The 72,089-nt window shown below is 39.6% G+C and overlaps 1 protein-coding gene across 3 annotated transcripts; it reads right to left on the reverse strand.

Annotated features, from left to right (window-relative positions):
- Positions 1-33,984: 33,984 nt before the first annotated feature.
- Positions 33,985-45,693, reverse strand: LOC132911148 (fatty acyl-CoA reductase 1-like). 3 transcript variants are annotated; one of them, XM_060967548.1, is made up of 8 exons: positions 45,540-45,693; positions 44,076-44,354; positions 40,637-40,953; positions 39,776-40,023; positions 37,859-38,042; positions 34,695-34,880; positions 34,387-34,638; positions 33,985-34,318 (listed from the first exon to the last, which is right to left on the reverse strand). In XM_060967548.1, exons 2-8 carry the CDS (start codon positions 44,310-44,312, stop codon positions 34,204-34,206), a joined length of 1,539 nt encoding a protein of 512 aa, XP_060823531.1. In that variant the 5' UTR covers positions 44,313-44,354; positions 45,540-45,693; the 3' UTR covers positions 33,985-34,203. The 3 variants fall into 3 exon arrangements, with proteins under 3 accessions (XP_060823531.1, XP_060823529.1, XP_060823530.1); XM_060967546.1 differs by having other exon boundaries at positions 34,378-34,638; XM_060967547.1 differs by lacking the exon at positions 45,540-45,693 and adding an exon at positions 45,378-45,532 and having other exon boundaries at positions 34,378-34,638.
- Positions 45,694-72,089: the final 26,396 nt, after the last annotated feature.

Genomic DNA, 72,089 nt, shown 5'->3' on the forward strand with positions numbered 1-72,089 from the left:
AACGTTTCTATCCGTTTCGATTACAGCTCATTCGAGAACAGCGTTCACACAATTCCGTCTCGTCACTGATGAAAATCCAACTCTCACGCGAATGCTTACTTCCATTATTTGTTCGTTTATCCTGCTATTTGCAGTCAAACAAAATCAATGTTAATATATTTTGCATTATGTCTTGGTATTAGTGTCGTAAACAGAGGATCAACAGATGGCAGTGGGTATATCCTACTGTAAAAGGTAGATATCAATCGCGTTTCTGTCAGATTCTAATGTTTCCATTAATAAGGATATTTTTAACAATTTGTTGGAAGGAGCGAGAAGAGGTGTAAGAAAATAGAATACAACTATGAGACTAAGTATTAGCTCTGAAGAAGAATTGATGGCATATTTAAGCTTCCCGAGTTCCCTTTTGACTGCCGAAGAGTGCAGACGTGCCAGGTACCCGGAGAGGTCTCTCCGTCGAAGCCGAAAGTGGAAAAAAAAATAGTGCCCCCGAAAGTGCGAAAAACGGGGAAAACGGGGAAATGCAACGAGTGCCACCGCTCAGGATATCAAACAACGGCGAAACATACGCCATACACAGGGGCATGGAGGTCCAGGAGTGCACAGAGGCCGAAATGGATGTCACTCGGATGAGCGAAGACGGAAACACCATCAACAACAAGCTAACAAAACAAGACGAAAGCTGTAAGGTCATAACTCCCAGCAAAAGAAGAAAAATAACAACAAACGCAAATACTAGGAGGGCTGCAGAAATAGAAAGCAAGCAATGGATCCAGGAAATCCCTCTACAAAACCCCTTCAGCGTACTACCACAAGAGAAGGAACCAGACACAACGGAAAAACCAATACACAACACCAAACCACTACCAATATACATCGATGCTCAAGTAATAGACCCCCTCCTCGAACTGCTAAACAATACGGCAGGCAAAGAAAATTACATTTTTATTAAATGTTATAATTGATACAAATTTGTAAAATAACATTAAAATTAATTTTTAAAATTGCATCAAACTACATTAAACATTAAACACGTCATCGATCTTCAGTACGTTTTTATGCACATTTGATTGTTCTGAGTCTCCCCGCCAAGACCTTTCTTACTTCTACCGGATGGATATTTCAACGATCAGGAGTATTCTAAAAAAATCATACAAATTATCTGGAACAATCCCCTGTGGTGAATCATTTCTGTATTCATATTATTGTATATTTACGAATAGGAAAAAATACCAAGTGGATTTCAAGCAAAAGTATACTTTCCTCATTTGCGTTGTACCATAAATGCTAAACAAGAAATGGTAACCCTCTTGCAGGGAACTGACGTTGCAGGTGTCACGTAAAATAAGAAAGAAATTTAAGTAAAAAAGAAACTTTATTTTTTTCTTGTTTGCAATACACTTCCGAGCTCTAGGCGTGACTGTTCAAGACTAACTTGGATGATTTTAGGGATAGTATTTAAATTCTGTTGTTACGTCGGCCGACTCTCTACCTGAACCGGACCTCACATCGCGGACGGATGGCAGCCAGATGTCCGCACATCCTTATCGCGTACTCTTGAAAACACTCGCAGCCTGACTATAAATCTCAGAAAACTCTGGCGAAAGTCTTTCATTGCAAACAAGGGCTTTTCCACGAAAGCGTTTTCTAAGGTTTCTGGTTAGCGTCTGGAAAACACGTGAACGCTAAGTGTTCACACGTGCGATGCCTCCTACTCCCAACTTTCCATCGAGGGTGGCTAATACCCTTCCTAGTCCATCGATAGTCTTACTAACCAATAGAAACAATTTCTATTACCCTCACTTCTCCAACCAAAAACTGTCATCAACAAATCAGATGATTCCGTGCGTTAGACACACCCATCCTTAGCTCACCTCCGACACAGCATCGTCACTATCAAGTTAGTTCGTCTTCGTCGTCAATTCAGTCAACATGTCTACAACGATCGCTCAGTCCAACGAACTCACTGAGAAGCATCGTAAAGTCGCAATCTAACATTCTAACCGATCAGTCGCAGTCGAAAACTATCTGTACGGTCGCGTCCAAATCAGTCACATTGTATAAGATATAACTCGAACATTCTAGTGGTAACTTCCGATACTATTTAAACCGACACCTTATATAAACTGTAAGTATTACTGTGATACAAATATATATTTATTCTACAACCGTAGAATAAGTTGCATTCAGTGAATCACCCCGGTTATCCTAAACGAAACGCGGGGAGCGACCATTTCGCGGCGTCGATTAGCCGAATCGTAGCGAGAATTTACGACTCTCGCTGACGCGTTTCCTCGCGACCGCGTCTCTCCGCGAACGGTCGCAACATTTGGTCCTTCGAGCCGGATCACGTGTCAGTGAAAAAGTGGACTTATCAGTGACCATACAGTGCCACGTGAATCCAACATAATTGGCGGAAGCGTTACCGCTCCAGCGAAGTCAGGTGCATCACCTTCGAAGAGATACAACCCGTTGGTCGAGGAACGCTACCACGCAACCTCCCGCCGCAGCGGGACAATCATCAACATCGCAAGTACAACCATTTCGACTTCACTACCAATGTGTCACCTTCGGGAAGGATCACCTTCCTCGCGAAGCGCACATCAACCACATTCCGCTGCACAGTGACAAGCGATATCTTGCAGCCGGAACAACTTCGGTCTCATACCGCAACTCTAAGATAAGCTCTTTCAAAATATCGAAATCAGTCATGGCTCCCAATCTGGAAGAGCGCACAAAACAGTTGATACTAAAACGAGAGGGATTCAGAAAAGAATTGGAGGCAGTTCGCGCAATGCTCAACAGTTATGAGGAAGGGACCCCTATCTACGCCATCCAACGTAATTTGAAAGAGTTAGAGATAGAATTCGCATCATTCAAAAAGAATCAGTGTGACTTAGACGATAGGGAAGAAGGCCCAACACAGCAGGACCGCGTGAATTTACAACGGACGTTCTATACTATCTTCGGACACGCGTCAGCCATCATTAACACCGCAACCAAACAATCAGAGCCGACGATCCGAGGTCCGACTTCGAACATTTCCTCGCCGGAACCCGTCGAGTTGCCGACAATTCAGTTACCCTCCTTTTCGGGAGCCTACGAGGATTGGCCAGGTTTCGCAGATCAGTTTCGCTCCATGGTTCACGATAACCCTCGTATTGACGACTGTAGAAAATTAATATATCTCCGCTCTCGTTTAACGGATGAAGCAGCTCTCACTATATCCTCGTTAAATAACGTAGCAACAAATTATTCCGTCGCGTGGGAACTATTAGAGAAAAGGTATAACAGACCAGCGAAGATCGTAGAGAGACACCTGCAGGAGATAATCGACACAGGCTTCTTATCGCGTACAGCACATCTAGATTTGCAATCCTACACGACCAAGCTCGAAGCGCATTACAAGGCCTTAGAAGCTCTCGGACAACTGACCGTAGATTCCGTACTATTATATCTGTGCACCTCTAGATTAGATCGGGAGACCTATCTCATTTGGAAAGAAAAAATACAACACACACCATTCCCTACATTCAAGGAATTTCTTAAATTCTTGAACGAGCGGTGTCGAATCATCGAACCTCCAAGAACGACGCGCCAGACACGCGGGCATGCATTTGTCATATCGCAACCGTTATCACTCTGTTCAATTTGCCGTGGACCACACAAGATTTGGACTTGCAGAACTTTCAGAACGAGAACCATCGAGGAACGTTTCAGGGCCGCCGAAGAAATATCCGCATGTACCAATTGTCTGATGACAGGACATACACTTTCACAGTGTACCACCGGATCCTGCCGTATATGCGGACAACGTCATCATACTCTTCTACATAGATCCGACGCTCAGATTACGGATCGAACCATTTCCAGTAACGGGGCACCCGCGACGACACTCCCTGGCAAAAGTAGAAATACCTTGAAACATCCAAATGATACACTACCAACAGGCCCTGACCGACGCCTGCAAAAAACACAATTCGGAAGGGTCAACGGGGGGAGCTCATTCTTCCCATTAACCGCAAGGGTCTTTCACACCTCCACAGCAGATCTCGAAGCGGACATCACTCGCCTTGGGGAACTCGACGATAAACCACGAACAAAATCCACATCAGAGGCGAATCAACAATACGAGGAACACATTCAAAATCACGTCCAACGCATCAACGAAGGGCGATCCATCGTCGCACTCCCCTTCAACGAAAAACTGCCTTCACGCAGATCATCTAAGACAATGGCAATGAAACGACTTGCCTCTCTCTCATCACCAACACGCGACTCGACGACGACCAAGTACGCGACATTATTATCGGAACAATCTGATTCAACGCTAGCAAACTCCTTGAATCAGACAACTTCTAACACTCGCAACTCTTCGCCTACACGCGAATTGACGACAACCTCTCACGATCCTCCGGACCGGAAAAAACTAAATCCCGTCCAGGACAACAGAGTCAACTTCGAATCAAAACCTACAGCAGAGGTTTCGAAATCCACGACGATCGGATCATCAAGGAGCATCTCCTCCTCAATCAGCATCGCAATGTTCAATCAATCCCATACCCTGCTGCCTGCATCACCTGAGAGCAGGAGTATCATATCGATTGCTGCATCGGACAAGTCTCAGACCACAAACATCTCACTGGAGTCACCCTTGGCTCCAACAACGCCAACACACCCGCCAATACCAAGGCAAGTCACAGTCACAACGTCCAACGCCGCGACGCCCAACGCCGCGACACCCAACGCTCATTCTCTACCAAGGATCATCACTGTGAGAACGCGATTCGGGCGGCTCATCGGGGGGAGCCCAGCCTCCCAATCAACTACAAAACCCCGCGTCGTGTCAGACGAATCAGCATCAAGCAACACTGGAGTTCCGTTCAACGCTACCTCTTGGATCAAGCTGGTCCACTACATTTCCAGGACCGTGACGGTCCACGATCATCCAAAGATCGGCACGTTTAATGACACTTCATGGGCAGAGGTGTTCCATGACACTTCCTGGGCCGAGGTGTTCCATGACTCTTCCTGGGCCGAGGTGCTGCACGACACCTCCAGGATCAAGGCATACAGCGACACTTCCTGGGTCGATAATCACAACCGCAAGTTTCTGCACAACCACAAGGATCAGGACGGTCGAGACTCCAAGGACTCCCGAACAGGACATAAACAACAAACTTGTCAAATTATCATAACTCTGTTATTTTTCCAGATATAATCTGTACTCTCCGAATGGAACAGCATCCATTCATCAGCCTCGGAATCAACCACTGCAAACCACTTTATGTCAACGAGCAAAGGGATCGCAACCGCCACAAAATCCAGAGTCATCGCTCTTCGACAGGGATGCTCCATCCAACTGTCTCCAGCTAGCATCAAGCGGATGGTACCACTACCGAGCAGATCGACACCAGATGACTCCGACCTAATCAGCAGCAACGCGGTCTAATGCGAGATCCACCTCATCAAATCAATCACATCATTTTGATCGGTACCCTCTCAACGGAGGGAGGATGTTACGTCGGCCGACTCTCTACCTGAGCCGGACCTCACATCGCGGACGGATGGCAGCCAGATGTCCGCACATCCTTATCGCGTACTCTTGAAAACACTCGCAGCCTGACTATAAATCTCAGAAAACTCTGGCGAAAGTCTTTCATTGCAAACAAGGGCTTTTCCACGAAAGCGTTTTCTAAGGTTTCTGGTTAGCGTCTGGAAAACACGTGAACGCTAAGTGTTCACACGTGCGATGCCTCCTACTCCCAACTTTCCATCGAGGGTGGCTAATACCCTTCCTAGTCCATCGATAGTCTTACTAACCAATAGAAACAATTTCTATTACCCTCACTTCTCCAACCAAAAACTGTCATCAACAAATCAGATGATTCCGTGCGTTAGACACACCCATCCTTAGCTCACCTCCGACACAGCATCGTCACTATCAAGTTAGTTCGTCTTCGTCGTCAATTCAGTCAACATGTCTACAACGATCGCTCAGTCCAACGAACTCACTGAGAAGCATCGTAAAGTCGCAATCTAACATTCTAACCGATCAGTCGCAGTCGAAAACTATCTGTACGGTCGCGTCCAAATCAGTCACATTGTATAAGATATAACTCGAACATTCTAGTGGTAACTTCCGATACTATTTAAACCGACACCTTATATAAACTGTAAGTATTACTGTGATACAAATATATATTTATTCTACAACCGTAGAATAAGTTGCATTCAGTGAATCACCCCGGTTATCCTAAACGAAACGCGGGGAGCGACCATTTCGCGGCGTCGATTAGCCGAATCGTAGCGAGAATTTACGACTCTCGCTGACGCGTTTCCTCGCGACCGCGTCTCTCCGCGAACGGTCGCAACATCTGTTCTTTGTGGGAATGGGAAAAGGCTTCGATCATATGTTTCTGAGAACGGATAGAGTGACCAGATGTTATCCCGATGGTCACCCATGCTAAGGCGCTTGGAATTTCGCTATCTCATCGCTTTGTTTAGTCGGATTTCGTCTGTGACATTCCCCCCTTCTTAGATTGAACTTGTCCCTCAAGTTTTCCTCAGAAGACTTTTGTGGAATCGGACTCGGCGTGGCTTGAAAATCACAGCTGATTCCTCTTCTTCTTCGAGGTGGTGTGACTTGGTCGGGATATAGATGTTGGATGTTGCGACCGGGGCGCTTGGTGGGGATGTAGCATTGTGCCTGTTGATTACGGTTTCATTTCGGCAGCAAAATAAATTAATACATAACCTATTCGGTATACATTTTTTGATGCATTTGAATACTCCTATCTTGTTTAATCCGTATATACCTAGCATGCTTAATGCTATGTACCCTAATATCTGAAGCGTGGTTAGCCCCCAATACTGTATACTTTTGATTCTGTGTTCGAAATTAAGAGTTTTTATCTCGTCGCCTATTTTATCGATCGTGGTCTTATAGCCTAGTAAATAATCTATTACCTTTAGTGCTCGCTCGAGTTTGTCTAACAGATGAGTGAAGCTATCGTTTGTTTTGAGCGCTAGGATTTTAGTTCTGATTTCGTATTTGACATCGTTTTTTGTCTATACGCATGTTCATCTTTGTACAATATATCGCAGGAAATTTTAGCTCTTATGATGGAGGGCTTGTCAAGTTTTTGCAAAGTGTGTTTCGTTTGGCTAATTATGTCTATTTCTATCGGGTTTGTCGGTATCGCAATGTAGCTGTTGCTAGTTCTGAGCGGTATAAAGCTAATGTTTTCAATCTTAAACACAGTTATTTGGCAATGTTCGTTATGAGGTTTGAAGTTTATTATTTCGCTGTGACAATTGGTACTCGAGTTTCTATCATGGATTGGTATTGTTTGTTTGCATATAGTGGTTCCGGTTCGTTTTTTACAGAATTTGTCGACATATTCGATATCAGTGTTCATAAATGAAAGTCCCGAAGTTAAATATATCTGATGTTCGTCTACTGGAGCCAAAAATACTCCATTTCTCTTACTCGGGATAGGATATACCTGTAATATAATCCATTCCGTGTTAGAGACTAAAGGTACTATGAGTTTAAAGAATATTTTGTCACCTATTGTGAAGATTTTAAGATCACTGATGTCGAGCATAAACTGAAAATGTTCGGTTTTGGCAGAGATCTCGGTGTTGTACGTCTGGCTGCCTAACGCTTTGGCATAGTTTTCTATATGTCGGGTTGGCGTTAAGGTCGTTTAATGAATCTTCACCAGTGTTGTTCATGGTTGTCGCACAGATGTTTATTACACAAATATGGCTGATACGAGATTGACAAGCGGACGCGGTAACTGGACGCTAATGACAATGGCCCTAGGTTCGCTATAGCGAATCCACGGTCCACGGGATAACGAATATACTTTGCTTCAAAGTCTAAGTCGGACTCGACTTACTACTCGTGATACAAGGATCGTTTGATTGACTCTTTGTTAAGATGGAGATTATTCCGATAGTACTAGCACACTAGGCGTTTAGCTAATGAGATTGCCAGAAAAGGAATGACTTTCCGTCACGACGACGCTGCAGAGGAAAACTATGATGGGGTGTGCCTAAGGGCACGAGATCATCGGATTCGTCAAAGAAAGCCTCCACTCGGAGGGTGAGGGAAATAGACGTTGCTGTTAATTGGTCAATTTCTATGTTGGCGGTTAGAAAAGGATGCTAGCCGCCCTTGAGAGAGAGTTCCTAGCAGGCAGCGCCGTACGTGACCAAATCAGGTTTCCCATATCTTCCCACAATAGGTGACAGATTTACAGGCTGATAGAATAAAGACTGTTTGTCAATCTGAAGGACTTTAGTTAACTAAGTCCTAAGATTTGTAACGGTTCCTCAGGCTATCTGAACATAAACTGTAAACGATGCATCGGCATCTGGCGATCATCTCGCCCAAAGAATGGGGTCTGTGTGTGGCGAGCTGCGGGGCCGTTGGAATGTCTTATTGTCAAGTGTCTGTACTGCCAATTCTTTAAAGGAAAGCTATGTAACTTTATATCTCTGTTAGGTGGAACGTTCATCCCGTGACCGTGGCTACGCTCGGCGACCGGTTGTCGCCTCGAGCCTAAACTCATTGTCTCAAGTTTCGAATGACTGTGTCTGGGTTATTTCGTAAATGCTACAGTATTGAGGCTTTTCCAAATAATTCCAACGGGGGGGCCCGGTGTCCTTTCATCTCCGACATATAAATTCATCGGGATCGAGTATTTGTGGGCTAATTATTTCCTGTTTGCCTAATATTATGGCGTTAAGTATCTCGTCTAACTGAAAGTGTAAAGTTTGCATCGCGGTGTCGAGTCTCATAATTATTTTAAGCATAAATCTATCGATATTTGCCTGCTGTTGTTGTTTTAATACATCGTTATGTGATTTCTCTAGGTGGTTTAGGTTTTCCGAGTTTGCAATTTTCCTAATAAGTGCTGTCTGATTAGCTATTACAGTCTTGATTTTATTGTTGCCATCGAATAATTTGTCCATGTTTTAGTTTATGTGTGTAAGATCGTCATCGTCGAGAGTTCCGAATAGACTTTTCGATACGGAACCTATGATGTTGAGTAAACCTCGTTTGCTTCGGGTGTGTATTAACGTTTTCAAGTGTTTTGCTAGTTGTTTCAGGATATTGATACGATTTTGTAATCCGTCTAACTCTTCTATTCTCTGCTGATTGCGCGTGAGTTTATTGTCGATTTATGTAATTCTATCGTGCTTATTTGCTCGTGTATGTCGCTAGTGTCTAATCCTACAATAATATTGGCAGTATCGCTATACAAATATCCTTTTTTTTTATGTTTTCTATGAATACAGAGTTTCCTTCTAGTGGTGTAATATTTATTTGCGCGGATATTATTCCGGCAAAAAGGAGTGTCGACCTGGGAAGTAAGGTTTTAAACGATTACCGTGTATTTTCTTTATAATATTATCAATTAGGATTTCATAATAAGGGGTTTTGACAGAGTGGATTCGGTATGGTCCTAACCATTCAGTGTCTAATTTGTCTCTTTTGTGATCATTATGGATTAATACAAAATCTCCTTCTTTAAATACCGTTTGAGATCGAACTATCTTTCTTTTCTGGTCTCGAAGGTATCGTTTCTTGCTGTTTATTAATGTTTTTCTCGCGATATCTAAATATTTATTTAATTGTTTTTGCCAGAGTGAAAACATATCATTGTAAGTTAAATTCGATGTTTTCGCGACTGCTGATGGTAGATTTGCGTCTCTACCGAATGTTAGTTTAAAAGGTGAAAATCCGGTACCTTCGTGTACGGCTGTGTTGTAACCCAAACATATGAAGTTTAATATCTCATCCCATTCTTTGTCATTATTATCATGCAGACTTGTATGGATCTTTTACTACGGCATGTGTTCTTTCTAGATATCCATTTGACCGAGGGTGGAAGCTAGTAGTTTTAATATGTTTAATCTTAAATGCCTCTTCGAATTTTAACATGAGTTCGTTAATGAAGTTTTGTCCCTGGTCTGTTAGAATTGTTTTGGGTGTAGAAAATATGTAAATGTAGTGTTCTAAGAGTGCATTTATTATGGATTCTGTCCGTTGTGTTTTTAGTGGTACTAGGACCAAGTATTTTGTCGGTTCGTCATGTATTGAGAGTATAAATTAATTTCCTTTCTTAGTTTTGGTCATAGGTTCTATGATGTCCATAGCAATTTTGTCGTTAGGTTGTAATGGTGTGTCAAATATTATTGGTACTTCTTGTGGTCTAATCCGCGTTAATTTCTCCTTTTGACAAGCTTCGCATCTCTTTATAAACTCTTCGACTTTATTTAATAAATATGGAATTTTATATCGTTCTTTTATTCTTTGGTATGTTTTTTGGATCCCTAAATGTCCTATCGTACCGTTATGATTTTCCTGAATTATTTTCTCTATCTCTTCCTCGGTTAATTCTTGGATCGGGTCCCACGCGAAAGTGACGGGGTATCGGGTATCATTGAAATATATAAGCATAAGTTTGATCTGGTTCTTTTCTAATTCTGCAAACGTCTTGTCTCCTATACCTACTTTCTTGTTATTTCGTAATATGTTGTCGATTTTCCGTAACCACATTGCCTCGTCGAACTCTCCTAATTTTGTTTCAGTTAATTGATAGAAAGATTGATCGTTAGATTTTATTTCTAATCGTTTTGGGATTTCTGATTTCTTTTTCCATTTCGTAAAATATTGTAAGAAATCTAAGACTACTGTTCCTTCAGCGGTTTCTACTTTTTGAATCGCGTGAATTCTAGACAAGCTATCTGCGACTGGGTTTTCTTTGCATTTAACGTATTCGATTGTGTATTCGTACTCTTCTAGTTTTAGTCTCCATCGCATTGATCTAGATGATGAATCTTTGCAATTATTCAACCATTTCAAAGCTTGATGGTCTGTTCTAATAATAAATTTTCGTCCTAACAATTATTGTCGTAGTCGTTTCAATGCCCAAACTATTGCTAATAGTTCTTTCTCCGTCGTCGTATAGTTCTTTTCGGGTGGATTCAGTGTTTTAGAAATAAAACAACTTGGGTGTTCATCTTGTGAAAGAACTGCTCCTAGTCCTTCGTTACTTGAGTCGGTCGTTAGCGTAAAAGTCTTAGTAGAGTCAGGGTATGTTAAAACTGGCGCTTCGCATAGTCTCTGTTTTAATGTCTCAAAGCTGTTTTGTTATTTATCTGTCCAATGGAAGTTAACGTCCTTCTTTATTAAATCTGTTATAGGTTTAGCTATTTTGGAGAAGTTCTTTATGAACTTACGGTAATATCCTACCAGTCCCAAAAATGATTTGACTTCTGTCGGGTTCTTCGGTATTCTAAAGTCTGCCACTGCTTGTATTTTCTTCGGGTTTGGTTTTACTCCTTCGGATGTGACAATGTGTCCTAAATACTCTAATTCTGGCAGTCGACTGCGAACCTCCGAGCCAAACGGACCTCTCAGCCCTAAAAAAAAAAAAAAGGGACAGCTGGCCCAGACCCGAACAGTGCGCGCGCCAACTAGACAATCTTTCGCGTAGAGAAAGTCTAAGTGAAAAAAAAAGAAAAAAGTGACAAAAAGTGGAAAATTGATTAGTGACACCATCGCTATAAATAGGAAAAAAAAATAACAACAAAATAAATAAAAAAATAGGCGACATCGATAATGAAGCAGAAAGCAAAAAAACGGAATCCTCCGTAATCCCAACAAAAAAAAACGAGTAAAAGAAAAGCAATCTCGCCAAAAACGGACAAAGAAAACAACATTAGCATAAGACTTTCCGCGCAAAAAACGCGGAAACTCAACCCACAACCAAAGCTAGTGGGAAGGTCCAAAAGACTACCAGACAACCCGGAAAACACAGAAGAAGATCTCGTTCTAATCCAAGAAGAAAACAATACACAAGATCCCACCGTCAAAGAAAGCAAAACCATGAAAACTACAAGAAGCCCTCCCTCACCAGTGATACCAACAAAAAACAGATTTGAAGTGTTACAAACACAAGAAACCACCATACCACAACAACAGAATCACACTCAAGCAACGTCAACAAAAGAATCAACAATACAAAATGCGATCGTGGAAGCCATAAGAAAGAAGAACAATGAAATGCGAATCAAAGCAAACAGGAGGACTACGTCCACATTGGGAACACCACACACCCAAGAAAAATCAAACGACACACGAACAAACAGCCCCCTCGCCCCACCTAGGAGGCCGCCGACACCACAAAATCAACACACTCATCTGATCAAACCAAAAGAGCAACCCCCACCGACAAAAACACCGATGGAACAAGCACAACAGGAACAGCCCACCAACCACCCCACAGAGGAACAACAGGACGCCCCCTCACCCACAAAAGGTAACAGGCCCCCGCCAATCAACATAACGCATCAAGACCCAAAAGACACCATTGCTCTCTTACAAGACGCTCTCAAAATCAGAAACTTTCACATCAACAGAATACACGCAAACAAACACGCTCTATACCTACATAATCTAAGCGACTACATTAAAGCAAAAGAATTACTGATAACAACAAACACAACGTTCTACACATACACACCAAAAGCACAAAAACAACACACGTTCCTATTAAAAGGACTAGACATTAACCTCACAGAGACAGAAATACTAGAAGACTTACAAGCATTAAAAATAGACGACATACAGTTTACGAAAGTATCGCGCTTCTCGACAAGAAAGTCAAGGGAAAGTAACAGACTGCTCCCAATATACATAGTACAGGTATCCCCCAATAGCAACGTCGTGAAATTACAAAAAATAAATAGACTAAGCTACTACAAAATAACGTGGGAAAAAATAAGAAAAAATGACATTACCCAATGCCACAAATGCCAACGATTAGGCCACACAGCACAAAACTGCAACCTAATCTACCGCTGTGTAAAATGCACCGAGCCCCATGGCCCAGGCGAGTGCAAAATAAAAAAAGACGATACAATCACAAAGGATAAAATATTCTGCGTCAACTGCAAAAGCTACGGACACCCCGCGTCATACAAAGGGTGCCCCAAAATCATAGAGCTGCGCCAAAAACTTTCAGAAAAAATCAAAAAAGACAAAGAAACAAAAATCAAACGACTAGAACAGATAAGCCGAAAATACACCCCAGAACTAAAGTTCTCGGACGCAGTGAAACAACAAGCAAGACCAAAGCAGGAAATCGAAAACCCCCCTCACACAATAAACCCAAAACTAGATTCGCGAGCAAACCAAATCCCAATTACAACCGAGATCATCCCTCAACAAATAATATTAAACGCTTTCGAAGATTTTAAAAAATGTATCATCCAAGCACTAAATCAACAACAAATACAACTCAACGAATTAAAAAATGCAATATCATCGCACGAAGACAGGTTCAACACCATCTTCAACTCCTTAGATATCGCAGTCGACAATTAGCCAAAACACACCAAACCAACAAACACAGCATAAAACATCCAAATTAGATTTAAAACACCTGAAAATAATTGCAATAAATGCAAACTCTCTAATCTCAAACCAAAAAAGATACAGTATGCTAACCCTAATAAACAAAGAAACCCCCGACATCGTACTCATCTCAGAAACAAAACTGAACAAAAGACACAAAGTATCCTTCAAAAACTACTCCATAATAAGACACGACAGACCAAACGCTATCCAAGGAGGAGGAACGGCAATCCTCATAAAAAACCCCCTGAAATTCAAAGAAATCCAAAACGACAAAATAACAAGTTTTAATACCCTGGAGACGACAACCATAAAAATAAAAATAAACAAAAAGGAAAACTTACTCATCACCGCAGCCTACGCAACCTACGGAAACGAAAAAGAATTTAACGACGAATTCAATAACCTCTTCGAACTTTTACAGCTCGACAAACAAGAAAACTTCCACATAATAGCCGGCGACCTTAACGCAAAACACACAAGCTGGAAAAACCCACTAAACAATACGAGAGGAAACTTCATCAGAAACTGGCTAGACAATAAAAGCATACACTACAAAACAAACCTTTACAGCTCCGAGCTACCCTCCTACCCAAAAGGAGGCTCATACCTCGACATATGCCTAACAGATGCACGACTAAAAATCCAAAACTTACGACCAAATAACACGCTCAAAACCCTAGACTACGACAGCGACCATAAAGCCATACTCTTACAGATAAACAAAAACACATCCGACTACCTAACACTTGAAACACAAACCGAAACCCCCAAGTACAACTACAAAAAGACAAACTGGAAAAAATTCCAAAAACTACTCGATCAGAAATGCGACCTAAATATCTACAACAACGTCAACCTAACAAACAGACAAATCGACACATACATAGACGAAATCGAAAAACACATACAAAGCGCACTCCAAAAATCCGTCCCAACCTTCAAACAAAAAAACTCTTGCGATCTATATATCAACAACAAAATAAAAGAACTACAACGAGACAAAAGCTACATACTCTCCAAAATAAACAATATAAAACACAACTACTCTTACGACAAAAGAGAGGAATTAGAATACCTAAAATACCTGCTACACAAAATAAAATTACAACAGAAACAAGAATTCGCATACTCTATAAACCTCTACTGGACAAACAAAATAAAAAATATCTCCAAAAACGACTCAGCCAACATGTTCCCACAAATAAATCAAATCTTCAGACCGAAAGAACAAAACCCCAGCACTCCGCTCAAATTGCCCCCAGAGAAAGCTCCCCTCATCCAAGAAGCAGGTATAGAGATACACAACACCAGCAAAGACACCGAGAATAACTTCATAATAACTAAAACAACAGAAAAACTAGACATCATAGGCACCCACTTCTCCAAAACACACACCCAAAACGAACACATGGGCCGAGAAGAATTAAACAGAATCATCATCGCAGAAACGAACAAACTCAAAAACGAAATAGAACAAGACATAACGTTAAACAAAACAGTCTGCACGTTCTCAAACGAAAACACCTCAGACAATCCCAAACAACCAGAAACAGAAATAAATTACTTTACAAATTATAACCAACTAAACAAAATCTTCGCCAAGCTAAATAATAAAAAATCCTCCGGCTTCGACGGCATCCCGAACATCTCACTTAAGCACCTACCGAACAAAATAAAATGGTACTACACAGTAATATTCAACAATGCGCTAAACAACGCATACTTCCCGAAAAAGTGGAAAAAAGCCAAAATAATAGCAATCACAAAAAAAAAATAAAGACGGCTCATCACTCACAAACCTACGACCAATAAGTCTCCTCCCCAACATAAGCAAAGTATTTGAAGTAGTCATCAATAACCCCCTAACTACATTCTGCAAAAAAAAAAACATTATACCAGAAAACCAATTTGGCTTCCGACACAAACACTCCACACTACACGCGACAAACAAACTCACGTCAGACATCTGCTGGGCACTAAACGCAAAACAACGAGTAGCCGCCTGCTTAATAGATCTCGAAAAAGCCTTCGACACAGTCTGGATCACAGGCCTCATTTATAAATTAATAAAAAAAAACTTCCCGAGATACTTAATCAAAATAATATGGGACATGATTACAAACAGAACATTCCTAATGACCGAGGGTTCCCATACATCGAACAAAGAATTCACCATAAAAAACGGACTCCAACAAGGAACTGTAAACTCCCCGCTACTCTTCAACATATACAACAGTGACATATTAAACCTGTTCGACATGAACAAATCTACCCACAAACGCTCCATAGCCTTCGCAGACGACCTAATCATCTACGTAACAGGCCGCAAAACTAAAACAATAAACAGAGACCTCCAAGAACTATTCGACAAAATCAATGATTACTACCACACATGGAAACTAAGAATCAACGCAAACAAATGCGAAAGCATACTGTTCAAACCCAAAACCAGCGAAATCGGCCCAGCAGAAAGAAAACACTGCAAAAATTTCCAATTAAAAGAAAAGTCATCCGAAGAGACAATCATACCACACAAAAACTGCGTAAAGTACCTAGGCATAAACATAGATGACAAACTAAATTACAAACAACACATAGAAACCCAACTCGCCAAGGCCAATAAAGCATTCTGGAGAGCAAAAAGACTATTTTACTCGAAACATCTCAAGAGCAATGTAAAAACATTATGCTACCAAGCTCTAATTAGACCAATTATAACATACGGTTGCCCAATCTGGTACAACATACCAGCATCGCTAATGGAGAGAATCCGCGTTTTCGAAAGAAAATGCATTAGAGCTTGCCAAAATGCGTACAGATCCGAACAGAGCGGATACAAAAAATATATAAAAAACAAAAAAATCTACGACCTAGCCAACATTCACCGCATTGACTGTCACATACTAAAACTAGCAAGAAATCATTTCGCACAAGCGTCAAAAATAAAAGAAAACAGCCTAATCTTCAGCGGCTTATACCCAAACGTACTATATTACAAAAACACAATGACAACAGGCTACATCCCCCCAGAAGCGTTCCTATACCTAGACGAAAAAAATTACCTCCAAGACCAAAACAATATCCCAATAATTTTCCACATAAAAAGAAAAATAGGGATAAAGACAATACTCTACGAGGAAAACTTAAACGGACTGACTGCAGACACCAGGTGGAGGTACAACATGGCCCTCCCCCAAAAAGACACTAAAGACAAACACAGAAGAAACACAAAAAAATATTGGTGGATTCCAAACCCATAAGAAAATATAAGTGAAAACTACCAATTCGACAAAAAAACCATTCCTACCACCGTGTAACCTAGATGTAAGTACTGTAAATATGTAAATACTATAATCATTGTAAATAATATAATTTAACATCCCCCTCCCCTTCCCACTCATCCCCCCCCCCCCACCAAAATCCCACAACGCATAAAAGTAATACACCGAGGAGTCCTGTTTTGCGGCCAAGTTTCAGGACAAAATACAACACACACAAGAATACACAAAAATCACGCACCAATGCGACTTAAACCTAAAAAAAACAAAAAAATAAACGCAAAAACCGAAAACCCACGACACATATTAGACCATGGCTACGTCGTACCGACGCGTATCGGTACTTTTGCCTAATCCACCCTACAACCGAAATTCATTGTTTATTGTGAATAACATACACATGTAATACTCATCTTCTTGGACAATAAACGTTATAAAAAAAAAAAAAACTCTAATTCTGGTTTTAGGAATTCACATTTGTCCGGCTGAATCTTGAGTCCCAATTCCCGAAGTCTTTGCAAAACTATTGCTAAATTTTCATTATGTTTTTGAATTGTATTTCCGAATATTATTATGTCGTCTAAGTAAGCAAAACAGTGTTTGTTGATTAAACCCCTCAAGGCTGTGTTCATCATGCGTTGGAAAGTCGCGGGTGTGTTCTTTAATCCAAATGGCATTCTATTATAATGAAAGTGTCCCTGAGGTGTTGAAAACGCGGTGTATTTCTTTGAATTTAAGTCCATGGGTTTAAGTCCATGAATGTAAATCCCGAGGATAAGTCTAGCGCGGAAAAGAATTTCGCATTCCCTAATTGGCTCAGTATGTCTTCTATGTCAGGTAAAGGGTAAGCGTCTTGGTCTGTCAGTCCGTTAAGTTTTCTAAAATCTATAACTATCTTCCATTTTTGTTTTCCTGAAGCGTCTATTTTCTTTGAGACTACCCAAACTGATGAATTGTAAGGTGATTCTGATTCTTCAGCAATGTTTTTGCCTAACATTTCTTTTATTTGTTTCTTTATTTCTGCTTTGTGGCATTCCGGGGGTCTATAAGATTTGGTATTAATAATTTTATTTTGTTTCAGTGCAATTACGTGTTTCGTCAAGTTTGTACAAGGTAAAAGGTCTGTCTCTAAGTTGAACACATCTATATAGTGGATTAGTATCTTTTCTATGGGTTCTCTAAATTCGCGTTCGATATGATTTGTCCTCACAATGACTTTGAATTTTGCAACTTGATCTAAATCTATACTATTTTCGATATAATTAGAAATTTCATGATTTTTCTCACCAGTGTTGAAGAAACATACTCTCGTTGGTTGTCCTTCCAAATAGATCGTTCAAACTCTCTTTTCTCCTGGTTGGATTACTGTAGGTTTCTGGAAGTGCAAGGTGTTGTTGTCTAATTTCAATGTTTCATTAGATATCTCGTATCGGTATTTTTCTAGACATGGAAGATCTAATATACTATCTTCAATCAATGGAAAATCCTTAGACACTAGGAATAATTCATGGCTTTTACCAAATATTTTAAGTATAACATATTTGTCGGTTCTATATTTGTGTTGTACCATATAAAATGTTCGCGGTTCTTTGTACCAAAAACAGTCGATATCACCCGATTTTCCTTGATTAGATTAATGCCGGCTCCTGTGTCGTCTAAGTGCGTCACTGGTCCGTCATTCCTTCCGAACTGTACGGTGAGCAATCTTCCTGTGGTAATGATGACCGTTGGTATTTCTCGTTCCAATAACTTTGTTCTTCCATTATGTCGTCCGATTCCATTTCTGTTTAATTGGCCCGTAAAGGTGGTCGGATTCTTTGGCTGGGTGGCTGAAAATTTGAACACTGAGGTGCGATGTGTCCTATTTTTCCACACTTGAAGCACTTAGTCTGCATTCTTTCATCGGTCGGCCCTGGGTTTCTGCGTGATATAGCAACTTGGTTAGCGGTTGATCACTGGCTTTGGGGTCGTCTCTCTGGGTGTCTGTTTATAGGTCGTACTTGTCTTCGTTCTTCTTCCCGTAAATACCTTCCAATATCTCCAGCTTCTTTCTCGATCTCCACTAGGGTTGCTGGTTTGCTCGGTATTACCATTCTTCCTATGTCGGTACGTAGTCCTCACAGATATATCCGGCTTACTCTCTGCATTAGCTTCTCGAGCATTATTTTTCGCGTTAGCGGTTGTGGGTTGTCATTGGTTATTGCGCAGGTCAATTTGTTGAGCACTCGTCGGAATCTAATGTTGAAGGATCGAACTGACTCGTCTCTTCCTTGCCTTAGTTCCCTGATCTGCACAGCGTATTCGTCAGACGTTACTTGGGCTGCTACATTCTGTCGTAATGCATCTAACGGATCGGTATAGTTCTCGATCCATATATTTCGAATGCTTTGCGCTACCTTACCTATTATTTTCTCGACTTTAATGGCCTTTAGTAATAATTCTATTTCCAAACAAAGGTTTCTCATGGATCGGACTTCTATTATGAAATCCTCTACACCTATGTTGTCGTCACCGTTTAATATCGGGATATACTTAACTGCTTTTTCTGCTGTCAGAAGTTATTGGTGTGCGTTTCTTGGTTCCATTTGCGAGTCGTCGTCGCTGCCTTCTATCTCGGCGCCGACGGGCGGGTGCGTCAAGATGTATTATCGCGGACTGATTCGAAGTCTTCTGTCATTATTGTGGCTTGGTTGTCTCCCAGTCCTACCTTTAATTCGGCTACTGCGCGTCCCAATATTTCGATTTCTTTTGCCCTTTGTTTATTTTCTTCGTACGTTTGTCGGACTATATTGTCCACGCGTTTTTGCGCTTCAAGTTGGTTCTGCGAGTATTCTTCTTGTTGTTTGTTTAATTTATTTAGCATTTCGATAATTTGTCCCAGTTTGTCATCGTCTCTACCGATGGATGCCATATCTTTCAACATCATTCTAAATATTTCTAACTCTTAGTCCGAGTCTTGTTCGAAGCTAGGTCGCCTAACTCTATATGTAGAAAATGAATCCAGCGTTTACCTTGATTTTTTAGCTTCCGTAGATGCTTCCGGTTTCAAAGGTCTTCTGGGTTCGCAGATTGTGAATTTGTCGTCGAGGATAACCCGTAGTCCACGTTGAATCCTTTTCCACGTAGGTAGGACGTCTTGTTTACCTGACGAGCACTTTTCACAATCCTTTTATTGTCATTCCACTTGGTTCGCGATAGTTACTTCGTTGTTGCGGATGACCGTAGTCCCAAATAATTCTATCTTCCGTAAATGATGAATGTCTTTAGGTTTCCGAACAAACAAAAATGTCACGTAAAATAAAAAAAGGGGATCGAAGATGTAAATAAAAGATAAAAGTAAAAATTAAAAAAAAAGGAGAATTTATTTCTTAACACTTGTTTTTCATCGGCTACAATTTGCTTCTGAACTCTAGGCGCGACCTTTCAAGACTGAAAATCCTACAGCCTGACTTTTGGCGGAAACTGATTCTTTTCCTTTGTCATCTCTCAATATCCCTACTATCCACGCGTTTGTTAGGCGTTCTCGAACACTCGGCGAAAGGACCGTTGGGATATTGAGGGTTCATTAGGCACCTCGCTTCGGCGACATACATTGTCGCCGAGTGCCGCCAGATCTTTAATTCCGTCATCACCTCATCGGTTCCGAAGCGCGGCCTGGTCTCTCATGTGGTTGGCGTCACATCAACGTCACGTTACACTTTTTCCCTAACTCAACAGTGAAAATCCTATCATATATCTGGGAATTCCCAAACTGTCATGCAACGACCAGTTCCCGATAAATAGCTCGTACCTTCTCTAATATTCCACAGGGGTGTACATTAAGGTGGCTCTTATTTATTCTTGACGAAAATTTTTTTCAAAATTTATTTATTAATAATACTTAAATAATAATAAAGCCGAATCGGTCGATAAGTTCTCCTTTATCGTACTTACAAAAGAGTCATAGAGAGGACTACACACAAAAGGCGGAAAATGGCAGAAATAAATATAGAATTTCTAACCATGTTAATAAGGTAAATTTTATTTTTTGAATTGATTTATGTTCAGAAATAAAATAATCAGTAAATATTGTTCAAATTGAATTACCATTCATTCGTTATTGGTGCATGTGGTATGTCCTCGAACTAATTTTCTGGACTGTTATTTTCAAAATAAAGGCCATCTTTTAAGACCGACGTAACACGATGCTTAAAAATAAGAACAAAATTTTCTAGGTGGTGGTTTCTTATTTCTTGTTTACCATTTATGGTACAACGCAAATGAGGAAAGTATACTTTTGCTTGAAATCCACTTGGTATTTTTTCCTATTCGTAAATATACAATAATATGAATACAGAAATGATTCACCACAGGGGATTGTTCCAGATAATTTGTATGATTTTTTTAGAATACTCCTGATCGTTGAAATATCCATCCGGTAGAAGTAAGAAAGGTCTTGGCGGGGAGACTCAGAACAATCAAATATGCATAAAAACGTACTGAAGATCGATGACGTGTTTAATGTTTAATGTAGTTTGATGCAATTTTAAAAATTAATTTTAATGTTATTTTACAAATTTGTATCAATTATAACATTTAATAAAAATGTAATTTTCTTTGCCTGCCGTATTGTTTAGCAGTTCGAGGAGGGGGTCTATTACTTGAGCATCGATGTATATTGGTAGTGGTTTGGTGTTGTGTGTTGGTTTTTCCGTTGTGTCTGGTTCCTTCTCTTGTGGTAGTACGCTGAAGGGGTTTTGTAGAGGGATTTCCTGGATCCATTGCTTGCTTTCTATTTCTGCAACCCTCCTAGTATTTGCGTTTGTTGTTATTTTTCTTCTCAGTCTCAGATCGTACTCATGTGTAGTTTGTCATTCCCTACATAACATTGTATCACACTGAAGTTGTTGGATCTTTTAAATATATTATATAACCTGTTAAGACCAGAGTCATATTCACTCAACCACCCTTATTATCCCAAAAGAAATAAGGGATCGATCGATTCGTGGCGTCGATTAATCAAATCAAAACGGGAATCTACGACTCCCGTAAAATAAAAACTGGTACTTCGTTTATGACCGTACCTTAGGATTAATGTGGTCCGACCTATGATGTTTGTCCCGCTAGTGACTGTCCCGACCGAGGGACGCAATACAGCCCGTACCAGATAACGGGACGTAACATACATCAATTAAAAATACATTTATCTGCCTATATTTTCTACTACAACATAACGAAAATTTTATCAAGTTCTGAGACCCTTTTGACACTTTATTTAAACATGATCCCACTAAAACGATCTTTATTTATTCCATATTATCACAATAATTACGTAACACAAGCCGTAAAGCATTAACGATTTGTATAAATGAGGCATGTATACGGTAGGCATGAGACGACGAGGCATGTATAAATGAAACCAGTCCGATTATTGCATAAATAATGATTTTAATGAAAAACGTTTCAGATAGAGAACTGAATGGTGTTAAAGGGAACATAATTTGACGTGATTACTTTTTGGTACTTGTTGTCCCTATCATACACCGATTTCGATGATTTTTTAATATGTCGTCGGGGCATTGTTCTGAACAACCTTTTTCTATACATGCATGTAACCGTTACTCGACCTTATATATTTCTGCTATTCGTATACGACTGAGAAAAGTACCTTTAATAGGCATTCAATCCCATATGTGTGTTCCTATGATGCAGTCGTAAGTACAGCCAACACATTCGTCGCTTCGTTCACTGCTTGCTTATCTGTTTACTGTACGGTCATCAGCCATCGATCTTTTTATTTTTGTAGTAGACTACACCAATTAAAAAAAAAAACAGCTATGTAAATATCATTTATAACTGCAGATATGACGCTGCAAGAAATGCCTTTGAGAAGTTTACTGCAGTATAAATGTGACTGAAGCATAAAGGATCTGACTCTCCATATGTTTGCATCTTCGAAGCTGTCAGTTATTCTCTATCAGTATTAAAATAGTTAAAGAAATTGAAGGACGTTAAAAGGATAGGAGTTAGAAGGATTAGCGTACTAGATAATGTATCCAGAAAATTTGGAAAGAATTGCAATTGTTCCGAATCGCAAATAATAGTAACGCTCCTTACTATTAATAATAGGATTTCTTACAACCTTTTTATGTGGGCCGGTAATGAAAATTGAAGTTGCACATTTTCAGAAGTTATGTCTGCTATATACATACTGAAAATTCAGATTTAAAGAAACCAACTAACGCTGCTATGAACTACAAACGGTTGGAAATTGTTGAAGTGATCGCCACTTCTAAGAAAACTCTACATCTGGTCTTCGGTTTTCTCAAGCGCTGAGCCCATCGATAGCGCATAGACAAAAGAATGCGTCGATGACAGACCATAAGCGATGTAAGTGCATGTACATAAGTACATGTGCGACGTTGGCTTCAGGGTTCTTTTAGTTTCAGGGTAACATTGCTGCGGAGCGGAGCGGAAAACTTGACGATAATATTCTCTTATTGCAACAGGAAAACGACGGATCTCTGGAAGAAGCAGTGTCAAAAACAGTCTACCTAGAAGGAAAACCGACAACGATATGCTTTTTCAATGGTGATGAGTGCTCAGCCAAAATAATCAATTCTATCGAAAATTCAAATACATACAAGTCTCCACATTTAAATATTTAGTCAGACTCTCGCATATAGAGAAAACTCTCCGTGAACCAATCGAAAAGATATTGCTGTTTTACCTCGACGTATTCAATCTAGAGACTAACCTTTTACCATGCACTAACCTTGTTAAACATACAATAACGTTAAAACGGAATAAAGTAATTAACTCAAAATCTTACTCACCACCCGATTGCCACAAAGAGGAAATTAAACGACAAATGGACGAAATGCTACAAAAGAACATCATAGAACCATCCGATTCCCCTTACAATTCAGCAGTCTGGGTAGTACCAAACAAGGCAGACGCTTCAGGGAAACAAAAATGGCGAATCGTAATAAACTTCAGAAAAATAAACGAGCTAACTGACCAAGACGCATACCCATTACCTGACATAGACGACATACTATCCCAACTAGGCAACGCAATATTCTTCTCAGCCCTCGATTTATCCTCCGGATTCCACCAAATCCCAATGGACACAGACTCTAAGAAATACACGAAGTTCTCCACACCACAAGGACACTACCATTACAATAGAACGCCATTCGGTTTAAAGAATGCACCTGCAACGTTCCAACGCATGATGGATACCGCGCTAAGAGGACTCATAAATAAACATTGCTTTGTATATGTTGAGAATTGTGGATCTTTGGTACCGAAATAATGTTATAGGAATACTGAATATACACTGGGGATTAATATTAAAATAATAATATATTTATTTCATGGACGATTTCTCATATATTCATCGATTCACACTTGCACGCGTCTCAGCACTTTCTCTACACTCGACTGCTAACCGACTCTTCCAGATGCTTCGTCTTTTGTCCTAACAAAGGCCTAGACGCCCTCTGACGCTTACACACATGTATCCACACACTGATACTCACATACGAGTAACTCTAATACGCATTTGTCCCAGTCCAGTACAGAAAATTATACATATCTCAACAGTATATTTAAACATTATAATATTCGAACAGTCGATTGAAGAGCACAATAGCAACCTCGTGATAGTATTGCAACGCTTACGCGAACTCGGACTCAAAATACATCCGGACAAATGCGAATTCAACAAACCAGAACTAGAATATCTCGGGCATATAGTAACCGCCGAAGCTGTAAAGCCAAATCCCAAAAAATTAGAAACTGTCAGTAACTTCAAACAGCCACGTAATCCCACAGACATCAAATCTTTCTTAGGACTAGCAGATTATTACCGTAAATTCATCAGAAACTTTTCTAAAATCGGGAAGCCATTCACTGAACTTACAAAGAAAGAGACACCATTTCATTGGACAGATAAAACCCAGGAAGCATTTCAGACATTAAAAGACAAACTCTGTTCATCACCCGTACTAAAATTCCCAGACCTTGCAAAACAATTCACATTAACGACCGACGCCAGTAACGAGGGGTTAGGTGCAATCTTATCACAGGACGGACATCCATGTTGTTATATCTCACGAACTCTGAACCCACCGGAACGAAATTATTCCACAACCGAAAAAAAAAAACATTTAGCAATCGTATGGGCCGTGAAACGCCTCCGACAATATCTGTTAGGCCGGAATTTCCTTATTCGAACCGACCACCAAGCGCTAAAATGGCTACAGAACTGCAAAGACCCCTCATCACGCTATGATGAGATGGCGACTAAAATTAGAGGAATACGAATACGACATAGAATATACGAAAGGAAAAGATAATACCGCAGCCGACGCGCTATCTAGAATACGTTTTGACCAGACGAAGCGAAAATTTAAACATAGAACTCGATATAAAGTATCACGATTGGAAGAAATCTACCGACGCGTTACCCAAAATTCTCAAAATGACTCCGAACCGTAAATCTTTCTATCAATTATCCAAAACAGAACTAGGAAATTACGACAGAATCAAATGGTTAAACAAATTAAAAGAAATTATTTGTGCAAACTAGAAGATAGGCATAGGCGACGACAGTTTCACAGAGACCGAGAAGAACGCGATCAAACGAATTTTATTATTCCTGAACGACACCGTGAAAGAATTAAATTTTGCATCCAAACATATAGCTTCACTCATCTCTTAGACAAACACGAGCGACCGCCAAAGGTAATAGATAATTTACAAGGCTATAAAACCACGATCGATAAAATAGGCGACGAGATAGAAACTCATAATTTCGATTTAGAATAAAAAATATACAGTATTGGGGACTAACCACGCTCCAGATATTAGGGTACATAGCATTACACATGCTAGGTATATACGGATTAAGCAAGATAGGAGTATTCAAATGCATCAAAAAATGTATACCGAACAATTTATGTATCAATCTATTTTGCTGCCGAAATGTAACCGTAATCAACAGCCACAATGCGACAGCCCCACCAGCACCAAGTGCCCTGGCCGCAACACCCAACATATATATGTCGGGTTGACGTTAGGGGCGTATAATGAATCTTCACCAGTGTTGTTCATGGTTGTCGCACAGATATTTATTACACAAGTATGGCTGATACAAGATTGACAAACGGACGCGGTAGCTGGACGCTAATGACAATGGCCCTAAGTTCGATATAGCGAATCCACGGTCAACGGGATAACGAATATACTTTGCTTCAAAGTCTAAGTCGGACTCAACTTACTACTCGCGATACTAGGAACGCTTGATTGACTCTTAGCTAATCAGATTGCCAGAAAAGAATGACTTTCCGTCGCGACGACGCTGCAGAGGAAAACTATGACGGGGTATGCCTAAGGGCACGAGATCATCGGATTCGTCAAAGAAAGCCTCCACTCGGAGGGTGAGGGAAATAGGCGCTGCTGTTAATTGGTCAATTTCTATGTTGGCGGTTAGAAAAGGATGCTAGCCGCCCTAGAGAGAGAGTTCCTAGCAGGCAACGTCGTACGTGACCAAATCAGGCTTTCCCATAACTTCCCGCAATAGGTGACAGATTTACAGGCTGATAGAATAAAGACTGTTTGTCAATCTGAAGGACTTTAGTTAACTAAGTCCTAAGATTTGTAACGGTTCCTCAGGTTATCTGAACATAAACTGTAAACGATGCATCGGCATCTGGCAATCATCTGGCCCAAAGAATGGGGTCTGTGTGTGGCGAGCTGCGGGGCTGTTGGAATGTATTATTGTCAAGTGTCTGTACTGCCAATTCTTTAAAGGAAAGCTATGTTACTTTATATCTCTGTTAGGTGAAACGTTCATCCCGTGACCGTGGCTACGCTCGGCGACCGGTTGTCGCCTCGAGCCTAAACTCATTGTCTCAAGTTTCGAATGACTGTGTCTGGGTTATTTCGTAAATGCTACAGTATTGAGGCTTTTCCAAATAATTCCAACGGGGGGGGGACCCGGTGTCCTTTCATCTCCGACACGGCCATCCTGACTATCACACGTCCTCGGGTGTATCTAGAATATTGGGTTTCCCCAATGTTAGATTCGATATAACTGTCGTTATTTACAATTTAGTTAAGTGTCAAAATAGGTCAAGGGTCCAGTTTGACAGCAAAAATTCTGGTCGGACGTTTGATAAAGAAAGAGTTAAAAGAGAGTGGAAATCCGTAACGTTACGATTGATATTCGAAGTGCTAGTCGCATTTTGTGAATCATCAGTCTGGGCGTAATGACATGATGGACCATTCTCGATCTCGCACCTGGACGACCCTCAGTTCTCTGGATCATGATACCACACTGAGCTTTTGTTCAAACACTATGTTAGATGTTATCTCCATGATACTTGAATCGAATTCGGTAACGGTGTGTTGATCCCGCACTTACTTTGTTTGGGCCGTATGCCCCCCGTAAGGCGTATGTGAGCCACTATGTTCGATCCGACACCTGATTACCGCACTGGACATGTATGAAGACATTGTCCTTTGCCATATCGCCACACTGGCATATGCAAACTCTTTCTGCTAAGTGCTGTGGTCAGCATGATCCTCTGGGACCGAGGTACTCGCATCGTCATGGTCACTGTTCTCGTCATCACCGCAGACGTCCAACTCAATAGGAACGCGACTATCTGGCATTTTCTTTAACCTATCATGGCTGTATTTATATGACCGTTTGCCGTCTAGTGTTTTTAAAATGTACCTATCTCCTTCCAAAATTTCCGCTATCACAAATGGACCGCTAAATTTCGGATCTAGTTTCGTTTGGTTCCTTTCCTCGTTTTTCTTTAATACAAAGTCACCGAGATTGAATTTAACTACTTTGGCTTTCGTTTTATCGAATCTTTCCTTATCATACTTAGCGCTATCTTCCATATTTCGTATGGCCTGTTGTCTTACGTTGCAGATATCTATTTCCTTTTCTTCGGTATTTTCAGATAGTAGTAACCCGTAGGGTCTCGCTGTTTTACCAATTAATAATTCTAGCGGGCTCGATTTAGTCACACGATGAGTGGTGCAATTTAAAGCTAACTGTATTTCGCCGATCGCGTCTTGCCATGATCGCCCGGTCGTTTCTACTGTTGTAAACATATTCTTTAATGTACCCATAGTACGCTCTACTTGTCCATTCGCTCTACTAGCACCGGTTGCTATTAGGTGGAGTTTAATTTGTCTATCCTTACAAAAATCTTGAAATTCTTTGCCGGTAAAACATCGCCCTTGATCTGCTATTATCCGAGAGGGACTGCCGAATAGAAATATGGCGGACTTAAGTGCCTTAACGGTGCTAAGTGAGTCTATTTTACGAGTGTGGTGTAAGTATACAAATTTGGTAAAGGCATCGATCAGGACAATGACGTATTCTTTCGAGTCGTTCTTGCCGCTCAGCTTTCCCGTTATGTCTACGTGAATGGTATGCCAAGGTATGCTGGTCTTAGGTATGGGATGTAATTCAACTTGCACTTTGCCTGAATTCGCCTTAGAAATCTGACAAGCATGACAGTTCTCTACGAATTTGCGAACATATTTCGCCATCCCTTCGAACCAGTAATACTCGTACAGTTTCTCGAGCGTTTTATCCCAACCTAAGTGCATAATTGACTGGTGTATGTGGTTAATGACGGACCACCTAAACCCTCTTGGTACGATGGGCAGGCAGAGGGTCTTGCCTCTCCTTTGTATTTTACGGTAAAGGGTACCGGATCGTAACTCATACGTACTCGCAATGTCTTCCGCAAGCTCGTCGTTTCGCAGTTTGTTGACGATTTCAGAAATTTGAGGGTCGCGACGTTGTTCCGCTAGTAGCCAATCTTCCGAGATTTCGGCCAGATTAATTTTCTTTTCTTCGATCTTGTTGGTGGGGGCGCGGTCGGTGTCTACCGGTTTACGCGAGAAGAAATCTACGTGGGTCATTCGTTTGCCTTCTCGGTACATAATGTCGAAAGTGAAAGTTTGCAAGTAAGCTCACCACCTATGAACCCTGTCACTTAGACTTACTTTATTACGAGCTGCTTTTAACGAATTACAATCAGTGACAACGAGAAATTCCCGTCCGTGTAGATAGTGGCGAAAATGTTTAACGGCGTTTACAACTGCCAGGGTCTCTAGTTCATATGAATGATATTTGGATTCCGCGGGGCTCGTTCTCTTACTGTAATATTCTATTACTCAGTTTCTGCCGTCGATTTTGTGCATTAAAATAGCGCCGTATCCGTCCCAACTAGCGTCAGTATGTAATTCTATCGGGTAATTCGGGTCAAATATCATCAACACCGGCTCGTTGGTCAGGATGGAAATTATTTTTTGCCTTATGGTTTCGTGTCTATCTGTCCAAGTTAGGTTTTTAATACCGGAGGTAAGTGCGTACAACGGTTTCATTACCTGTGAAAATTACATTCTGCCTTAATTAATTCGCTTATTCGTTCGCGCACTATGCTTCGCTCTGCCTCGCTAAGCCTGTGGGGGCTTCTTTGTACGGTGATATTAGGATCAATCAAACGTATCCCTAACTGTCCCGTATTTACACGTGCACGCGGGAAACCCGTAATAAACGAACTTTTAAATTCTCCGAGGATGGAGATCAATCGGTCTTTATCTTTACCGAGCACCTCGGTGTCGACCCCATTAATATCGATTTTACTTTCGGCGGTTATATTGTAAACATTGGCAGCTTTTGCCCTGCAAATACTGAGGCTATCTTGGGTAATATTTACGTTAAAACCTTGGCTAAAATTTCGCGGCCTATCATGATGTCATAATTTAGATAGCCGTCGGCAAGGATGTGAAAAATTATCTCCAACGCAAAACCATTAATACGTACTATGGATGCAATTTGAGACGTGCAATTAATACGGTGATTTCCTATCCCTCGCATTACTACTACGTAGGTCGTTCTTTTGCCGGAAAACTTCGAGGCTACGGACTCTTTGATTAGCGAACATTCGGCTCCAGAATCGAAATAAAACGAGAACGACTCACCCAGATGGCTTAATTTACCAGTTGAAGACTCCACCACGCAGGAGTTGACTCGACGTTCGTTATCAGGGTTGCGATTTGTTTTCTGCAGCAGCGGGCAGTTGGGTGCGATGTGGCCCTCTCCGCGACACTTGAAGCATGACACCTTGGGCGATCCAGCCGGTCGGCTTTTCTCCTGGCGTCGTGCAGTCTCCTGTCTCTCGGTTCTCATTCTCGTACGACACTCCGCTATCTTATGCCCGGGAATACCACAGTGACGACACTTGATCCGGGGGTCAGGTAGCTTCTGCCGTTTAACTTCGGGGCCCGTTGATGGATTTCCTGACGAAGGCGCCAGCCTCTTCTTCGCGTAGTGGAAAGCATTCATTTCCGTCAAAAATTGGTCCAGAGTCTTGATGTCGCTTGTAAGCGCTAGTTTCTCGACACGTTCGTCGCGTAGACTCAGGTGATGAAGAACGGTGGTGATACTTCCTTAGGTTCCGCACCCGCCTCTTGCTCTTTCAATTGACTCACGATGGCCAGAAGCTGCTCCTTAATTGTAGACGGTGGTGATCCCACTTCTGATGTCGGGTTGACGTTAGGGGCGTATAATGAATCTTCACCAGTGTTGTTCATGGTTGTCGCACAGATATTTATTACACAAGTATGGCTGATACAAGATTGACAAACGGACGCGGTAGCTGGACGCTAATGACAATGGCCCTAAGTTCGATATAGCGAATCCACGGTCAACGGGATAACGAATATACTTTGCTTCAAAGTCTAAGTCGGACTCAACTTACTACTCGCGATACTAGGAACGCTTGATTGACTCTTAGCTAATCAGATTGCCAGAAAAGAATGACTTTCCGTCGCGACGACGCTGCAGAGGAAAACTATGACGGGGTGTGCCTAAGGGCACGAGATCATCGGATTCGTCAAAGAAAGCCTCCACTCGGAGGGTGAGGGAAATAGGCGCTGCTGTTAATTGGTCAATTTCTATGTTGGCGGTTAGAAAAGGATGCTAGCCGCCCTAGAGAGAGAGTTCCTAGCAGGCAACGTCGTACGTGACCAAATCAGGCTTTCCCATAACTTCCCGCAATAGGTGACAGATTTACAGGCTGATAGAATAAAGACTGTTTGTCAATCTGAAGGACTTTAGTTAACTAAGTCCTAAGATTTGTAACGGTTCCTCAGGTTATCTGAACATAAACTGTAAACGATGCATCGGCATCTGGCAATCATCTGGCCCAAAGAATGGGGTCTGTGTGTGGCGAGCTGCGGGGCTGTTGGAATGTATTATTGTCAAGTGTCTGTACTGCCAATTCTTTAAAGGAAAGCTATGTTACTTTATATCTCTGTTAGGTGAAACGTTCATCCCGTGACCGTGGCTACGCTCGGCGACCGGTTGTCGCCTCGAGCCTAAACTCATTGTCTCAAGTTTCGAATGACTGTGTCTGGGTTATTTCGTAAATGCTACAGTATTGAGGCTTTTCCAAATAATTCCAACGGGGGGGGGACCCGGTGTCCTTTCATCTCCGACATATATATCCCGAAGAAGATATATACCACCTCGAAGAAGAAGAGGAATCAGCTGTGATTTTCAAGCCACGTCGAGTCTGATTCTACAAAAGTCTTCTGAAGAAAACTTGAGGGACCAAGTTCAATTGAAGAAGAGGGGAATGTCACAGGTGAAATTCGACTAACTATGCGATAAGATAGTAAACTTCCAAGCGCCTTATCACGTGTCCCTACCGTCTGGGTAGCGTTCGGTCACTCTACCCGTTCTCAGAAATATATGATAAGTACGACCAAAGCCTTTTCCCACTCCAGCGAATAAAGAATATAAATCCTCCTCCCAAAATCATCCAAGCCAGTCTGAATAAGTCCGAACCAGCCTGAATATTAAAAGTCTATCGTCGCGAACCGCAAATACTATAAAGGGTTTAATTTAATTATTGTATAAATTGAGTGGAAATAAAGAACTCGATCTCCTGTTTGGAAATCGACAATTTTTCTATTTTATTTTAGTCAATTGTTGAATTTTTTCGTGACATACGCGTTGTCATTACCAAGTAATTCCAATCCTGGTGCCACTCACTTTTTCTCACTCTGCCTCGGTCAAGGCCGGTGCAGGGTAACTGATGAGAAGGTGAGGTGCGTAGTCTTTTTAAGCATGGGCCCACCAACTTCTTCGAATTTCTCCGCACCGGATCAGCACCGACAAGATCGGTCGCTATCAGACTGTGGAAAAACATCAGATCTATCGGTGGGGGGGGGGGGGTTCTCACAGCGTGGTGGTCATACGCCGCGATAACCCATACCTATTTCGTGCTCCCTTACAGGGAGTATAAGGCAGGGCCGAATTTTTACCGGCTAAAGCCTCCACGGACGGGACAGTTAATAGCACACGGGGTCCAGCTGTCGACCTGGTTTTATATCTGAATACGCAAGTGCTCCACATAAACTACCCACAACCGCGCAAGGTAGGCCACCGTCCTCCCGCCACACTTGGCTCTTTCTGGAAACTTTTATTCAGGCATCCAGGCATCCAGGGACAGCGAGATTTCAACTCGCGACACGTTGCCACCCAATCGGAGTTCAACGAGCGTAGCTGTCTGTCCCACCAAGTAGTACCTACTACCATTAGTTATCTAGCAGCATCAGTTAGAGCATTAGCTAGATTCTCACGCCGCGCTGAGCGTCGAACAGAACGTTTATATTCACATTACTCTAATGCAATGGGTGGTACTGCTGCAGTGACATAGGTAGGGGTAATGTTAATCGCAAAAAGCGTAGCTAACGTTTGCCCTATGTAAACGCCTGGATCAGTGATCAATTCGCTCATGTGACCTACTTTGATTTTAGATTCCTTAACAGACTGGGCTATGTGATTTTAGTACAAGGAGGTAAATTAAAGGAAGACGACGAAAGAAGGAAAATTCCTTTATCACCAATCTGAAGACTACTCGCCTCATCATTTCTATATTTCAATATCGTGTAAATTTTTCTACAAACAACGTTCTTAAAATGGTGTCGGCGATGGAAAGATCATTATTAACAATAACTGAAACTTTGCATTGATATGATGGACTTCAATAAAATTTTATCGTACGTAAGTATGATTCCTGAATCAATGCATGTGAGATTTTAGACAATGTTGGTATTTCCAGTGTCAATAAGGAAATTAGCAACCCTTTCTCGAAAATATTGATGGCAATCATGCATTGATTGGATTGGATTAAATGACACGTATACAAATAAGTCAATCATTGACACACAACCTAATCGTTGTATGTTGTTATGGAAGGATCTTTGTTACATTTGGCGCTGGCAATCAAAGATTCATTCCACACTGCGTACATTTGTGCAGATCGTTTCGAACTTAAATTATCTTGACGATAAGATCCACTACGTCTACGAAGTGAGGACAATCACGGTGCAAACGGACTATTTAGTTACAATGTAAACATTTGCTATTTTTGAAGTATATTTTAAAGATTTTTGTACCAGAGACAAGGGAATATGAAGATGAAAATGGTTTCGAATGATCGATCGATTCTAACTTCACGATGCTCGCAATATTTATGGTAGTTGCGAGATCCAGTACATTGTTAATATCTTAACATTTAACAAATGCGAATTCGTTCGTGTGAACTACATAATACCTCAGATCTTTTTCTTGCATACAAGAAGCCGTGGCACCGAATTCGAACACATAGCGAACTGATGTGGAACTTGAAGAGAAATCCAACAAGCAGTGTGTCTCTGCAAAGTACAGTTTCATTATATGTGTGCGGAAAAAAAATCCTTATCTTCTGTAAACAGTTTGTCAATTGCCTGAATTCAATGTTGCTGCTCGTTCTATATTGAAGAATATAACGAGTGATCGTGAGAGTGTAAATTTAGAATAGTGTATATTATGCACATGCATCGGCAAAATATAAATGTGTGTATGTGATTATGTACTTCAGCTTATGTGGAAAGGGAAGACGGGGCGGGAGCATTGTAACTACACGGGTTATATTCTACGCGGTCAACCGGTGTCCTACCCGTACGTTGTTTGAGAGAGCACTGTATATGCGTATTTGGCAGTCTCTACTCCGCCATTTAGTAGTATCGAAGTATTCGAATAAAAATAGAAATGTATAAGCGTGACCACCGCGATCGATGTTCTCGGCGGAAATGCGCTCGCCTTACTTTCTTCTTTTGTTCTAGTTAGTCGTTAACCATTGTTATTTGCCAGCATGCGGTCGTAGCTAGCAAGCACGCAATAAAGTATTCTGAAGTATCTAGTATATTTAATATATTTTAACAATTTGTAATGTGTGTTATTCACAATATCGGCAAATAACTTCATTTTTCCGCAGTTTTTATTCGAAGAATATATCATATATTTACTGTATAGTATATAATATATAACTCTGCCGGACACCCTTTATATGTAGCGACATGTTCCTATTCTAAAGCTCTTTTCCATAATGTTCGATATACTTTGTTTTTGATTCAAGCGGAAAACATAACATTGAAATAGTCAGTGCATAGCAGTATTATTACCAACATTATCGGAAATAAAATGATTATACCGAATCCTTTAGTCATCTGACGAATCCTGTAAAATCTAAAAAAAAAAAAGAAAATATCATATCAAGTCATCTTATCAAATATTTCTATATGTACATCGATAACCGTTGCTGCGCTGTGTTTATAGATTGAGTGTCTTCCTTCAAAGTAAATTTCTTAAGTCCCGCCAGGTAATCTGCTAAATATTTCTTCCAATCCATATCCTGCAAATCCAGTTTAACAATATTTCGGTCTTCCAATGTATTCACCTTGTTAATCATGTTGGTAGTGTTATCTCTTTTGAAGGACCATTCATTCGAATTGAAGTAGCTTGTCGCTATGACCAACTTATTGTAATATTTGCTCATATTCATTGCCCTGAAATGTCGTCTTTTGAGTATTATGACGTGGTTGACAAACGATTCAATACTCACATTGGTTTACCACCTTGAAGTCTTAAAAAGATATCTATGACAAACGCAGGTAAAACATTTAGAAGTATATTCAGTGCATTGTAAACATATCTGTTTGCTACTACTGTGCAACTCGGATACCACAACGTATCGTTCATCGGTTTTTCTCTGGTACATTCCAGGAACGTATCTATGATCTCACCAAGTCTTGAAAATTGAAATATTTACACTTGTAAAGTTAATTGAATTATATTCAAAATAACGCATATTACTATTAGAGTATGTCAGAAAATATTCTGCAATATCTGAAGAAAAATTATATAATTTCAGTCGTACCATATTTACAGCTTTCTGAATCGACTTATCGAGGACACAAATGAATCCGAGTACAACATTCTTAGTGCAATATTTCTTTTGTTATCAATGTTTATTAGTAACTTCAAATGCGACGTGGGTTATATAACAAATATAATATTTCCATCTATCATTATCTATTTATCACTGCAACTTCTAATTAGGTAGTCAGCATGAAGAGGTTTGCAATTTTCATTACTTATTTAAATTTAATACGATTCGTACGGAACACGGTTCAAGAAAATCATAACTAACTTTTAGACCTTCAATATCAAGATCACATACGAAAGATCTAATACAAAGTGAAAAATAGCGCTTCGCTGAAGGAGAGTCTGAGGAACATTGTTAGTAATACTCGGCGTCTGTTTTCATTCTCGTAGTGTAGGTGTACCCAGATTCAATAATTCAGATATGGAGAGTCTACTGCGCATAGACAAGCAGTTTTTATTAATTTGCAACCTAATAATTGGGCTAATCGTAACGCAATAAGGCTCGGCTCGAAAACAATTTTATTAGCAACTTGCTGCAAACAATTGTAAAACTTTATTTGCAAGTTCCTGCAATGACTCAAAATTTTTTATGTACGATCGATATTTTATTTATATCTCGGCGGAGGAAATTTTTCTCAAAATCGCTCATATTGTTCTAAATGTTGTTCCGAATCAGATTATCCAAAAACGTTCCTACTTTCAATCTGTTCTTGAACAAAAAATGTTAATGCGAGTTGACTATAAATGAAACTCTGATATCTGATGCAAGTATAAATTTCGTTTGTCGCTTCTTTTTCGAGTAAATCTAGCTTCTCGTTGCCAGTAATCCCAATGTAAATCCAAATGAAGTTACTATCATTCTGGTTATTATTGCTAATTTCAAAGGTAGCGTAAATATTTTGAATTTCAATAAGCTTAGTATTGGAATTATAACGGAAAGTCGATTTTTGTAATAATTTAATTACGCTTGGAAAGTCATTGGAAGTTTGTTACAGAGGAAGTTTGTCTGAATAAGGAAACTAGTAATATCTAAAGCTTGATGCTACAACACTCTGTCGTAAAGGGTGAAGTTTCAAACACGTGTAATCATTAAACATGTGCAAATAGGATATATATTGAGCAACAGAATGCAGCACAAATCGATCGAAAGTTTTCTGTTTTGCTATCACCTACAGAAATTATTTATGAATTAATGATTTAATGAAAAATGGCAATAAACTTTACGGTCAAAGGAATCACGCAGCTTTTCGCGCACATCAATATCGTAATATCGATAAGGTGATTAAATAATATGTGTTTTTCTTCGTTAGGCATAGAATCGAGTTGTATCTCCATTACGTTAAGGAAGTTTTCGGTTTAAAGAGAATGTCTCGTTCTTTATCTAGAAAATAAAGTGGTGATAGAAATGAAATTTTGGTTATTTAAATGGAAATTTTAATTAAGTCTGTGAAAGTTGTCTGTGTTTTCAGAGATGTTTTTGCAAAGAAATTAGTTCTATTAATTTGGGAACCCAACCGTTTAACAATTTGCTGATGCAGAGCAAATTATTGAAGCAACGCTCGTCCAGGCTGTTATTTTGAATGCACTGTATGAAAGAGTAATTATGAAGGAGTGTATTCAATAACGTTAGATGAGGGATCATGAGTTATATTGCATCACGTAGGAGACACAAGAAATTACGAAATTGACGGATCACCGGTGATCTCCTAGTGTCGTAGTTCGAACTTTTCATAAGTAAGGTAAAAATTTGGAATTTAGATGTAATAGTAACATTTATTGTACGAATCTAACAGAGTAACGATTCAAAGTGTTATAACACAAAAGGTGAGTGCTGATTTGTTCTAATAATAAGGTTTGTTACTTCGTGGGGGGGGGGGGGGGTTTATCGTTGGGTGTATATCAGACGCGGCTATCCTGTTACTATCTGGTTATTGCTTCGATGGCTGTCTATCAAATTACTGTTTCTGGGTCTGTGACAACTGCGACGAAACGTAGCAATTTTTGACAGTTTAACAGGTGCAATGGGAATTGTAAAGATATTTCCACAGCCAGCACTTTCAACAGATCAGCTGGAAGAGAGAAAATTGTCGGATTCGGTACTCATAAAATTCCGCAAAGAATCAATTAGAAGCAGATTCAAAGATATCGATGGCTACATCCGATATCTCCAGCAGTAGCAACATTTCAAGCCACGAAGTACAATGGAGACATTGAGCAATAAACCACATGACGAAAGAGCACTTGCAGAAACGCAAAGGTAACGAGAACTTCATTTGCAAAATCAAATCAATCGGGGATCAAACCAATCGAGGAAATACCTGTAAAAAAGATATCTTTCTGATAGCTGAACCCAATCGACAAATATACATCAAGACTCGGTTATCGCAAGAAGAAAAAAGAAAGAATAATACAGAAGAATTTTATAACGGGATATTTTAGAACATGTCCTACGAGATGCAAATCTCGGTTGGTCAAGCCGTTGCGAAGAAATCGGTAAACACAAAAATGTTACTGCTCATCGAATTGACATACTTTTCATATTTCCGAAGACAGTAGTAAAAGTGTAAAGACGTTTCTATGATTCATCCACTTTCATTAGAATAAATCAATCCTATATACCGATATTCACAGAAGAAATCTGACTGGTTCTAATCCATTTGTGTTCTCAATACCTTTTTCTAGGTTTACTATAATCTTTTGTAGATTAATCACACTGGAATGCACTTTATTCATTGGCGTTTCTATTGATCGCGTTGCTTAAATGAATCACAGCTTTTAGGATACCCTAACAATTGAATTACGTTAGTTGAGAAAATTATGTAATAAATATCGTTTCCGTACTTGATGGAACGTGCGTTGCTCGTACAGTTGTAAACTTTGACCTCATTATTAATGTGTAGCGTGACGTGCCACGCGGCACACATTATCACATCGACTACATAATCAATAGGTACTACATCTGATATTACATCTCTCTTACCCAATAGTACTTTTGCAATTCCTTTGCCGATAGTAACGAAGATACCTGCAACATCAAATTGGTTCAAAAGCTATTAATGATTCTCAACTGTCTCGAAATGTAGCGATACAGATATGGAAAGAGTAGTTGTAACTGCCAGCACAAGCACAGCTTAAATAATGGCGATTTGGTAAAGATTAGAGTTAATTAGCTTCTCAGAAATTAATTACAACTATATTTTTCTGAATTTTTTAACTTCATTGTCTAAAAATGTTTGTCGTTCAACTTCGCAAATAACTCATAGCGATGAGTTTATCTGTTGAAAGAAGAAATCGTATAATCGATCGTATATCTTAACTTGAATTTTAGGGAATAACGTTTGCAATGTCACAACTGTTTCCCCTTTTTATCGTAATTCGTGGAGTTTATCAGCGTAATCGCTTCTGTGCAGATCGTTTCTCATAATCAAAACGATTATGATAACTGACTACATTTGTTTTTAATTTCAAGCTTATATAAAGGATTTAATTGAATTTTCATATCGCACAAGAAGACTGAGTAATTTTAGGCGTTGTTTGTGTCATTTCCCCCCTCTGTGTGTCGTAAGTGACAAACGGGATTTTTCTTCGTGGCGCTTAGCGTTCTGTACTGTCAACGACTATTCGATGTTTGTAAGTAATGAGATATAATTCAAAATCCGTTCATTCAACATTTCCTACATGTAGATTTTCCAACTCAAACCTAAGAGAAGTTAAATACTCCATATTCCGTAAAAGTTTCTACAGTATGAAAATCTGGATTTCCAATCGTCGGAAGTTTCAGCCGTGGAAAAATATTCGAGAATTTCTTTCTCGTCCAATTAGAGTAATCTCCTTTCTTATTTGACTTTTGGTCACTTCTCGTTCCAATATATTCCTTCAGTCGTCATCAGTCTTGTCCTTTCATAGGAGAGTAATCTTTCTTTTACTGCAAGATGAAGGACCCTAATATCTCAGCTAACACACGAGCCACAGTCCACAGTCTACAGTTTTATAACGATAACCAATCTTCTAGCATATCAGCAATTTCTTTATGATATGTTGGAAAGCATACAGCGTCAATTTCTGCGTTTGGCCACTCTTTGAAGAAGTTGCCCAATGTTAATATATATCCATCGTATATATTATATAATTACTTAAAATTATTGCCTCTTACACGAAAGTATAATTCGCTTCTTGTTGCCACATAAAATGATATTACCGTGTGCTCTAAAATTTTATGTTATTTCACGTTGAATACATTATGTACATCGTAACAAAGCATATTCTACTGTCTCGAGAGGCACATCGCACTTCTTATGCTTAATTTAATTCCATTAACAGCATAATTACAAACATGAATGAATTTTATGAATAGTTGGACATTCTCAGCTCCTAGTCTTCTTTCAGGCATAATCCTATACTATACTAGCCTGAAACTAATTGCTTGTAATTGGATTGTACGTTAAAGTTTCATATCCCCGGAATTATGTTAATAAAAGAAAGAAACAACCGTATCATTTACTAATTTTTATAGCGCAATGCGCAAAAAATATATTTCCATGTACGTAACTTTCAGAATGTGCGAGTTAAGAAATGTCGCAGTTTTATTCTATTGCCGATTTCTTTCATTCTTATGAAACTTATGGAGAGCTAAGGTCTTGTGATACGTGTGAATTGTATTATTCGGAATCACTTGGATATAATGAAACGCTGCTATTTGCGATATGAGTGAGATATGAAGTGACGAGGAATTATAATTGTAAATATCTATAAAAATACCTGCTTGTCCAGAAAAAGGTACCAACCAACCAGGGTACGGTTCTTTTAGCGAGCAAGAAATTATACTTGGTCGCACTATCGCAACAGTCAATCCTTTGCTATTGTTGGATATTGTCTGCTCTGCAAGATTCTTGCTGAACGTGTATGTGTTCGGATAAGTTTTTAAAACTCTTTCTTCGAGCAGATTAATCAATTCTTTGTCTTGTCGGTCGCATATATCTATCACGAGAGAGGGATCTAGGTTTGTGCTGCAAAATTATCAAGCATAAGATAACGTATTCGTCACGCTGAATTCATTAACAAATTGCAAATTCGACACATTTAAGGATTTAAAATGGAAAAACGCATAGAATGCATAATAATATAATAGAATATAATAAAATAATACACAATAATATAGAAAATATCGAAGATGAAGTACTTGCTGTAATTTTTAGTAAACGAACAAAGTTCTGCTTAGATTCTACTGCTCAAATCATGTTTATTCATCTTAGAATATGAATTTATAATGGTATCCGTGTCTAGTTCTTATCATGTACGTGTATCAAGAATACAGGTTCATCATTAAATTTAATAAGAAAAAGAAATTAGTAAAAGGCAAAATAACTTTCAATCCGTAATTTTTATCATTGACAGATCACGTGTCATTGATTATTTCTTATGTAAGCTTTTTTAAATCTATACCTGTTTTAACAAGTATTTTTCATTTCAATGGAGACTTGCAAGTGTTAATTAGGTAAATAAGTAACCAAATTATACTAAGCTGTCAATTACTTTCATCGTTTATTTAAATTTAGAAGTAGGTTATGCACGATATATAAAAAGTTGTTTCAGAAATGACAAATTATAACTGATTCTTACGTGTAGACCTTTTCCTCGATGTCTGATAGATTCGGATTACTGTAGGCAGTGCTCACATAGACAACGCTGATTACATGCTTGAGTTCCTTGCACAGTTTGATAATATTAGCGGTACCTTTCACATTTGCATCGACGATCGTATTCAATGGCTGATGGAAACTTATAGTTGCCGCAATGTGGAACACTATGTTTACATTCTCTATCAACATATCTCTGTCTTTTTGCGAAAGACCTAAATTTGGTAGAGTCACGTCGCCCTCCACGAGATGAATTTTATAGAAAATTGTTGGGTTTTGTGCTCCGACACAATCGAAAATCTGAAGAAGATAATATATAAGCTCAGTTCTCAATATAGAATATTATAATTAATATCTCCCCACATAGAATTATATAAATGAAGTATACTAATTTTCTCTTAACACATTCCTGATCGATCCGGGATAAATTCTCTTTTTACGCAGAAAGTTAAGTTGTTAGTTTTTATTTACTTATTCGCTTAGGCGGTCAATGGTGTGTTGAAAGTGTACGTCCGCAAAACTGACTTGCAATTTTTTTATACATTCCTAGACTGGTTTAAAATTTGTTCGGTATAATTACGATAGTCGCATTTCATTATAGCGCTGACAAAGTTTCAAAAAATGTATCTAGCCCGCATAGTATATGCATACAATGTTGCAGGGCTTACATATTTTCATAAGTCAGTTTAAGCGTGCATTATTATAATCAACTATCATATCTCCATGAGACAATAATTTATATCAAAGAGGAAATGAGAGAACTCGCGTTTATGTTCCTGATTCTTCCCGGACTAATGTTGCACCACGTGAACAATACTGGAAGGTGATCCACGCTAGCATATACAAGAACCTATAAAGTTACGGACCTGCCCTATTTGGTTCCTCATTAGCATAGACAAGTATCTATTTAGCTTAATACTGCAAGAACCTATTTAATTGTCCGAAATGTGTAAGTATGAGAATAACAAAATCATACAATAACTAGACTAATTCTAAGATGCCCAAGAAAGAGAAAGTAATTGTTTATAATGTTTGTTTTAGAAAAGAAGTGAAAATATTCCCTTTCAAACGATAACAGATCGATGGAGTTGATACTATAATTTTAATGTATTCTTCATGCGCAATAGTTTTTTTTATATTCATAAGAAATTCACAGATATATTAAATTTTTGTAAAAATATTCGACTGTCCGCTAAATTTAAATTTTCGCTACCAATATTGCTACATAATGCCCTATATTTTTATATTTATATTTTTATATTTATATTTATATATATATATTTTTTTGTAATTGGTTATTTCTTAAATTTTCGCTGAAAGGTTTTATATACTTGTTTCACTTTGCACAATCTTTTTTCCGATCTTTCGCTGTTTTCTCGCTGGATATCAAATGAGACGTTTCGTCTGTTTTCAATATAATATGAAATGTTCATTTTAATATAATCCTCCTAATTTTAACAGAGATCCAACTCCATAGGACCAAAAATTTTCGTCACTAACGAAAGTAAGTGCTGCAAGTTAAACTGATTAACCGAATATAAGTCATATACAACCCGAAAGGAGGGTGTGAGACTGTGAGAGAGTGTGTGAAAAACATGCAGCTAGCTTGACTATTATACATAACTATAATTGTTATTTTGATTTGTTGAATACATATATTCTGCTTATCTTACATTTAATTAATTAATCCCATCGATAAGATAGATAGAAGTGTGGTTAGTTACTTTATTCAATTACATAGTTGCACAAATTATTCATTATATTTTCATCTCTTTACATTTTGCCTATAATCAATTAGTTTTCCTGTTTTCATCGTTTTTGTAAAGGAGCACGCATGTAAGACAGATGTCAGAGATATCATACATTTCATCAGAAATTTTATTCAGTGTGCTACGATTTATTATTAAACAATTGATACTTAGATTTTACTACAACGAAAACACTATCGCGACGAAAGTCAATCTAATTTTAAATCTAAAACGCTATCGTATATTGAAAATATATTAAAATTACTGTTTCATTTTACTGATTCATTATCGTTTGGAAGGGAATATTCTCCTATTTCCTCGAGAAAAAATATAGTAAACAATCAATTTCTCTTTCTTGGGCACCTTGCAAATAGCCTAATTATTGCACTATTTTGTTATTCTCATACTTACCTATTTTGGACAGAAAAATTTATATGAACGTTTCTGTATAACCGTACAATTAAAGAGGCTTTTTGTAGCGTGGAATTAAACAGATTCTTGTCTATGTTAATGAGAAGGAAAGTTCCCTAATTGCATAAATTTTTGAATATACTTGCGTGAATCACTTTTCAGTATTGACCGCGTAATGCAGCATCTGTACTACTGTACTATGTGAAATTAGAGCTACGAACGTGACCACTCTCATTTCCTCTCTGGTTACATATTGTAATCGGCAGCAATTCTTCCTTCTTCATTAATTCAATCAATTGTTGCAAATCAAAATTAATTCTTCCAAGCAGAATGAACTAGCTGTCTGATTATCTAATATTTAACAAAAGTTATTATTCTCTGTATTTGAGAACCACGTGGAAAAATGCAAGTAGAATCTTGTTGAATTTTTAATTTTAAGATTATTTAATGACTAAAAAGGAATATTCTAATGTAACATAGCTAAATATCGAGAGAACTTGTGAGATTCAATCAAAGGCATAATATTTAGCAGAAACAATATTTCAATAACTTTAATATATGTACGCCTTCCAGTATTTTAGTATTGTGACAGTATTACGTGCTTTATGATTGTATAGGAGAAGGGTGGAAAAGCACAAATAAAAAGGCAGTTTTAATGATACAAAATTAGATAATTGATTGAAATTTTAAACTGCTACCCTGTAAAAAGTCTTCATCGATAAGGAACAAGAAATGAACCAATTTGTTTCGAATGGCATCTATTAAGTAAATGAATAAATGTATGAGATGAAAAGCTGCACTGATGGACTTCATAAAAGGGAAAGTACGCAAAAGTGATGATGTTAACCGCGTTTGTTGATGTGTTCGATATTCACTTAAACGTTCACTGTTATTTATGTCATCTTTTTCCAGAAAATGAGCCGTTTAGTACAAAAATGTTGGAAGTTAAGAAGTTGATTATCAGTTAGTGAATGACAAAATAAAACTTCTGTAGGGAATTGAGTGGGCCATTCTTAGCTACTATGATACCCACCCAAAATTAACGAGTATATACTGATACCATTTATGCTCAAAACAGAATGAGAGTTAGTTTTTTAAATCGCCGTGTTGAACCAAATAGGCAAGAATTGACTTGCACCATATATGCATTAAACGGCTGAAATGAACTTACGAAGATAATTCATTTGTTTCTTGGCAATTGTTTATTAATCCGAGACTTATATAATGAAATTCCAAAAAGCGAGTAGCATATTATTTACGAACCGGATCATCTATTATCTTCTTAAATCGTTGTTCTATCATTTGGTTACGTTTTGGACGGATCAATACAAAAATAGCAGAGATGCGTGAACACGTGCGTATCAATTTTTCGAGGAGGCCTTTGCCCACGAATCCAGTCGCACCAGTAATAAGAATTCCACTTCCGGCATAGAATCCCTCGATGGAATTCACATTACGGAATTTTTTCTTTATCTCGTTTTCATTAAGTTTTGTATTCATTGTACCAAAATCACAGGGCTTTCACTCTTTCAACCCAGATATCTGCAAATGAATAAGAAAAAATACATCGGAAAATTAATAAATAAAGAGTATCGTATAATGTTATATATAAGATTTCTATATATCCATTATTTCCTAAAAAAAAAAAAAAAAAAAAAAAAATTCAGGATAATCCATACTAAAGGAAAAATGATTCCTCGATGATGGTTTGTTCCGCGAACTGTGTATGTGGACGATTTTGTTGCAGTACAACTCAATTGCAAAGTAAATTTCCAAACGCAATTATATGCGTAACCATTAATAATTTACGTATGTTTTCATTAAATATCGATGCTATAGAAATGCCCCTTTTAAGGTAAACATATCTGAATTCAAAGATTTTTGGAATGCTAATGTATGCAAAACGCTATTTAAAAAGAAGAAAACAGTATAAAAATTAAACAATACTTTTCTTTCTTCTATAAGAAATATTTCACCTTTATTATCATTCAAATAGCTTGGAAAGGTTTAAACGAATATTATAATATAACATACAAATTGTTACCTGTAAATCAATATACAGGCTCAATTAATAAAATTTACGACCTCGAAATACTTCATTAACTGTTGATTCATTCAGAAAATATTTGAAATACAATTTATTGCATTCGAAAGAACTGATCAGAAGTATATATTCTGATTTCTTTATGAACAAAATTTTCTGAAATATTGATGTGATCTTGAGTTAGTGTAAGTGTGTGAGAAGTGGTGTGCGTGACTCTACGCGCTTTTACTGGTATAAGTTCGGAATCTTCAGCAGCATATATGAGATAGCCAGTAAGTGAAGGTAGAGCATGTGAAATTTAGAAGTAGTAGAATTTCGAGTATAAATTAGCATGTAAAAGAAATTACGCGTTTTTCCATTAATATACCGTGGCAACGCTATAATTTTAACAGGACTGCGGCCCGGCCTGCAAACTGAAGATATAAGATGTTCGATAGTACGTATTATAAAGTCACTTCATTACTATTTCCAACATTTCGCAATTCTAACCATTAAAAACCCAACAATATATATTCACTCACATTAATGACCATAATGACATCAGGACCATGATGTGTGAGATATTTTATTACATTAATATATCTATTTCTTTATAATAATGCAAGACCACCTCTCCTGACACAGTCCGTTTCGTGTCTGTTCGTATCTGTTCCAAGTGGCAATGTTCAACAAGCGACACTTACCGCACGAAAAGGACCCTTCCGTGCTACTTATTCCAGCAGCGTAAGAAAATAATTGAACTAGTTCAAGATACTCGCGTTGAAATCATGTTCCGCATATATGGAAATGCCGAACTCGCGTGGTTTCACTTTGACGTCCGTCCACGATGACGATTGAACGAAAAATATCCGAATGCAATAAATCGCAAGAGTATTTGTATCTCTCGAACTACAGTCATAAAACGATTGATAATTATTTACATTGCAAATTCCCCCGTTCTTTCCACCCGGAATGTATGTTGCAATATCACGACTTTGAAACTTATATAATAATGAAATTCTCCACATAGACCTATTTTTACCGTGGCCTGTCAAATGACCGGTCTTTAAAGCAACTATAATTCTTGATATAGAACGAATATAATAGCCAATTTGACAGTGAAAAAATTTAGTTTCTTTCATTTAGAAAGATATAATGTATATTTCATTATTTTTCACTGCATTTTTTACAAATTATAGGCTTCTCGATCGCACATCTTCCATGCATTTTTTACATTTTAGACCAATTTTCTTAGTCTTAGCGTTTTTGCAATGTCCTATCTTGCATATTTTCTTTTCACGTGGAGCGGTATTCGTATTTGTTACTGGTTCTGCTGGATCTTCTTTGCATAGTTATTGCCTTTTTTCCTATTCGGTGGTAAGTTTTTCTCTCAACAGAGATAAACATTCTTGCCTCGAAAGTTTTTCTCCCGCGGTTTCTTTATGTAAAATCCTTGTGATTATCCCGACTCAGTCTTAGATATTGAAAAATACTTGTAGAAGCCATCTCCGAGATATAAATTTTACAGTGTATTATCTGGCCATTTGACCGATCATCCCTACACCTAATTTGATGATATATATTCTAATTGTCTCCGGGATATGAGCATTACTTTTTTTGTATTTCTACAGATGTATGCATTGAAAGAGAATCAGTACTATTTTATTTGGTTTAGATTTATAAATTGTTAGAGTACAAGAGTTTAAACAATATAATTTTGTCGAGAAGCGTGTCATACAGTGCTTTGTCTGTTCTGCCAATTTTAACAATTCTCTTTTGCTTGTACGAACTGTTCGAAAAACCGTAACTCTTTTTGGTAACTGCATACCCGCAATCGACACGCTTCCAAAGAAATTTTCCATGGTTAAATTTCATCCACGCCCTGTATGCTAATGTACTATTAATTTTAAAGCGACAAATTCTCCAAGCGGAACTGAAGGTCCTCTCCCTTCATATTTTCCAAAATAGGGAAAGTCGTTTATAATATATTTGCTATTCACATCGGATGATAACTGGAGTTTGATACCACATTTGTCAGGTGTACTGGGCGTTTGCTGAATAAATTTACACCTTGCTTTTGTCAAAAACAATCGTTCATCGATAGTAATATATAATTCTTGTTTATAATATTTTTGACTGTGCTTAATAGTTAAGTCGGTTCATAACCCACAATCACTGAATTCTTCATGATTCTATTAGTATAGAAAATGATATTAGATATCATCGATATTTCCCATTTCACTGGTTTGGTATAGTTGTAAAAATTTTCACGACCCCATAATTCTATTATGCGATCCCATTTGGGTCTCGGTTTAAGAAGCCCTGGTTTAGGGCATGTGAGAGGTAGCTTACTCTTTTCCGTCCAATTCAACGAGTCAGTAAACGTAAACGAAACCGGATTATGGCGGCTCCAATTCTAGCCCGCTTTATTCATACACTTTAATTTAAGAACTGTTTTCAACCAAGCAAGAATTCTGGTAATTTATTTTACTATAAACTCGATAATAATTATACCTGTAGATACTAGCATATAGCACGTGCACCAATATACCTGCTTATACCAATCTACAATTGTAAATATGTTACAAATTATTCTCTTTTTTCTCGAATTATCTAAAAACGTCATTAGTCAAAGAAGTTTTTAACGTGCGTCATAAATATGCGTATGTTTTCAATCCATACATGTACATAAATGTACAGCTAGATGAAGTTGAGCAAAGTGCAACATTTATTATGTAACAGCTAATAAGCTGTTCCGTATACTTTCTTAAACTATCACTTATATAGATTTGAAAACCAATGCCGGCACATACGCTGGTGTCAAGTTAAATAAAAAATATAAAATAAAGATAGAAAGAAGAGAATTTATTTCTTAACACTTGTTTTGCACTGGCTACAATTTGCTTCCGATCTCTAGGCGTGACTTTTCAAGGCTGAAGCTCTTACAACTAGACTTTCGGCGGAATCTAATTCTTTTTTCTTTGTCATCCCTCAATATCCCCACTATCCACGCGTTTGTTAGGCGTTCTCGAACATTCGGCAAAAGGACCGTTGGAATATTGAGGGTTCATTAGGCACTTCGCTTCGGCGACATATATTGTCGCCGAATGCCGCCAAATCTTTATTTCCGTCATCACCCTATTGGTTCTGAAGCGCTTCCTGGTCTCTTATGTGGTTGGCGTCACATTGGCACACATTACCGGCAGAGTTCACTACAGTATGAGCGGTTGTTCTTCACGAATATCGCGGACATTAAGCGAGTTTACCCCTTATGTGTATAGAAAAAAGTTACTCAAAATATTGAGTTTTACAACATATCCAAAAATCATCAAAAGCGGTGTCTATTCAGCTTTTTGCAATTTAATCAAAATGCTAAAAAATGCTTTTATCCGGTAAATAAGTTTCGTGCTCTGCTTTATCATTTACAGACTGCGTAGTAATTATGTAATTAATTACAAAATTATAAATGCTTGTGCCAACTTGTACTTGCAGACATCTCATAAATTATTCTCCTTTGTAGATCAACCTACATTCTTCTTCCTGCATTAACGTCAGATAATGTATATCACTTATGACCTAGAAGTTTAATACGATGTATATTTTGTTGAATTATGAGAGCTATTGTAAGTAAATTTTTCTACACTAGTGTTGTATTCTAATTTCATTAGATGATATATATCTATTTTTAAAAAGAATGAGTGTATACTACAAACCTACAAATGTCTAGCAAGACGCAAATATTTGAAAATTTGCTTGCGCAAATAATATCATGGTAATTCTTCATTTTGTATATCCTATCTTTTTTCTACAGTTTACGGTGATTAAAAAATTGTGTTCAACCAATCAGCAATTTCCTTTAGAATTTTTGCCATTCGAAAATTATTTAAAAGTTTTGTATAATTCTTTGATTTGTATTCAAGAGAATGCGAAAAATTGATCAGTAGAATGTTACGAAAAAAATATTGACAGAGAGAGGGCGTCTTATTGAACGTTTCTATCCGTTTCGATTACAGCTCATTCGAGAACAGCGTTCACACAATTCCGTCTCGTCACTGATGAAAATCCAACTCTCACGCGAATGCTTACTTCCATTATTTGTTCGTTTATCCTGCTATTTGCAGTCAAACAAAATCAATGTTAATATATTTTGCATTATGTCTTGGTATTAGTGTCGTAAACAGAGGATCAACAGATGGCAGTGGGTATATCCTACTGTAAAAGGTAGATATCAATCGCGTTTCTGTCAGATTCTAATGTTTCCATTAATAAGGATATTTTTAACAATTTGTTGGAAGGAGCGAGAAGAGGTGTAAGAAAATAGAATACAACTATGAGACTAAGTATTAACTCTGAAGAAGAATTGATGGCATATTTAAGCTTCCCGAGTTCCCTTTTGACTGCCGAAGAGTGCAGACGTGCCAGGTACCCGGAGAGGTCTCTCCGTCGAAGCCGAAAGTGGAAAAAAAAATAGTGCCCCCGAAAGTGCGAAAAACGGGGAAAACGGGGAAATGCAACGAGTGCCACCGCTCAGGATATCAAACAACGGCGAAACATACGCCATACACAGGGGCATGGAGGTCCAGGAGTGCACAGAGGCCGAAATGGATGTCACTCGGATGAGCGAAGACGGAAACACCATCAACAACAAGCTAACAAAACAAGACGAAAGCTGTAAGGTCATAACTCCCAGCAAAAGAAGAAAAATAACAACAAACGCAAATACTAGGAGGGCTGCAGAAATAGAAAGCAAGCAATGGATCCAGGAAATCCCTCTACAAAACCCCTTCAGCGTACTACCACAAGAGAAGGAACCAGACACAACGGAAAAACCAATACACAACACCAAACCACTACCAATATACATCGATGCTCAAGTAATAGACCCCCTCCTCGAACTGCTAAACAATACGGCAGGCAAAGAAAATTACATTTTTATTAAATGTTATAATTGATACAAATTTGTAAAATAACATTAAAATTAATTTTTAAAATTGCATCAAACTACATTAAACATTAAACACGTCATCGATCTTCAGTACGTTTTTATGCACATTTGATTGTTCTGAGTCTCCCCGCCAAGACCTTTCTTACTTCTACCGGATGGATATTTCAACGATCAGGAGTATTCTAAAAAAATCATACAAATTATCTGGAACAATCCCCTGTGGTGAATCATTTCTGTATTCATATTATTGTATATTTACGAATAGGAAAAAATACCAAGTGGATTTCAAGCAAAAGTATACTTTCCTCATTTGCGTTGTACCATAAATGCTAAACAAGAAATGGTAACCCTCTTGCAGGGAACTGACGTTGCAGGTGTCACGTAAAATAAGAAAGAAATTTAAGTAAAAAAGAAACTTTATTTTTTTCTTGTTTGCAATACACTTCCGAGCTCTAGGCGTGACTGTTCAAGACTAACTTGGATGATTTTAGGGAGAGTATTTAAATTCTGTTGTTACGTCGGCCGACTCTCTACCTGAACCGGACCTCACATCGCGGACGGATGGCAGCCAGATGTCCGCACATCCTTATCGCGTACTCTTGAAAACACTCGCAGCCTGACTATAAATCTCAGAAAACTCTGGCGAAAGTCTTTCATTGCAAACAAGGGCTTTTCCACGAAAGCGTTTTCTAAGGTTTCTGGTTAGCGTCTGGAAAACACGTGAACGCTAAGTGTTCACACGTGCGATGCCTCCTACTCCCAACTTTCCATCGAGGGTGGCTAATACCCTTCCTAGTCCATCGATAGTCTTACTAACCAATAGAAACAATTTCTATTACCCTCACTTCTCCAACCAAAAACTGTCATCAACAAATCAGATGATTCCGTGCGTTAGACACACCCATCCTTAGCTCACCTCCGACACAGCATCGTCACTATCAAGTTAGTTCGTCTTCGTCGTCAATTCAGTCAACATGTCTACAACGATCGCTCAGTCCAACGAACTCACTGAGAAGCATCGTAAAGTCGCAATCTAACATTCTAACCGATCAGTCGCAGTCGAAAACTATCTGTACGGTCGCGTCCAAATCAGTCACATTGTATAAGATATAACTCGAACATTCTAGTGGTAACTTCCGATACTATTTAAACCGACACCTTATATAAACTGTAAGTATTACTGTGATACAAATATATATTTATTCTACAACCGTAGAATAAGTTGCATTCAGTGAATCACCCCGGTTATCCTAAACGAAACGCGGGGAGCGACCATTTCGCGGCGTCGATTAGCCGAATCGTAGCGAGAATTTACGACTCTCGCTGACGCGTTTCCTCGCGACCGCGTCTCTCCGCGAACGGTCGCAACATTTGGTCCTTCGAGCCGGATCACGTGTCAGTGAAAAAGTGGACTTATCAGTGACCATACAGTGCCACGTGAATCCAACATAATTGGCGGAAGCGTTACCACTCCAGCGAAGTCAGGTGCATCACCTTCGAAGAGATACAACCCGTTGGTCGAGGAACGCTACCACGCAACCTCCCGCCGCAGCGGGACAATCATCAACATCGCAAGTACAACCATTTCGACTTCACTACCAATGTGTCACCTTCGGGAAGGATCACCTTCCTCGCGAAGCGCACATCAACCACATTCCGCTGCACAGTGACAAGCGATATCTTGCAGCCGGAACAACTTCGGTCTCATACCGCAACTCTAAGATAAGCTCTTTCAAAATATCGAAATCAGTCATGGCTCCCAATCTGGAAGAGCGCACAAAACAGTTGATACTAAAACGAGAGGGATTCAGAAAAGAATTGGAGGCAGTTCGCGCAATGCTCAACAGTTATGAGGAAGGGACCCCTATCTACGCCATCCAACGTAATTTGAAAGAGTTAGAGATAGAATTCGCATCATTCAAAAAGAATCAGTGTGACTTAGACGATAGGGAAGAAGGCCCAACACAGCAGGACCGCGTGAATTTACAACGGACGTTCTATACTATCTTCGGACACGCGTCAGCCATCATTAACACCGCAACCAAACAATCAGAGCCGACGATCCGAGGTCCGACTTCGAACATTTCCTCGCCGGAACCCGTCGAGTTGCCGACAATTCAGTTACCCTCCTTTTCGGGAGCCTACGAGGATTGGCCAGGTTTCACAGATCAGTTTCGCTCCATGGTTCACGATAACCCTCGTATTGACGACTGTAGAAAATTAATATATCTCCGCTCTCGTTTAACGGATGAAGCAGCTCTCACTATATCCTCGTTAAATAACGTAGCAACAAATTATTCCGTCGCGTGGGAACTATTAGAGAAAAGGTATAACAGACCAGCGAAGATCGTAGAGAGACACCTGCAGGAGATAATCGACACAGGCTTCTTATCGCGTACAGCACATCTAGATTTGCAATCCTACACGACCAAGCTCGAAGCGCATTACAAGGCCTTAGAAGCTCTCGGACAACTGACCGTAGATTCCGTACTATTATATCTGTGCACCTCTAGATTAGATCGGGAGACCTATCTCATTTGGAAAGAAAAAATACAACACACACCATTCCCTACATTCAAGGAATTTCTTAAATTCTTGAACGAGCGGTGTCGAATCATCGAACCTCCAAGAACGACGCGCCAGACACGCGGGCATGCATTTGTCATATCGCAACCGTTATCACTCTGTTCAATTTGCCGTGGACCACACAAGATTTGGACTTGCAGAACTTTCAGAACGAGAACCATCGAGGAACGTTTCAGGGCCGCCGAAGAAATATCCGCATGTACCAATTGTCTGATGACAGGACATACACTTTCACAGTGTACCACCGGATCCTGCCGTATATGCGGACAACGTCATCATACTCTTCTACATAGATCCGACGCTCAGATTACGGATCGAACCATTTCCAGTAACGGGGCACCCGCGACGACACTCCCTGGCAAAAGTAGAAATACCTTGAAACATCCAAATGATACACTACCAACAGGCCCTGACCGACGCCTGCAAAAAACACAATTCGGAAGGGTCAACGGGGGGAGCTCATTCTTCCCATTAACCGCAAGGGTCTTTCACACCTCCACAGCAGATCTCGAAGCGGACATCACTCGCCTTGGGGAACTCGACGATAAACCACGAACAAAATCCACATCAGAGGCGAATCAACAATACGAGGAACACATTCAAAATCACGTCCAACGCATCAACGAAGGGCGATCCATCGTCGCACTCCCCTTCAACGAAAAACTGCCTTCACGCAGATCATCTAAGACAATGGCAATGAAACGACTTGCCTCTCTCTCATCACCAACACGCGACTCGACGACGACCAAGTACGCGACATTATTATCGGAACAATCTGATTCAACGCTAGCAAACTCCTTGAATCAGACAACTTCTAACACTCGCAACTCTTCGCCTACACGCGAATTGACGACAACCTCTCACGATCCTCCGGACCGGAAAAAACTAAATCCCGTCCAGGACAACAGAGTCAACTTCGAATCAAAACCTACAGCAGAGGTTTCGAAATCCACGACGATCGGATCATCAAGGAGCATCTCCTCCTCAATCAGCATCGCAATGTTCAATCAATCCCATACCCTGCTGCCTGCATCACCTGAGAGCAGGAGTATCATATCGATTGCTGCATCGGACAAGTCTCAGACCACAAACATCTCACTGGAGTCACCCTTGGCTCCAACAACGCCAACACACCCGCCAATACCAAGGCAAGTCACAGTCACAACGTCCAACGCCGCGACGCCCAACGCCGCGACACCCAACGCTCATTCTCTACCAAGGATCATCACTGTGAGAACGCGATTCGGGCGGCTCATCGGGGGGAGCCCAGCCTCCCAATCAACTACAAAACCCCGCGTCGTGTCAGACGAATCAGCATCAAGCAACACTGGAGTTCCGTTCAACGCTACCTCTTGGATCAAGCTGGTCCACTACATTTCCAGGACCGTGACGGTCCACGATCATCCAAAGATCGGCACGTTTAATGACACTTCATGGGCAGAGGTGTTCCATGACACTTCCTGGGCCGAGGTGTTCCATGACTCTTCCTGGGCCGAGGTGCTGCACGACACCTCCAGGATCAAGGCATACAGCGACACTTCCTGGGTCGATAATCACAACCGCAAGTTTCTGCACAACCACAAGGATCAGGACGGTCGAGACTCCAAGGACTCCCGAACAGGACATAAACAACAAACTTGTCAAATTATCATAACTCTGTTATTTTTCCAGATATAATCTGTACTCTCCGAATGGAACAGCATCCATTCATCAGCCTCGGAATCAACCACTGCAAACCACTTTATGTCAACGAGCAAAGGGATCGCAACCGCCACAAAATCCAGAGTCATCGCTCTTCGACAGGGATGCTCCATCCAACTGTCTCCAGCTAGCATCAAGCGGATGGTACCACTACCGAGCAGATCGACACCAGATGACTCCGACCTATTCAGCAGCAACGCGGTCTAATGCGAGATCCACCTCATCAAATCAATCACATCATTTTGATCGGTACCCTCTCAACGGAGGGAGGATGTTACGTCGGCCGACTCTCTACCTGAGCCGGACCTCACATCGCGGACGGATGGCAGCCAGATGTCCGCACATCCTTATCGCGTACTCTTGAAAACACTCGCAGCCTGACTATAAATCTCAGAAAACTCTGGCGAAAGTCTTTCATTGCAAACAAGGGCTTTTCCACGAAAGCGTTTTCTAAGGTTTCTGGTTAGCGTCTGGAAAACACGTGAACGCTAAGTGTTCACACGTGCGATGCCTCCTACTCCCAACTTTCCATCGAGGGTGGCTAATACCCTTCCTAGTCCATCGATAGTCTTACTAACCAATAGAAACAATTTCTATTACCCTCACTTCTCCAACCAAAAACTGTCATCAACAAATCAGATGATTCCGTGCGTTAGACACACCCATCCTTAGCTCACCTCCGACACAGCATCGTCACTATCAAGTTAGTTCGTCTTCGTCGTCAATTCAGTCAACATGTCTACAACGATCGCTCAGTCCAACGAACTCACTGAGAAGCATCGTAAAGTCGCAATCTAACATTCTAACCGATCAGTCGCAGTCGAAAACTATCTGTACGGTCGCGTCCAAATCAGTCACATTGTATAAGATATAACTCGAACATTCTAGTGGTAACTTCCGATACTATTTAAACCGACACCTTATATAAACTGTAAGTATTACTGTGATACAAATATATATTTATTCTACAACCGTAGAATAAGTTGCATTCAGTGAATCACCCCGGTTATCCTAAACGAAACGCGGGGAGCGACCATTTCGCGGCGTCGATTAGCCGAATCGTAGCGAGAATTTACGACTCTCGCTGACGCGTTTCCTCGCGACCGCGTCTCTCCGCGAACGGTCGCAACATCTGTTCTTTGTGGGAATGGGAAAAGGCTTCGATCATATGTTTCTGAGAACGGATAGAGTGACCAGATGTTATCCCGATGGTCACCCATGCTAAGGCGCTTGGAATTTCGCTATCTCATCGCTTTGTTTAGTCGGATTTCGTCTGTGACATTCCCCCCTTCTTAGATTGAACTTGTCCCTCAAGTTTTCCTCAGAAGACTTTTGTGGAATCGGACTCGGCGTGGCTTGAAAATCACAGCTGATTCCTCTTCTTCTTCGAGGTGGTGTGACTTGGTCGGGATATAGATGTTGGATGTTGCGACCGGGGCGCTTGGTGGGGATGTAGCATTGTGCCTGTTGATTACGGTTTCATTTCGGCAGCAAAATAAATTAATACATAACCTATTCGGTATACATTTTTTGATGCATTTGAATACTCCTATCTTGTTTAATCCGTATATACCTAGCATGCTTAATGCTATGTACCCTAATATCTGAAGCGTGGTTAACCCCCAATACTGTATACTTTTGATTCTGTGTTCGAAATTAAGAGTTTTTATCTCGTCGCCTATTTTATCGATCGTGGTCTTATAGCCTAGTAAATAATCTATTACCTTTAGTGCTCGCTCGAGTTTGTCTAACAGATGAGTGAAGCTATCGTTTGTTTTGAGCGCTAGGATTTTAGTTCTGATTTCGTATTTGACATCGTTTTTTGTCTATACGCATGTTCATCTTTGTACAATATATCGCAGGAAATTTTAGCTCTTATGATGGAGGGCTTGTCAAGTTTTTGCAAAGTGTGTTTCGTTTGGCTAATTATGTCTATTTCTATCGGGTTTGTCGGTATCGCAATGTAGCTGTTGCTAGTTCTGAGCGGTATAAAGCTAATGTTTTCAATCTTAAACACAGTTATTTGGCAATGTTCGTTATGAGGTTTGAAGTTTATTATTTCGCTGTGACAATTGGTACTCGAGTTTCTATCATGGATTGGTATTGTTTGTTTGCATATAGTGGTTCCGGTTCGTTTTTTACAGAATTTGTCGACATATTCGATATCAGTGTTCATAAATGAAAGTCCCGAAGTTAAATATATCTGATGTTCGTCTACTGGAGCCAAAAATACTCCATTTCTCTTACTCGGGATAGGATATACCTGTAATATAATCCATTCCGTGTTAGAGACTAAAGGTACTATGAGTTTAAAGAATATTTTGTCACCTATTGTGAAGATTTTAAGATCACTGATGTCGAGCATAAACTGAAAATGTTCGGTTTTGGCAGAGATCTCGGTGTTGTACGTCTGGCTGCCTAACGCTTTGGCATAGTTTTCTATATGTCGGGTTGGCGTTAAGGGCGTTTAATGAATCTTCACCAGTGTTGTTCATGGTTGTCGCACAGATGTTTATTACACAAATATGGCTGATACGAGATTGACAAGCGGACGCGGTAACTGGACGCTAATGACAATGGCCCTAGGTTCGCTATAGCGAATCCACGGTCCACGGGATAACGAATATACTTTGCTTCAAAGTCTAAGTCGGACTCGACTTACTACTCGTGATACAAGGATCGTTTGATTGACTCTTTGTTAAGATGGAGATTATTCCGATAGTACTAGCACACTAGGCGTTTAGCTAATGAGATTGCCAGAAAAGGAATGACTTTCCGTCACGACGACGCTGCAGAGGAAAACTATGATGGGGTGTGCCTAAGGGCACGAGATCATCGGATTCGTCAAAGAAAGCCTCCACTCGGAGGGTGAGGGAAATAGACGTTGCTGTTAATTGGTCAATTTCTATGTTGGCGGTTAGAAAAGGATGCTAGCCGCCCTTGAGAGAGAGTTCCTAGCAGGCAGCGCCGTACGTGACCAAATCAGGTTTCCCATATCTTCCCACAATAGGTGACAGATTTACAGGCTGATAGAATAAAGACTGTTTGTCAATCTGAAGGACTTTAGTTAACTAAGTCCTAAGATTTGTAACGGTTCCTCAGGCTATCTGAACATAAACTGTAAACGATGCATCGGCATCTGGCGATCATCTCGCCCAAAGAATGGGGTCTGTGTGTGGCGAGCTGCGGGGCCGTTGGAATGTCTTATTGTCAAGTGTCTGTACTGCCAATTCTTTAAAGGAAAGCTATGTAACTTTATATCTCTGTTAGGTGGAACGTTCATCCCGTGACCGTGGCTACGCTCGGCGACCGGTTGTCGCCTCGAGCCTAAACTCATTGTCTCAAGTTTCGAATGACTGTGTCTGGGTTATTTCGTAAATGCTACAGTATTGAGGCTTTTCCAAATAATTCCAACGGGGGGGCCCGGTGTCCTTTCATCTCCGACATATAAATTCATCGGGATCGAGTATTTGTGGGCTAATTATTTCCTGTTTGCCTAATATTATGGCGTTAAGTATCTCGTCTAACTGAAAGTGTAAAGTTTGCATCGCGGTGTCGAGTCTCATAATTATTTTAAGCATAAATCTATCGATATTTGCCTGCTGTTGTTGTTTTAATACATCGTTATGTGATTTCTCTAGGTGGTTTAGGTTTTCCGAGTTTGCAATTTTCCTAATAAGTGCTGTCTGATTAGCTATTACAGTCTTGATTTTATTGTTGCCATCGAATAATTTGTCCATGTTTTAGTTTATGTGTGTAAGATCGTCATCGTCGAGAGTTCCGAATAGACTTTTCGATACGGAACCTATGATGTTGAGTAAACCTCGTTTGCTTCGGGTGTGTATTAACGTTTTCAAGTGTTTTGCTAGTTGTTTCAGGATATTGATACGATTTTGTAATCCGTCTAACTCTTCTATTCTCTGCTGATTGCGCGTGAGTTTATTGTCGATTTATGTAATTCTATCGTGCTTATTTGCTCGTGTATGTCGCTAGTGTCTAATCCTACAATAATATTGGCAGTATCGCTATACAAATATCCTTTTTTTTTTATGTTTTCTATGAATACAGAGTTTCCTTCTAGTGGTGTAATATTTATTTGCGCGGATATTATTCCGGCAAAAAGGAGTGTCGACCTGGGAAGTAAGGTTTTAAACGATTACCGTGTATTTTCTTTATAATATTATCAATTAGGATTTCATAATAAGGGGTTTTGACAGAGTGGATTCGGTATGGTCCTAACCATTCAGTGTCTAATTTGTCTCTTTTGTGATCATTATGGATTAATACAAAATCTCCTTCTTTAAATACCGTTTGAGATCGAACTATCTTTCTTTTCTGGTCTCGAAGGTATCGTTTCTTGCTGTTTATTAATGTTTTTCTCGCGATATCTAAATATTTATTTAATTGTTTTTGCCAGAGTGAAAACATATCATTGTAAGTTAAATTCGATGTTTTCGCGACTGCTGATGGTAGATTTGCGTCTCTACCGAATGTTAGTTTAAAAGGTGAAAATCCGGTACCTTCGTGTACGGCTGTGTTGTAACCCAAACATATGAAGTTTAATATCTCATCCCATTCTTTGTCATTATTATCATGCAGACTTGTATGGATCTTTTACTACGGCATGTGTTCTTTCTAGATATCCATTTGACCGAGGGTGGAAGCTAGTAGTTTTAATATGTTTAATCTTAAATGCCTCTTCGAATTTTAACATGAGTTCGTTAATGAAGTTTTGTCCCTGGTCTGTTAGAATTGTTTTGGGTGTAGAAAATATGTAAATGTAGTGTTCTAAGAGTGCATTTATTATGGATTCTGTCCGTTGTGTTTTTAGTGGTACTAGGACCAAGTATTTTGTCGGTTCGTCATGTATTGAGAGTATAAATTAATTTCCTTTCTTAGTTTTGGTCATAGGTTCTATGATGTCCATAGCAATTTTGTCGTTAGGTTGTAATGGTGTGTCAGATATTATTGGTTCTTCTTTTGGTCTAATCCGCGTTAATTTCTTCTTTTGACAAGCTTCACATCTCTTTATAAACTCTTCGACTTTATTTAATAAATATGGAATTTTATATCGTTCTTTTATTCTTTGGTATGTCTTTTGGATCCCTAAATGTCCTATCGTACCGTTATGATTTTCCTGAATTATTTTCTCTATCTCTTCCTCGGTTAATTCTTGGATCGGGTCCCACGCGAAAGTGACGGGGTATCGGGTATCATTGAAATATATAAGCATAAGTTTGATCTGGTTCTTTTCTAATTCTGTAAACGTCTTGTCTCCTATACCTACTTTCTTGTTATTTCGTAATATGTTGTCGATTTTCCGTAACCACATTGCCTCGTCGAACTCTCCTAATTTTGTTTCAGTTAATTGATAGAAAGATTGATCGTTAGATTTTATTTCTAATCGTTTTGGGATTTCTGATTTCTTTTCCCATTTCGTAAAATATTGTAAGAAATCTAAGACTACTGTTCCTTCAGCGGTTTCTACTTTTTGAATCGCGTGAATTCTAGACAAGCTATCTGCGACTGGGTTTTCTTTGCCTTTAACGTATTCGATCGTGTATTCGTACTCCTCTAGTTTTAGTCTCCATCGCATTAATCTAGACGACGGGTCTTTGCAATTATTCAACCATTTCAAGGCTTGATGGTCTGTTCTAATAACAAATTTTCTTCCTAACAAGTATTGTCGTAGTCGTTTCAATGCCCATATGATAGCTAATAATTCTTTTTCTGTAGTCGTATAATTTTTCTCTGGAGGGTTTAGTGTTCGAGAGATGTAGCAGCACGGGTGTCCGTCTTGTGATAGTACGGCTCCTAGTCCTTCGTTACTAGCGTCTGTCGTTAATACGAATGTTTTAGAGAAATCTGGGTATGACAGAACAGGTGCTTGACAAAGTTTTCGTTTGAGTGTATCGAAACTGTTCTGTTGTTTGTCCGTCCAATGGAAGTTGGTGTCTTTTTTGTTTAGGTCCGTCAGGGGTTTGGCTATTTTAGAGAAGTTACGTATAAATTTCCGGTAGTATCCCACGAGTCCTAAGAATGATTTGACTTCGGTAAGGTTTCTAGGAATTTTAAAGTTCTCGACTGCTTCTATTTTCTTCGGATTAGGTTTTACTCCTTCTGACGTTACTATGTGTCCTAAATATTCGAGTTCTGGTTTTAAAAATTCACATTTATCTGGTTGGATTTTTAGTCCTAATTCTCTTAGTCTTTGTAATACTATGGCTAAGTTCTCATTATGTTTTTGAATAGTGCTTCCAAATATAATAATGTCGTCTAAATATGCAAAGCAATGTTTATTAATTAATCCGCGTAACGCTGTATCCATCATTCTTTGGAATGTGGCTGGTGCGTTTTTGAGTCCAAAAGGCATTCTGTTAAATTGGAAATGTCCTTGTGGTGTTGAGAAAGCGGTGTATTTCTTTGAGTCTTCGTCCATAGGGATTTGATGAAAACCGGATGATAGATCGAGTGCTGAGAAAAACTTCGCGTCACCTAGTTGGCTTAATATGTCTTCTATGTCGGGTAATGGGTAGGCGTCTTGGTCAGTCAGTTCGTTTAGTTTTCTAAAGTCAATAACTATTCTCCATTTCTGTTTTCCTGATGCGTCTAACTTCTTGGGAACAACCCATACTGGTGAATTGAAAGGAGAGTCTGATTCTTCTATAATGTTTTTATTTAGCATGTCTGTTATTTGTTCTTCGATTTCTCGTTTGTGGCACTCTGGTGGTCTGTATGATTTGGTGTTTATGATTTTGTCTTGTTTTAATGTGATTGTATGTTTTGTCAGATTAGTACATGGTAAAAGGTCTGTTTCTAAATTGAATACGTCGACGTAATGTATTAATATTTTCTCTATGGGTTCGCGGAGTTCGCGTTCAATATGATTTGTTCTCACTACGGTTTTAAATCTAGCAATTTGATCTAATTCTTTACCGTTATCAATGTCGTTAGAAATTTCATGGTTTGTCTCACCAGAATTGAAGAAGCATACTCGCGTTGGTTTGCCTTCGAGGTAGATGGTTCGAACTCTTTTTTCGCCTGGTTGTATCGTTTCCGGTTTCTGAAAGTACAGAATATTATTGTCAAGTTTTAATCTATCGTTGGAGATTTCATATTGATACTTCTCTAAACAAGGTAGACCTATTATTCCATCTTCTATTAAGGGAAAGTCATCCGGTACTATATAAAATTTATGTTCCTTGCCAAACAATTTAGATATAATAAATTCGTTAGTGGTATATCTGTCTTGTCCCATGGAGAACATTCGAGGTTCGTCGGTCTTGAAGGTTTGACAGTCTACCTTGTCCCTTTTCAATAGGTTGATTCCTGCTCCTGTGTCGATGAGGTGTGTCTCATGTCCAGTCCTTGTGTTAAACCGTATTGTGAGAAGCTTGCCTGTCGTGGTGTTGACTCTTGGAATTTTCCTTGGTCTTCCGTTGTTTTGTCGTAAGTTTCCGTTTCTGTGTTGTGTGTCTCGAGATTGTGGACTGCTGGTGGTCTCGGGTGTTGGCTGGGTGTTTGAAAATTTTTACACTGATTGGAGACATGTCCGATTTGGCTGCATTTGAAGCACTTCAGTTGAGTTCTTTGGGTAAGTGGCGTTCGCTCAGCTTGCTGGAAGTTTCTTGGCATTGGTTTAGGTGTTCCTTAGAATCGGGTTTTAGCTCTCTCAATTGGTTGATACATTGTTCTTCCTAATCTTTTGTTGCGTTCGATCTCCCCTATGACTAACTCCGCCTCGAAAGCTGCATCTTGCGCTTCTTGAAGATTCTTTGGCCTTGTAGCTGATGTGCGTATCTCTATTTCGGGTTTTAAATTCAGCACGAAAACTTTGGTTGCTCGTTCAGTTTCAAGATCTATGGCGACTGCTCGGCGTACTGGATCGCGAATTTCATGTTGAAGCGCGTATATCAGTTCGTTGAGGTTGTGTCGGAATCTCTTCACATAATTGTGTACCGATTCGGTTTGTCACGTACGTTCAAACTTATCACGAGCTCCATTGGAAGTAATACTTACGGATACAAATTTTCTGAGGCTTTCAAATAGGTCCTCGTAGTTCTCGATTTCAGAGTGGCGGATACTACGTTCCGCTTCTCCGATGATTCTTTGCGTTAGAATTAGTCGTAGTAATGTGCGTTTTTCTCTACATTCGGCTCGAGCTTCCCTTACCCGTTTAATAAACCCTTCTACTCCTATATCATCTTGTCCGTTGAGTATGGGGATAAAGTCTAAGCAGGTTTTTGCATCGTACATGGGGTTGTTACAACTTACTGCTTCTTCTTCACTGTCCGTATCGTCCGCTTCGTTAGGTTTTACAGGTGGTTGCTTTCTCTGAATATTGCTGGTATTAGACTCATCCATCGTAACAAGGGAGCCTAACTCGGTAGTACCGTCACGTCCTAAATTTAATTTAGTGATATGTTTTCCTAATAGTTCTATCTCCGCTGCACGTTTTTTGTTTTCGGTATCGGCTATTCGTTGCGTCTCTTCTATTCGTCGCGCAAGAAGTTCGAATCGCTCGAGTATGGCACGGGTTGAATTATCCATAACTTCGGTTGCAGAGGCAGTATTAACGGTTTCGATTTTATCTTTTCTCGGCGCGGACATGATTCTATTTAAGTTCACTGAGTCCGAACTATTGTTGCTATTTGAGCTCGAAACGCTCGAAACACTTGAGAAACTTGATTTTCTCGTACGGTAGTGTACAAATGAATCCAGATTTTCGGCTTACCGTAGTAGCTATGGCCGTTGAGGAGTCTCTGGGATGTTTCCTCTCTGGTTGGTTCCAGATTCCGAATCTTATTCGTAGGCTTGCTCTGCGCTGACCGTAGTCCTCTCGTCTAGTTTCACCGTAGTGGAACGTTGAAAGTTGCTGCAGGGCGTCGTAGTAGCAAAGATTCGCAGTGGTCCGCTGATCCTTCAATCTTCAATGATGCGCGTACGCCGAAATCGTAATTTCGTTTTCACTGAAGCGAATGGATCCTGGCAGGATCGCCAAAATGTCACGTAAAATAATAAAGAAAAAAAAGAAGAAGAAATTAAAAAAAAGGAACTTTTATTTGCGATACACTTCCGAGCTCTAGGCGTGATTGTTCAAGACTGACTTGGATGATTTTGGGGTGAGTATTTAAATTCTTTTGTTCGTGGGAGTGGGAAAAGGCTTCGGTCATATATTTCTGAGAACGGATAGAGTGACCGGATGTTATCCGGTGCTTACTTATGCTAAGGCGCTTGGAATTTCGCTATCTTATCGCTTTGTTTAGTCGGATTTTGTTTGCGGTATTTCGTATGTGACATATGTCGCCGAAGCGAGGTGCCTAATGAACCCTCAATATCCCAACGGTCCTTTCGCCGAGTGTTCGAGAACGCCTAACAAACGCGTGGATAGTAGGGATATTGAGAGATGACAAAGGAAAAGAATCAGTTTCCGCCAAAAGTCAGGCTGTAGGATTTTCAGTCTTGAAAGGTCGCGCCTAGAGTTCAGAAGCAAATTGTAGCCGATGAAAAACAAGTGTTAAGAAATAAATTCTCCTTTTTTTTTAATTTTTACTTTTATCTTTTATTTACATCTTCGATCCCCTTTTTTTATTTTACGTGACATTTTTGTTTGTTCGGAAACCTAAAGACATTCATCATTTACGGAAGATAGAATTATTTGGGACTACGGTCATCCGCAACAACGAAGTAACTATCGCGAACCAAGTGGAATGACAATAAAAGGATTGTGAAAAGTGCTCGTCAGGTAAACAAGACGTCCTACCTACGTGGAAAAGGATTCAACGTGGACTACGGGTTATCCTCGACGACAAATTCACAATCTGCGAACCCAGAAGACCTTTGAAACCGGAAGCATCTACGGAAGCTAAAAAATCAAGGTAAACGCTGGATTCATTTTCTACATATAGAGTTAGGCGACCTAGCTTCGAACAAGACTCGGACTAAGAGTTAGAAATATTTAGAATGATGTTGAAAGATATGGCATCCATCGGTAGAGACGATGACAAACTGGGACAAATTATCGAAATGCTAAATAAATTAAACAAACAACAAGAAGAATACTCGCAGAACCAACTTGAAGCGCAAAAACGCGTGGACAATATAGTCCGACAAACGTACGAAGAAAATAAACAAAGGGCAAAAGAAATCGAAATATTGGGACGCGCAGTAGCCGAATTAAAGGTAGGACTGGGAGACAACCAAGCCACAATAATGACAGAAGACTTCGAATCAGTCCGCGATAATACATCTTGACGCACCCGCCCGTCGGCGCCGAGATAGAAGGCAGCGACGACGACTCGCAAATGGAACCAAGAAACGCACACCAATAACTTCTGACAGCAGAAAAAGCAGTTAAGTATATCCCGATATTAAACGGTGACGACAACATAGGTGTAGAGGATTTCATAATAGAAGTCCGATCCATGAGAAACCTTTGTTTGGAAATAGAATTATTACTAAAGGCCATTAAAGTCGAGAAAATAATAGGTAAGATAGCGCAAAGCATTCGAAATATATGGATCGAGAACTATACCGATCCGTTAGATGCATTACGACAGAATGTAGCAGCCCAAGTAACGTCTGACGAATACGCTGTGCAGATCAGGGAACTAAGGCAAGGAAGAGACGAGTCAGTTCGATCCTTCAACATTAGATTCCGACGAGTGCTCAACAAATTGACCTGCGCAATAACCAATGACAACCCACAACCGCTAACGCGAAAAATAATGCTCGAGAAGCTAATGCAGAGAGTAAGCCGGATATATCTGTGAGGACTACGTACCGACATAGGAAGAATGGTAATACCGAGCAAACCAGCAACCCTAGTGGAGATCGAGAAAGAAGCTGGAGATATTGAAAGGTATTTACGGGAAGAAGAACGAAGACAAGTACGACCTATAAACAGACACCCAGAGAGACGACCCCAAAGCCAGTGATCAACCGCTAACCAAGTTGCTATATCACGCAGAAACCCAGGGCCGACCGATGAAAGAATGCAGACTAAGTGCTTCAAGTGTGGAAAAATAGGACACATCGCACCTCAGTGTTCAAATTTTCAGCCACCCAGCCAAAGAATCCGACCACCTTTACGGGCCAATTAAACAGAAATGGAATCGGACGACATAATGGAAGAACAAAGTTATTGGAACGAGAAATACCAACGGTCATCATTACCACAGGAAGATTGCTCACCGTACAGTTCGGAAGGAATGACGGACCAGTGACGCACTTAGACGACACAGGAGCCGGCATTAATCTAATCAAGGAAAATCGGGTGATATCGACTGTTTTTGGTACAAAGAACCGCGAACATTTTATATGGTACAACACAAATATAGAACCGACAAATATGTTATACTTAAAATATTTGGTAAAAGCCATGAATTATTCCTAGTGTCTAAGGATTTTCCATTGATTGAAGATAGTATATTAGATCTGCCATGTCTAGAAAAATACCGATACGAGATATCTAATGAAACATTGAAATTAGACAACAACACCTTGCACTTCCAGAAACCTACAGTAATCCAACCAGGAGAAAAGAGAGTTTGAACGATCTATTTGGAAGGACAACCAACGAGAGTATGTTTCTTCAACACTGGTGAGAAAAACCATGAAATTTCTAATTATATCGAAAATAGTATAGATTTAGATCAAGTTGCAATATTCAAAGTCATTGTGAGGACAAATCATATCGAACGCGAATTTAGAGAACCCATAGAAAAGATACTAATCCACTATATAGATGTGTTCAACTTAGAGACAGACCTTTTACCTTGTACAAACTTGACGAAACACGTAATTGCACTGAAACAAAATAAAATTATTAATACCAAATCTTATAGACCCCCGGAATGCCACAAAGCAGAAATAAAGAAACAAATAAAAGAAATGTTAGGCAAAAACATTGCTGAAGAATCAGAATCACCTTACAATTCATCAGTTTGGGTAGTCTCAAAGAAAATAGACGCTTCAGGAAAACAAAAATGGAAGATAGTTATAGATTTTAGAAAACTTAACGGACTGACAGACCAAGACGCTTACCCTTTACCTGACATAGAAGACATACTGAGCCAATTAGGGAATGCGAAATTCTTTTCCGCGCTAGACTTATCCTCGGGATTTACATTCATGGACTTAAACCCATGGACTTAAATTCAAAGAAATACACCGCGTTTTCAACACCTCAGGGACACTTTCATTATAATAGAATGCCATTTGGATTAAAGAACACACCCGCGACTTTCCAACGCATGATGAACACAGCCTTGAGGGGTTTAATCAACAAACACTGTTTTGCTTACTTAGACGACATAATAATATTCGGAAATACAATTCAAAAACATAATGAAAATTTAGCAATAGTTTTGCAAAGACTTCGGGAATTGGGACTCAAGATTCAGCCGGACAAATGTGAATTCCTAAAACCAGAATTAGAGTTTTTTTTTTTTTTTATAACGTTTATTGTCCAAGAAGATGAGTATTACATGTGTATGTTATTCACAATAAACAATGAATTTCGGTTGTAGGGTGGATTAGGCAAAAGTACCGATACGCGTCGGTACGACGTAGCCATGGTCTAATATGTGTCGTGGGTTTTCGGTTTTTGCGTTTATTTTTTTGTTTTTTTTAGGTTTAAGTCGCATTGGTGCGTGATTTTTGTGTATTCTTGTGTGTGTTGTATTTTGTCCTGAAACTTGGCCGCAAAACAGGACTCCTCGGTGTATTACTTTTATGCGTTGTGGGATTTTGGTGGGGGGGGGATGAGTGGGAAGGGGAGGGGGGTGTTAAATTATATTATTAATTGAGTTTATTAATTAATCCGCGTAACGCTGTATCCATCATTCTTTGGAATGTGGCTGGTACGTTTTTGAGTCCAAAAGGCATTCTGTTAAATTGGAAATGTCCTTGTGGTGTTGAGAAAGCGGTGTATTTCTTTGAGTCTTCGTCCATAGGGATTTGATGAAAACCGGATGATAGATCGAGTGCTGAGAAAAACTTCGCGTCACCTAGTTGGCTTAATATGTCTTCTATGTCGGGTAATGGGTAGGCGTCTTGGTCAGTCAGTTCGTTTAGTTTTCTAAAGTCAATAACTATTCTCCATTTCTGTTTTCCTGATGCGTCTAACTTCTTGGGAACAACCCATACTGGTGAATTGAAAGGAGAGTCTGATTCTTCTATAATGTTTTTATTTAGCATGTCTGTTATTTGTTCTTCGATTTCTCGTTTGTGGCACTCTGGTGGTCTGTATGATTTGGTGTTTATGATTTTGTCTTGTTTTAATGTGATTGTATGTTTTGTCAGATTAGTACATGGTAAAAGGTCTGTTTCTAAATTGAATACGTCGACGTAATGTATTAATATTTTCTCTATGGGTTCGCGGAGTTCGCGTTCAATATGATTTGTTCTCACTACGGTTTTAAATCTAGCAATTTGATCTAATTCTTTACCGTTATCAATGTCGTTAGAAATTTCATGGTTTGTCTCACCAGAATTGAAGAAGCATACTCGCGTTGGTTTGCCTTCGAGGTAGATGGTTCGAACTCTTTTTTCGCCTGGTTGTATCGTTTCCGGTTTCTGAAAGTACAGAATATTATTGTCAAGTTTTAATCTATCGTTGGAGATTTCATATTGATACTTCTCTAAACAAGGTAGACCTATTATTCCATCTTCTATTAAGGGAAAGTCATCCGGTACTATATAAAATTTATGTTCCTTGCCAAACAATTTAGATATAATAAATTCGTTAGTGGTATATCTGTCTTGTCCCATGGAGAACATTCGAGGTTCGTCGGTCTTGAAGGTTTGACAGTCTACCTTGTCCCTTTTCAATAGGTTGATTCCTGCTCCTGTGTCGATGAGGTGTGTCTCATGTCCAGTCCTTGTGTTAAACCGTATTGTGAGAAGCTTGCCTGTCGTGGTGTTGACTCTTGGAATTTTCCTTGGTCTTCCGTTGTTTTGTCGTAAGTTTCCGTTTCTGTGTTGTGTGTCCCGAGATTGTGGACTGCTGGTGGTCTCGGGTGTTGGCTGGGTGTTTGAAAATTTTTACACTGATTGGAGACATGTCCGATTTGGCTGCATTTGAAGCACTTTAGTTGAGTTCTTTGGGTAAGTGGCGTTCGCTCAGCTTGCTGGAAGTTTCTTGGCATTGGTTTAGGTGTTCCTTAGAATCGGGTTTTAGCTCTCTCAATTGGTTGATACATTGTTCTTCCTAATCTTTTGTTGCGTTCGATCTCCCCTATGACTAACTCCGCCTCGAAAGCTGCATCTTGCGCTTCTTGAAGATTCTTTGGCCTTGTAGCTGATGTGCGTATCTCTATTTCGGGTTTTAAATTCAGCACGAAAACTTTGGTTGCTCGTTCAGTTTCAAGATCTATGGCGACTGCTCGGCGTACTGGATCGCGAATTTCATGTTGAAGCGCGTATATCAGTTCGTTGAGGTTGTGTCGGAATCTCTTCACATAATTGTGTACCGATTCGGTTTGTCGCGTACGTTCAAACTTATCACGAGCTCCATTGGAAGTAATACTTACGGATACAAATTTTCTGAGGCTTTCAAATAGGTCCTCGTAGTTCTCGATTTCAGAGTGGCGGATACTACGTTCCGCTTCTCCGATGATTCTTTGCGTTAGAATTAGTCGTAGTAATGTGCGTTTTTCTCTACATTCGGCTCGAGCTTCCCTTACCCGTTTAATAAACCCTTCTACTCCTATATCATCTTGTCCGTTGAGTATGGGGATAAAGTCTAAGCAGGTTTTTGCACTGTACATGGGGTTGTCACAACTTATTGCTTCTTCTTCACTGTCCATATCGTCCGTTTTGTTAGGTTTTACAGGTGGTCGCTTTATCTGAATACTGCTGGTATTAACTTCATCTATCGTAACATAGGAGTCTAATTCGGTAGTAGCGTCACGTCCTGAATTTATTTGAAAGATATGTTTTCCCAACAGTTCTATCTCCGCTGCAAGTTTTTTGTTTTCACTATCGGTTATTCGTTGCGCCTCTTCCATTCGTAGCGTAAGAAGTTCGATTTGTTGAATAAAGTTCTCATTTTGCTTTTGTATCGCGTCGAATATGCTACGAATCGAATTATCCATAACTCCGGTTGCGGAAACGGTCTCGGTTTTGTCTTTTCGCGATGTAGACATGATTCTAATTAAGTTTACTGAGTCTGAACTATTTATTTGAGCTCGAAACGCTCGAAACGCTTGAGAAACTTGATTTTCTCGTACGGTAATGTACAAATGAATCCAGATTTCCAGCTTACCGTAGTAGCTATGGCTGTTGAGGAGTCTCTGGGATGTTTCCTCTCTGGTTGGTTCTAGATTCCGAATCTTATTTGTAGGCTTGCTCTGCGCTGACCGTAGTCCTCTCGTCTAGTTTCACCGTAGTGGAACGTTGAAAGTTGCTGCAGGGCTTCGCAGTAGCAAAGAATCGCAGTGGTCCGCTGATCCTTCAATCTTCAATGATGCGCGTACGCCGAAATCGTAATTTCGTTTTTACTGAAGCGAATGGATCCTGGCAGTAGATCGCCAAAAATGTCACGTAAAATAATAATGAATTTAAGGAGAAAAGAAACTTTTATTTTTCTCTTTTGTTTACAATACACTTCCGAGCTCTAGAGTTCCCTTTTGACTGCCGAAGAGTGCAGACGTGCCGTGTGCCCGGAGAGGTCTCTCCCTCGAAACAGGACGTGGAGAGAAAGTGTCCCCGAAAGTGCGAAAAACAGGGAAAACAAAAATGCAACGAGTGCCACCGCTCAGGATATCAAGCAACGGAGAAACATATGCCGTACACAAAAATACGGAAATCCAAGAATCTACAGAAATCGAAATGGAAATCACTCGAATGAGCGACGATACAAACGCCAACAACAACGAAATGGCACAACAAGACGGAAGCTGGAAGGTCGTAACTCCCAGCAAAAGAAGAAAAATTACAACAAACGCAAATACTAGGAGGGCTGCAGAAACAGAAAGTAAGCAGTGGCTCCAAGAAATACCACTACAAAACCCCTTCAGCATACTACCACAAGAGAAGGAACCAGAAACAACTGAAACAACTGAAAAACCAATAACACACAACCCCAAACCACCACCAATATACATCGATGCACAAGTAATAGACCCCCTCCTCGAACTGCTAAACAATACGGCAGGCAAAGAAAACTACTCAATAAAACAATTAAAACTGGACCAGGTAAAAGTGCAAACCAACGCCCCAGAAACCTACAGAAAAGTGGTAAAAGTGCTAAAAGAAAAAAACGCCGGGTACCACACCTACCAGCTCAAAACTGACAAAAGCTATAAAGCAGTTATCAGAGGGCTACACCCAAGAACAAACACAAGCAACATATGCGACGAACTAGCCAAAATCGGACACCAGGTAAGGGCAATAAACAACATAACAAGATTTGATACCAAACAACCACTACCCCTGTTCCTAATAGAACTAGAACCGAACAAAAACAACAAGGAAATCTTTGACATTAAACAAATCTTAAACACAATAATCACAGTTGAACCACCCAGACAAAAAAAAGGCATACCTCAATGCATGCGGTGCCAACAATATGGGCACACAAAAAATTACTGTAACAGAAACCCGGTGTGCGTCAAATGCGCAGAAAAGCACCTGACAACTTACTGCCCATATACGGGAAAAATAAACGAGATAAAGTGCTACAACTGCAACGGAAACCACCCAGCCAGCTACAAAGGCTGCCCAGCCAGAAAAATACTCCAACGTAAATTGTTTCCGCCGCTTAGAAGCAGGACATATAACTACCACCACACACAACAAGACAGGACAGAAGCTGAGACACCAATAAAAGTACAGTACGTAATGAACAACAACCACAACAATATCAACACCACTGGCAGTCGAAGCTACGCGCAAGCAACCAAGGAAGTAACACCCATAGCCAACCAAAACCACAACAATAACACCAACGACGCTACAGAAATAAAAGAACTATTAAAACAATCCATCAAAAGCACCAACATGTTAACAAGAACGATAAGCGAACTAAACGAAGCATTCAAACAGCAATCATTACAAATCACAGCTATGATACAACTGATAACAACCATGCTAAGCAAAAAGTAAAAACGGACATACTAAAAATAGCTGCCTGGAACTCTAACGGCCTACAACAAAGGGCCATTGAAACCAAAGCATTCCTATACCACAACAACATAGACATACTACTCGTATCAGAAACACATTTCACAATAAAAAGCTACACAAAAATACCGCACTATACCATATACGATACCAAGCACCCCTCAGGAAAAGCACACGGAGGGACCGCAGTGATAATAAGAAACGACATTAAACACCACCTGCACAGCCAAGTTAGTAAAGAACACATACAAGCAACTACCGTTACCGTACAAACTAGCAGCAACCGTCTACAGCTGTCAGCAGTATATGCACCACCGCGACACAAAATTACAGCACAAATGTGGGAAGAATACTTCCAACAACTAGGCGAAAAGTTTATCGCAGCAGGAGACTACAACTCAAAGCACATAACATAGGGATCAAGAATCACTACACCTCGAGGCAGAACCCTGGAAAAACACATCAGGAAAAACAATCTCAATATATTATCCACAGGAAGACCGACATACTGGCCGACAGACCTGAGCAAAATCCCTGACCTACTCGACTTTGCAGTCACAAAGGGATTAAACGGAAATAAAATAAATATAGCATCCAGCCTCGAGCTTAGCTCCGACCATACACCCATAATAATAACATACAGAAACAAGCCAATACTCTACAACAACTCAGAGACGCTATGCAACAAATCCACTAATTGGCAAACCTTCAAAGAAATAATTGAAAGCAAAATCAACTGCAACATCCCACTGAAAACGCCCCAACACATCGAACAAGCTGTAACAACACTTACAAAAACTATACAAGAGGCAGCACGGGCAACCACAAAACCAGCAACTACCACTAGACAAACAAAACAAATCCCATCAGACATCCTCGAAAAAATTAGAGATAA

Source organism: Bombus pascuorum, chromosome 10 (genome assembly GCF_905332965.1).
Source record: "Bombus pascuorum chromosome 10, iyBomPasc1.1, whole genome shotgun sequence".
Taxonomy (NCBI): Eukaryota; Metazoa; Arthropoda; class Insecta; order Hymenoptera; family Apidae; genus Bombus; species Bombus pascuorum.

Bases quoted from the DNA above. Each gene is read 5' to 3' on its own strand.
- LOC132911148 (XM_060967546.1), bottom strand. From the start codon at position 44,312: ATGAATACAAAACTTAATGAAAACGAGATAAAGAAAAAATTCCGTAAT. The intron at 40,954-44,075 runs GTTCGTAAATAA...TATCTTCTTCAG, and splicing joins AGAAGATAATAGATGATCCG to ATTTTCGATTGTGTCGGAGC. The intron at 34,319-34,377 runs GTACATATAGAA...TTTTTTTTTTAG, and splicing joins GCGCAGCAACGGTTATCGAT to ATTTTACAGGATTCGTCAGA.